A 72,089-nucleotide genomic window follows, 5' to 3' on the forward strand; every position below is an offset into this window, starting at 1 on the left:
TCCCAAAATATGGGTGCAAATGGCGCACATACTCCTTTCTCCAGTTTTGATTTTTTGGGTTGCTGTGAGTTTGTTGGGCTGTATGGCCATGTTCCAGCAGCATTTATTTATTTATTTACTCTATTTATACCCCGTTTTTCTCTCCTGACATTTTGCCTGCATCTGTGGCAGGCATCTTCAGAGGTTCTGTTGGCAGTGAAGTAAATTGAGCATATATATACCTGTGGAATGTCTACGGTGGGAGAAAGAACTCTTGTATGTTTAAAGCAAGTGTCAATGTTGCAATTACCAAGCTTGATTGACTTGATTGAAAAGTCAATCAGTGAGGGTGTTTATTTGCTGTTGTTGCCTGGAGGCATCTTTTTTTTGGAGGGGGGGTGTTGTATGTCAGGGCTTAGTTCTATTTGTTTTCTTCTTCTTTTACACTGGAAGATCTAGAGATTCCTAGGAAGAACATTTTAATCAAATCTGTAAATAATCAAATCCACAAATGGCTTACCCACAAATGTGGAGGGCCAACTATAGTTGAAAAAAAATATGATTGTTGCAAAAAAAAACCTCATGCATTCAGTGGTCTTTCAGATTGCATTGAGTGACAATCCTGTACACATTTTCCTAGGCCCAAGTCACATTGAAATGGATTTCGAACAAACATATGTCTGATTGCATTGTTAATAATAAATGAAACATTACTCTGTCTGTAGGAAAAATAGCCATCTCAAAGTAAGCAGAGAAGAAAATCTCACCTTAGGTTCAATCGACACAAGTTACAATTTCCTGTGCAGCCCAACAAACACAGAGAATTAGTAAATCAAAAGAAATTTCTTCTGTAAGAAATTTCAGAACCATCAGTCGAAAACCAATATCCGCTTTTGTGGAACGAGTTTCTCAAGTATGCGGAAGCTGGATAGTTTCAGATCTATTGGAAGAAATAGATCTTAATTTATTTCAGTGCATTTTCAGGTTTGCATCTGGAATAGACATAGCCTTGGGTCGTTGATCAGTCCTCTGCTCTGCATTATGTGCTATTAATCCTCCTGGATGTCTAGGGGACTTAAAAATGACCACAATGTCTTATCAGACTGCCTGGACAGAATGTTTGTAGGAAAGACTGGCTGACATCTTGTTAGTGACACACACAGGTGTAAACTGTGCTATGTATGAGGAGTAATTCTGTTTTGGGCAATGTGCAAAAGTTCTATTGCAATAGTGTTGGTGTAGGGGAAGAGTAAGTAAATAATGTACATATTAGTGAGAGTGGTTGGAAGTAAAGGAAGAGACTAGCTTATTCTGATAACTTTGAAGAGGCTGCAAGGTGAGATCCCATTCTTTAGGATAGCCTTTCCAAACCGGCTTCCATACCTGTTAAGAATCACACTATCCTGAGGCAATGATCATATAGTGAATTTTGTAGTGCATCTGAAAAAAAATCCAGATTGGGGGAATAAAATCTAAAGTAATAAAAAGACTTTTCAATAACAAAATATGTTCATGTTTGTATGTACTGATGGTGAGAACTAGAGTTGTGCACAGATCTGTTTTCCTTTGGTACCTTTGTTTCCTTCATCACCTTTGGGAGCACATAATGGGAAGAACCCTCCCGGTATGAAAACCCGCCCAACATGAAAGCTAGTGGGAGCCAATCTCTACTTCTCCTCTGCTTTTTGGGAGTATGGGGTTGCCCTGGGAGCCTAACTCTGATGCTTTTAATCTAGGTCTTAATGAAGGATATAAGAACAAACGATCCCAGAAAGAGTGGTATCTTAACTTTGATGCTTTTAATCCAGTTCTTAATGAAAGATATAAGGATAAATAATCTCAGAAAAAGTGGTGTCAAAGGTTAGGGGTTGCATTAGCAGCTGCCCCCACCTCCCAGGTTTTTGGTGGATTATACATCCAGCATACAAAAAGAAAACCCTCATTCCCTGATGATCGTTACTCTTCCTTACCTAAAAGTGGGAAACCTCCTTAAAATGCCTTAGAGAGAGTGTGTGGCTGGAGTGGTGCAGGCCTGGGACAGAAAGCGTGTGTGCATGCCTGTTTGCAGTACAGTAGAGTCTCACTTATCCAAGCTAAACGGGCCAGCAGAAGCTTGGATAAGCAAATATCTTGGATAATAAGGAGGGATTAAGGAAAAGCCTATTAAACGTCAAATTAGGTTATGATTTTACAAATTAAGCACCAAAACATCATGTTATACAACAAATTTGGCAGAAAAAGTAGTTCAATACTCAATAATGTTACGTTGTAATTACTGTATTTACGAATTTAGCACCAAAATATCACAATATATTGAAAACATTGACTACAAAAATGGCTTGGATAATCCAGAGGCTTGGATAAGTGAGGCTTGGATAAGTGAGACTCTACTGTACCTAGAAACAGCTTTAAGAACAAGAAGCATCCTTAAAGCGCACATGCCCACCTGCAGTCTACTCTCCTCTAGAGTAGAAAAAACAGCTTTAAACAAGAAGCCCCCTTAAAGTGTGCATACCTGCCTACAGTGAAACGCTTTTCCTCTAGAATAGAAAACAGCTTTAAAAACATGAAGCCTCCATAAAGTGTGCATGCCTGCCTGCAGCCACACCTCTCCTCTACAGTAAAAAAAAAAAAGAACAAGAAGCCTCCTTAAAGTGCACACGTCTACCTGCAGCCAAGCGCCTCTCCTCTGGAGTAGAAACAAACAGCTTAAATGGCTCAAATGAAGGAAAGGGGGAGTCTGGGAAGCCCCCCCCCCCACATAATGAGCTGATAGAAAATGGATCTTTCGGCACTACAGAGTGAAAACAGATATCTGCCCTCCTGAATTCGGAAGGCTTCCAAAAATGGATTAGGGGTCCCGCTGATAGCCGGGACACAAAACAGATCATGGTTTACCTCAGGGGTCCCCAAACTTTTTAAACTGGGGGCGAGTTCATGGTCCCTCATACCGTTGGAGGGACAGACTATAGTTGAAAAAAAAAACTATAAACAAATTCCTATGCACACTGCACATATCTTATTTTGAAGTAAAAAAAAAAAACAACCCAAAACAAATGGGAACAAATACAGCCTCAATGTTAATCATAATCATAATCATAATAAAAACAATAAAGAGGGTTAGAAGAGACCCCTTGGGCCATTTGGTCCCACCCCCTTCTGCCTTTGTGCACCAAAAGCACAAGCAAAGCAGTCCTGACAGATGGCCACCCAGCCTCAATGTTAATAATAATAATAATAATAATAATAATAATAATAATAATAAAAAAGAGGGTTGGAACTTGGGCCATTTAGTCCAAACCCCTTCTGCCTTTGTGCACCAAAAGCACTAGCAAAGCACCTCTTAATAATTATTAATTAAATAATAATTAAAATACCATTATAAACAAGCAAAGCTTTGGAAGGCATGCACCAGGCGAGGGAGCAGGTGGGAAAGGTGTGCGCCTTTCCCTGCTCCCTTGCGCCGCATGCGCCTTCCTCAATGGAGGAGGAGGGAGCTGTCACCGTGGTGGGGGCCGGATAAATGGCTTTGATGGGCCGCATGTTGCCCCCGGGCCTTAGTTTGGGGACCCCTGGTTTACCCAGATTGCACAAGCCTAGTGACAACTTCCCTGTTATTCTCTGTGGCCAGTTTTAAAATAGACATTTTAAAATCAAACCAATTAACAGTCATTCTACTGGTCTTACAATTTCATTTATTAGTGTTAATGACAATAAATTACTCTCCCAATTTGTAATGGTTAGAATTATCACATTAGTTTCAAAACCAATATTCTACTCTGTGGAGTGTAGCATGAACTGATTTATCTGCCACCCCAGCATGATAATCTAAGACTTACATTTTCAAGTACCTGAGTGATTTTTGGAGGGGTCAATTCACAGATTTGAGAAGAACTCATAAAAAGTAAGTTGTTAAGAATGTACATGTACCACCGTAGTATTAAAATCCAGCCAGTCATACATTTATTATTTGCAACAACACCATTATGAGACATCCTCCTATTTATGATTCCAGCCAGTAAGCATGCCCTTTTCCCGGGCAGTCTATTCCATGGCATCACACCCAAGGAAAACCCATTTTTCAGTATCCATTTAAGAGTGCTCAATATTCAAGGCCCATCAGATATGCAAGTAATCACCGCAATATTTAGAGACGATACCCTCTCTTAGAACCCCCCCCCCAATCCCTTTTTGGGGGGAGGGGGGTAAGTTAATCAAATCTTGGAGTTTTGTAGTGCTTTTTAATAATTTCTTTTGAGGTGGTGTAAATTATATGATATTAAATCTGAGGTTCTTGCTATTAGTAGAAAGGGGATTTGTGTCCTGCAGCTACAACTTTCCTAGTATTTTTCTTATTTCATAACTGCTTCTTTGAACATCTTCTTAAGTAACCACAAAATTGATTTAAAAGATAATCAGTGAAAAGCCTTCTCTAAATGAACGTTTCTACTGCTGATGCAGCTGGCATACAGGAACTGGCTTTTTAAATGATAAAACAGTCAAGAGGTATATCTTTTTTTTTAGTAGTGTTCACTGGCATTCCTTAATTATCAAACTGTCTGGAAATTGTTCCAAGGCCTTCATAATTGACCCTTCTTCTGATTAACAAGATGACACTCCTTTTCTTTGTGTCAGCAAAATTCCCCTTTTTGTTGGTTTTCTTTCAGTTAAAAGTCACACTGTAGGAAGGTTTCCCAGAAACCATCAATCCTTCAGCTAGCAACCTTTCAAGCTACTTTGCACTTCAAGTTAAAGTAAGAATGGAGTTCATTGAATACACTTATGTATGCAGTAGAAGGGCAAAAGATGTGAAGTGTTTCCTTTTAGTGCATCTTTATACCACCTGTGTGTTTTCATGATGACCGGAACATCAGGTGATATCTTTTCAAGTATAAAAATGAACATGATGAATAACACTGTAAATATTAGACAAATACACTTAATCTATATAAGACTCACCAATTCAATAGCACACTGAGATCTCCCCCCAAACACAATTATAAGAGAGTCAAGTCCTACAACCTATGAAATTTTGTTGAACTACACATCCCAATGTTCATTGCCACTGATGAATTATTGGCTAGGGCTGCTTGAAATTGAAATTCAATGACATTTGGAGGGCTACATGATTCCTTCCCTGTTTTACACATTGCACTGGATTGATAGCCAAGGGTGGTGTGATGTCCAGCACATCTTAAGGTGTAAACAAATAACCTGTAAAAATGCTTTGCATCAAATGCAAGTTGGAGCTTCAACACTAACCTGAGGCTGAGGTGCTACAGAGAAGTAATCCATCCCTGTCTGCTCTCTGGGGCTCCCAGCAGCATTATTTGGGGTATCTTGCTTGATATGTAGTCTACTTGCTAATTAATAAATATAAAGAACTTATTCATTCACAACTGGTCTTTGTTGTCACTTCCAAATCTAAAAAAACAGAACTTTTATTGGATTTGGCAAGACACATGACGACACAAGAATAGAAATGGGGCAGTGGGCCCTACCAGTCATGCCTAAATCCCAAGAGGAACCGGGATTTAAAATCCCAGTTCCTCTCGAGATTTAGGACACACTGCAGGCCCAAATCCTGGATTTTTTGTTTTTGTGTGTGTGTGTGTGTGTGTGTGTGAGGGGGTGGTGGTGGTGGTGGTGGCTATATGCTCTCCTGGGTCATTTTCTGATTTACCCAGGAGGGCATCTAGCCAGCTTCCAGCGATTTTTCTCTCTGGGAAAGGAGGACAGGTCTCCTTTCCCATTTAGGGGAGAAATGGAGGCCTGACAGGGGAACAAAGAAATGCTATCCTTGTTTTTTAGGCTCCTGGAGCCCAAAAAATTAGGATGACAGTGGAGATTGACCCTAGGAATCATGGAAGGCCCACAGAACTCACACCTGCAAAGATCCAGATCTTTCTATAATTATGAAAGCCCATTCATTGAACTTTGGGAGAGCTGCAGAAATCAAATATCATTTACAGGGTTTTGGAATTTCAAACCCAGGTGTGAACATTTTTCCTGCAGGGAAAGTCAGGAAAGACGTCTGTGAAGGTTTAGATCACATTCATGCAGGCATGTTGCTATGTCACAAATTAAAGATGGTGGAGAGGGCTAGAAGAGAAACGCCCAACCATCTGCATTTTTATGTAAGCCTTCACTAATCCTCATTCAAATCCTTCTAATTCTCATAAATATTTCCTTTGTGGTTATTATTGTTTCTCTGTTGGTCTCTGAACCCACAATACTTGGGATCCAATAGCAGTACAGCTTCCATTTAAATAACAGGAGAATTAATTACTTAGCAGAACACTAATATCCTTTCACAGGCAGCTAACCACAAGAAGCCGAGATTATCACAGATGGAACTCAAATTATATATCTGGAAATATAACTACAGGAAACTCTTACAATTAAAGTTTTGAAAAATTAGGGGAGGATAAGTGCCCTTGTCCAGAGTCTGTACAGAATGTCCACTTTTGTTAATTTTCATATTCCATTTTAGGGTACAACTTACTTATTGTTCCAGAAATTAATGATTGGACATTGGTGATCAAATATAACTCTGTGATGCAAAGGAAACAACACCTATGTTTTGAAAGTAAAAATTAGTATTGGATTTATATTAAACACACCCCATACACAGACCCACTAGAATTATAGAAACATTGATGAGATATGGTACAAGCAATTAGCAGCTGGAGAAATATTGCAAAGGAGGAAACATCCATGTTTTCAAAGTGCTGGATGTTGTGCACACACACATGTTGTTGTAATATTTATTTATAACCTCCTTTTCCCCCTAGTTGGGACTCAAAATGGCTTATGATAGTTAAAAATAAGTACAGTTAAAATCCACAAAACACAAAAGTTAAAAAGTGATTAAACTATAAAAAAAATTAAAACCATTTAACACTATAATGTTGTTGTGTGTCTTCATGTAGTTTCCAACTTAAGATGAACCAATGACATGATTATCTTGGTCAGGTTTGTTCAGAAGCGGGTTGCCCTTGTTTTCATTTTTAGGCTCAGAGAGTATGACTTGGCCAAGATTACTCTATCAGTTTCCATGAATGAACAGGGATTCAAACCAGAGTCTCCAGAGTCATAGCCCAATGCACAATCTTTCACACCTTGCTGACTCAAGGGAGAACATGATCCTTCAAATAATCTCGACATGAGTCATACAGTGCTTTCTAGGTTAAAAACATACTATAACTAGTTGTAAAAAGGTCAATGGGAGGAATCAGTTAAAAAGAAAAGATAAATTGAATGAATGCCTTTGCAGAATAACAAAGGCTTAATTAAGTTACATTGTAGCTGTAATGTACCATAGAACAATGTCACTCTTTTTGTGACTCTTAGTTATTAAGCTTGTGCATTTCGGATGAATCACTATCTGTTTCTGCTTGCCAGATATCGAAGGCCCCATTTCCTTTTTCCTGTGCCTCCCAAAAATGGGCACACTGCTGAATGGGCATTTTCATTCCACATTTGAAAAAAGTGGCTCGTTTCAGCCCATTGGTGGCACTGGAGAACTTATGAGGCTCCCCTTTCCCCTGAGAGTGTTTTCTTTCTTCCCTTCAAGGGAGCCTGGACTTCAGCAATGGGGTTAAGGAAGCACCCTTCCTGGGCCCTTTCTTTTCTGCTTTTCAAGGGAGCCTTGGTGTCAGCAATGGGGTTAAGAAAGCACCCTATCCAGTCCATTATGGGGGGAACTTCCCACGGGCTCCCCTTCCATATCCTGCATTAAGACCTGGATTTTAAAAACCAGCAGAGTTAAGATGCCACTCTTTCTGGATTCTTTCCCTTCTGATTGTAGTGGAGATTGGGTTTAATGCTTCTTAAAGCTGTTTCTACTCTAGAGGAGAGGCAGATTAATGTGCTTTCTCTCCCAGCACCAGCGGCATGCCATGCAGCTTTCTAAGGCATTCAAAGAGGCCCAGGGAAGGAAGAGCAATGACTTGGAGTTCAGTGGAGCTGTATCCTCCCTAGACTACCTTAAAAGTTCCCTCTGTTTTCACTACTGCCTGCAGTCTCCATTCTGCTTCCATTTTCAGTGGTTCTCACCTGGGATGCCCCAAATGTTTTTGGTCTTCAGTCCCAGAAATCATAACAGCTGGTAAACTGGCTGGGATTTCTGGAAGTTGTAGGCCAAAAACATCTGGAGACTCCAAAACTACTGCGTTTAATGCTTCCTTAAAGCTGTTTCTACTTTCTACTCTAGAGGAGAGGTAGGCTTCTCTTTTTGTTTCCTGGGATTACAATTATTAATTATTATTATTATCTTTTAGAAGTATTTTCTGAAGGAGAGGATGGGAATGAAAAAAAGAAGCTAAAGTAAAACGGTGACTCTCCAAGTCCCAAATGCGTTTGCACATGCACCCATCACTCAGGTCCCCAACTCCTAGTCAGTCCCACTAAATAAGAAGAATCAGGAAAATAAAGGAAAATAAAAAAAATTCAACTGTGATGCCGAATAAGGGAGGAGGAGCTGTGATGGGTTGCCACGTGGTCCTTTTTTGGGTGAGAATCCACAATAGCTGGGCCCTTGCCATTTCGGGTACCTGAACAAAATGAAAAAGCCAGATTGGCTGAAGGAATAGCTAAAAACAGATCTGGGATCAAGTCTATTACTTATTTTTATAGTTATGGGGGTGAGCAGATAGCCTCATTGGTCAGATGAGTTTTGTAATGTAGACCATCAGCTTGTATTGTTTTCACTTTTTCAAAAGTAAATAAAAGTAATTATTTTGAAGATGTATTCTGTACATAATAAGAATGTATTAGGGTTCAGAGTGGCCCCATCACTATCTTCCTTTAGAAAGCAAATAAAAACCTTCCTATGAACCCATAGAAAGGCATATAGAATACGAATGTTTAAAGACCTGGCCATATGAAATAGGGAATGTCATATGGACATGGCTTTTATCTCTCATTTTATTAATACTGTTTTAACTTGTTATTATGCCATAAAAATACAACAATAAATTAAACAAATAATTTATTGTTGCATTTTTATAGCATTGAATGTTTGCCTTTTATGTAATGAGCTGCCCTGAATCCCCTTGGGGAGATAGGGTGGGATAGAACTAAAGTTTTACTTATGTATGTACTTATTGTTAAAATAACAGAAAATAAGTGCTTTTGAATGTTTGGAACAATAATGGTACTAAAAAAACTTTTTTGAAAAGAAGTAACTGTTCAAGTTCTGGTCATATTAGATAAAACTAAGCAGACAGAAAGTAATTCACCTGTAAATTCCAATAGACTCAACAAAAATATAAAGGTGGCAGTTTGGGAAATCTTTCTCACTGCTGGTTTTAAGAACCTCTGGCTTCAACATATTGAAGTAATATCTCTATGGTGAAGAGATCAGAAGGAGCAAGCATTTGAGTGTGTATATGAATACAAGATGGGAATGGAGAAAGAAGAGGTATTGCCAAAAAGAAAGAAACAAGAAAAGAAAATCCCAGACACATTGTGGATTTTCTCACATCCACGTTTATCTTGTTTAATACCACCTTTGCCAAGAGACCATATACTATCATCCTCACTGACTAACAGCCTTTGATATGCTGCTGAAATTGACTACAAGAGATGCTTGAATGAATTCTTTTGCTACTGAGACCAAATATACCAAAAGTAATCCTACTACGACCTATATACTATAGTTTCAAATGGAACAAGAATTGACTCTTTTGCTTCTAGACTAAGATAGAATGTGTATTGTGAGCATAATTATGTGCTTTGAAGGCAGTACTTGATCCATTCATTGCCATTGTTGTGATGTGCTACCTTGTTACCATCAGCTTAGATGAACATTGTGAACAAGAGATCATCCAGAGATCCTGCTACTGCTTAGTTGTGGCTTCCTTTATTGAGTCAGTCTATCAGCAATGTGGTTGTCTTTTTATGGACACAGAGACTTGGCCCATAGCATGATCCAGGTTCAGGCACCAGTTAACCTGCTTCAGAGCTTCTGGAAACTGAAGCTTGAGTTGAGCTATCTGTTGGCTGCTGACAACACATTCACCCAGCCCAACAGCTGGTTATCACTGAGAGGACAGAGGCAATAATCCACTTGACCTAAGTCACAGCATGCTTTTCCTACTACCTAGGAGTGAAAATTATCTTCTTGAATTTGACCTGATTGCCTACAGTCCCAAATTCATTAAGTGGACTCCCTAATCTGGATATGATAGGCACACAAATCCCATCTACCCCCAAAATGGATCTAGGTCCCCATGTCAGGACAACATAAGGTTGTGACAATTGACAATGTGATACCAATAATGAAACAATCATCTATACAAAAACCCAGACACTATGGAACCACATAGGGAAAATAGTTGACTTCTGGCCTCAAGAATGAATCTAAGTAAAGTTTCTAGTGTTTCCAGTTTCTGTGTCATGCTAGCCAACTAGAATGCCTTCCCATTCCACGTCAAAGCCTAGAAAACTCTATGTGTTTCTTGGAAACAGAACAGCTCTGGCATTGGGAACATGGCACCCATCCTAATTTTGTCCACAGCCATGACCCACACATTGGCACTCTCACTGAGACCAGAGACATGTTTTTCTATTGCTTTCTAAAACCATTGCCTTTTCCAATGAGTCATGTTTTCTCACGGGATACTCAAAAATGATAGGGTACTACATTGTCTGATGAGGAGGAATGACTGTAGAAGAGAGCAGGAAATGCTACTTAAAAGTCAGACTCAAGCTAGTCAGAGTCCAACATGATTCGTACATGGCAAACTGCTTTTGCCAATTTGCTCTTTCTACAGTGCCTGCCAAGGTTTTATAAACTAACATAATTTTCCTGTTGCTGATGAAAAAACAGTTCTGGAAACTGGGATGGTTTCCTTGAATGATTGCTCACTAGGAACAGATTCATTTTTATTAAAAAAAACTTGCCAAAATTTCGAATGACTTCATAAATCTAACAAAAAGAACTTGAGGTTGTTAACATGGAGATAGGTGAGAAAGCACAACTGTCAGATCCAACTAATATCTTGGTTTAAAATCTCTGCATATTCAACCATATTCATGGTGGCGAACTCAGGTTGTCACAACTATTTTTTGAGAAGTGCCTCATTTTAAACAAGAACATGGTGTATGAACAACATATTCATTTCTGTACTGGGAAGAGCTATACCTGCTTAAATTTCTCCAGCACAGATGGCTGAAAATTTCATTCTGCCAATTGTTTCATAATATCTTATCAATATCCACACATTTCTTCATCTAAAAAATCAAAATCTTCATGGGTTCCACTGACTATAATTGAAAATCATCACATTGCTCAATTTTTAAATCAGAACTGGATAAATTAGAATGGGATAAACAGAATAAGCATATTAGACACATAGGAATAGATTAAGCTTGACAAATGTCAGACAAATACAAGTAGTCTGCATTGTGGATGGCACATTCACCATTTGGAGCACGGAGAAGAAGAAATAAGCAGGTTCCTGGATCACCTCAACAGCATCCACCTGAACATCCAATTCACCATGGAAAAAGAAAATGAAGGAAAACTTCTATTTCTAGATGTCCTTGTCATCCGCAAACCCAATCAACAATTGGGCCACACAGTTTACAGAAAATGTACTCACACTGATAGATACCTTCATAATAACTCCAACGATCAAAAAAGTTAAAAAGAAGCACAATTAAAGACCTGTCAGACCACGCAAAAAGAATCTGTGAAACCCTCCTCCTCCAAGGGGAACTGAACCACCTAAACTACTACTAAACCACTACAGGCCAATGGATACTGCACCACAGGCATCAGAAGAGCTGCAAGGCCAAGAACAAACCAGGAAAGGAAAGACAAAGATCCACCCAGAGGAAAAGTGTTCTTACCTTACATCAAGGGAACCACTGACAGCATAGAGAAGCTGATGAATAAACGCAACCTACAAACTATCTATGAACCCACTAAGAAAATCTGGCAAATGCTACATTCAGCAAAGGACAAGAGGGATCCTCTCACCTCTGCAGGAGTCTACTGTATACCATGCAGCTGTGGACAAGTCTATATTGGACCACCAAACGCAGCATTGCCCAACCACAAATCAAGGAAAATGAAAGGCACTGCAGACTAACTCAACCAGAGAAGTTAGCCATAGCAGAGCACTTGATGAATCAACCTGGACACAACGTATTATTTGAGAACCAGAAATGTTGGATCAGAAATGTTGACAACCACCATGTCAGTCTACACAGAGAAGCCACTGAAATCCACAAGCATGTGGACAATTTCAACAGAAAGGAATACAAATAATTGTTTCCTAATACAGATCAGGTCTGAACTCTCCCTAGAAGCCAAACCGAGGCTACCATACTTTGGACATATCATAGAAAGGATGGCTCATTAGAAACACAACAATACTTGGAAGGTAAACAGCAGAAGGAAAAGAGGAAGACTATATTAGAGATGGATAGATTCGAACAAGGAAAACACAGTTGAGTCTGCAAGACCTGAGCAGGGCAGCTGATGATAGGGTCAGGTCATCTCGTATTTAGGCAATTGTTCCCATTACTAAATAAACAGCCATTTGGCCAAAAATGGTTACAGTAATCCATGTGATCAGGAATAGAATTTTGCTCCAGATATTTCTAGATACTTGAGTAGGTCTAGACATACAGCTCAGACTATTTCTGCATTTGAGGTCTCTCACTGAGCAATACTCCTTCTGTTAGTGAAACTGGCAATCAGTTTACTCAAAATGAATGAATTTGCCATCTGTTAGCTACTTACACCTGCACAGATCACTGTGTATAGCAATGTATATGATAGCTAGAGAAGCAGAGAAAGGAATCTCTAGATGAGGGATGTAAAAAGGAAGTGTTATTTAAATTAATGATCTGGATATTCACTTTTTTTCATGACACAGCTCCATTAGTTTTTAAGATCATTATTCATCAGACGGTTGGATTTTCACATCCAACTAAAACAATTCGCACTGTTTGTTCCTACTGCCACCCACATAGCAGTTTATTAATGAGTTGCATCACAAATAAATAAAAATTGCCAAAGATGTATAGTTTTGTGTTGAACCAAATGGGTGATAATCCTTTGTTCCAATGAAATCACTGGAAGACTGGTCTGTTTATACAGCGACAAAACAAAAACAGTTGAAATACCACTGCTTAATTTTCTCTGCCTGTTGGGTGGGGTTTTTCCCACTTTTAATTCAAAGAAACAGTTTCAGACACATTACATTTAACAATAAATGGAGCTGTGTACCAGGTAAAAGAAAATACGCACTCTGAAATACTGCATGCTAGAATCATAAATACTTTAGATTTTGGGGCCAGTGTAAACAAGCCCTCTCTCATTCTAGCTATGCTTGGATATCACAATACAGCATGGAACCATGGTGCAGTTAAATGAACAATGGACCGAAGATTATAGTTGATCCTGGAAGCAACTACCACTCTGCCTTATTTCTCTCCCAACAAACCAGAGGAAAAAACAGGTTTAGTTTTCTGGTTTCTTTCTTTCTTTGGCTTGTGGGAATGGAAGAGCAATTGTCAACAGACGCATAATTCAGAGCATATTTAGCACACTGAAGTTCATAGTTTGTTGAGTCACTACAGCTGCAAGCAGGAAAGAATTACTGGTTCACTGCTTGTACTTAAGAAGCCAGGATTCCCATTGCTCCTGTACTCATTCTGGCATCTGAATATAACTTCTACCCCTTTGTGAAAAAACAAAAAACTAACTTTAAAAACCCCACTTTTTATCAAAATGGGTGATGGCACTCCTGTGGAGACTCATTAATGATGAGAACTCACCCCAGGTCTGGGCACTGACCCACTAATTTGTCTACTCCTGAACATTTAAAAAATACTACTTTAAGGTGTAATCTCTCAAGACAGTTTACAAAGCACTGGGGGGAGGAATCAAGACCAATGCAATTGAACTTAGCCATTTTCAGTGTCTGATGCATTGTCCCTGGAACAAAGTGATTAAGGGCATGAAGATAAATGGGCTCAGAATTAGGACCCTCGAGGGTCACAATTCATGATCCCTTGGCAAAATGCCTTCATTTGCACAAGGATTAATATTGTGAGGTTGCAAGGGGACTCACATTTCTTTTTCTTGACACATTCCTTCCCCCAAAGGTTCAGAAGCTGGCTGCAGAGTCAGCCCCGACCTTTGGGTCTGGTGATGTTGTAACTTGAGTTCTGCCACCCTTCTTTTCTCTCCTTGCAGAGTATGTGCGACCTCTGAACAATCTGATAGAAATTTGCTGTTTTACAGTCTGTAGTCCCCTTATCCTTTCAAATCTATTTTAACTTTCACCTAGACTCAAAGAGATGAGGTATGGGAAAATAATGCTTTTAAGCCTTGAGACTCTGCTGCTATTACAGGAATTACTTCCAAAGTCCTGCTGCTGCATTGCACTAAGCTCTGTCCTCCCCTCCATCAGCACTATCTGTCAATCAACAAGAGGAAGTGCCATGTGTGGCAGAGGGCCAGGTCTGCCCAGTAATTCAACTAGAAAACTGACATCAGCAAGAGTGGCTCAATGAGGAATAGCCTGTTCTTTTCAACCAGCTCTATCCAGGGAATGTGGACAGAATTGATCTCTGAGAGCTCGGAAATGGTGAGACTATATTCTTAGGCAGGATTTTGCTAGTGTCAAGATTACTGGGACAGGGAGGGTCCCTGGACAGACTGAATATACTTGTGGTTAAGTCAACCTCATTAAGAGCAAGAGCTACGATTATGGATTTTGATATGACCCACAAAGAGGTGAAAGCACCAGAGTTGCTTCAAGAGGACAACCATCCTGGCCTGCCTCTGCTGCCATTTTCCTGCCCAGGTATTCAGGAAGGGTGAAAGGAAGAAATGTGCCAAGAGAAAGGAGCAAATCCTTGTCGTGTCTACCTTCCACCTGGAAATATATGCTCTCAATGTGAAAGACCACGTGGATCCAGACTAGTCATTTATGGACTTACCGCCAAAACTATATCGTTGGAAGACAATTATACTCAGCCACAAGTGATCGCCTATGATGATGATGATTCAGGAAGACCAGAAACATGGCACAGAGAGTAGAGGGGGGTCATTGTTTATTTTAGGTTCTTCTGGGATGGATGAAGCTCTTGCTTTTTGTTATTTTACCCAGAGACAGTTCTTTTTGTATATGTTAAGGGACAGTGCTTAACATTGACACGTGGATAAATCGACTGAGATATTGGGGGTTGATTATTTGACTAACATTCCTAGACTTATACATGAGTATACATAGTTGACATTCAAAATTGCTTCACTTGTTTTGTTATTACAGTAGAGTCTCGCTTATCCAACACTCACTTATCCAACGTTCTGGATTATCGAACGCATTTTTGTAGTCAATGTTTTCAATATATCGTGATATTTTGGTGCTGAATTCATAAATACAGTAATTACTACATAGCATTATTGTGTAATGAACTACTTTTCCTGTCAAATTTGTTGTATAATATGATCTTTTAATTTATAAAATCATAACCTATTTTGATGTTTAATAGGCTTTTTCTTAATCTCTCCTTATTATCCAACATATTCAATTATCCAAGGTTCTGCCGGCCTGTTTATGTTGGATAAGTGAGACTCTACTGTATATTCTTTAATATTAGTTATCTTTGTAAGTTTCTGCGCAATTACTGTTACAATCTTTCTTAAAACGACCTTCATATTTATCTCAGTTTCCCAGTTGGAAGGCTCTTTAAAATTCCAATGTCTCCTTCCAGAAGGTTGAAGCCTGGCTCACAATTTGAGGGTCAGATTTATATGGGCAGATATGTAGTTTGATTTTAAAAAATTGAGATCAAATATGAGAAACTCATAATCATGGTTCATTTCTTATGCAAGGGAATGTAAATGTGTCCAAGCAATCAAGGAAAAAGACCATAAGCATCTGCCACAAGTAGGAAGACCTAGCCACACATATGTCATTGGACATTTTTCTTATTCATGTGGGGAAACACAGCACTGGTGAAAACTCATTATAGCATTTTGATTGTACTGTATCTTCCATGGTTTCATCCTATGGCAGTGGTTCTCAACCTTCCTAATGCCATGACCCCTTAATACAGTTCCTCATGTTGTGGTGACCCCCAAGCATAAAATGATTTTCGTTGCTACTTCATAACTAATTTTGCTACTGTTATGAATCGTAATGTGAATATCTGATATGCAGGATATATTTTCATTTACTGGACCAAATTTGGCACAAATACCCAATATACCCAAATTTAAATATTGGGGGAGGGGGGAGGGGGTTGGGCCATTGATTTAGTCATTTGGGAGTTGTAGTTGCTGAGATGTATAATTAACCTATAATCAAAGAGCATTCTGAACTCCACCAACGATTGAATTGAACCAATCTTGGCACACAGAACTCCCATGACCAACAGAAAATACTGGAAGGGTTTGGTGGACATTGACCTTGAATTTTGGAGTTGTAGTTCACCTATATCCAGAGAGCACTGTGGACTCAAACAATGATGGATCTGGACAAAATTTGACACAAATACTCAGTATGCCTAAATGTGGACACTGGTGGAGTTTAGAGAAAATAGACCTTGAAGAGAGATCTTCAGCCTTCTCTGCCAAAGGAGTTCTGATGGTTTCTGCTGATATCTGGTGACCCCCGACATCCCATTCGTAACCCCTCCAGGGATCCCAACCCCCAGGTTGAGAAACACTGTCCTATGGAATCCTGTGACTTTTTTCCATGTCAGGAGCAATTTGAGAAGCTGCAAGTCGCTTCTGGTGTGAGAGAATTGGCCATCTGCAAGGACATTGCCCAGGGAATGCCCAGATGTTTTATCATCCTGCGGGACGCTTCTCTCACGTCCCATCCTGTGATTAGTAATGAATCATAGAATCATAGAATCATAGAATAGTAGAGTTGGAAGAGACCTCATGGGCCATCTAGTCCAACCCCCCGCTAAGAAGCAGGAAATCGCATTCAAAGCACCCCCGACAGATGGCCATCCAGCCTCTGCTTAAAAGCTTCCAAAGAAGGAGCCTCCACCACAGTCCGGCGGAGAGAGTTCCACTGCCGAACAGCTCTCACAGTGAGGAAGTTCTTCCTGATGTTCAGGTGGAATCTCCTTTCCTGTAGTTTGAAGCCATTGTTCCGTGTCCTAGTCTGCAGGGCAGCAGAAAACAAGCTTGCTCCCTCCTCCCTATGACTTCCCCTCACGTATTTGTATATGGCTATCATGTCTCCTCTCAGCCTTCTCTTCTGCAGGCTAAACATGCCCAGCTCTTTAAGCCTCTCTTCATAGGGGTTGTTCTCCAGACCCTTAATCATTTTAGTCACCCTCCTCTGGACGCTTTCCAGCTTGTCAACATCTCCCTTCAACTGCAGTGCCCAAAATTGGAAACAGTATTCCAGGTGTGGTCTGACCAAGGCAGAATAGAGGGGGAGCATGACTTCCCTGGATCTAGACGCTATTCCCCTATTGATCCAGGCCAGAATCCCATTGGCTTTTTTAGCTGCCGCATCACATTGTAGGCTCATGTTTAACTTGTTGTCCACGAGGACTCCAAGGTCTTTTTCGCACACACTGCTGTCAAGCCAGGCGTCCCCCATTCTGTATCTTTGATTTCCATTTTTTCTGCCGAAGTGAAGTATCTTGCATTTGTCCCTGTTGAACTTCATTTTGTTAGTTTCGGCCCATTTCTCTAGTCTGTTAAGATCGTTTTGAATTCTGCTCCTGTCTTCTGGAGTGTTAGCTATCCCTCCCAGTTTGGTGTCGTCTGCAAACTTGATGATCGTGCCTTCTAACCCTTCGTCTAAGTCGTTAATAAAGATGTTGAACAGAACCGGGCCCAGGACGGAACCCTGTGGCACTCCACTTGTCACTTCTTTCCATGATGAAGACGATGCATTGGTGAGCACCCTTTGGGTTCGTTCACTTAGCCAATTACAGATCCACCTAACCGTAGTTTTGTCTAGCCCACATTTAACTAGTTTGTTTGCCAGAAGGTCATGGGGGACTTTGTCGAAGGCCTTACTGAAATCCAGGTACGCTTCATCCACAGCATTCCCTGTATCGACCCAACTCGTAACTCTATCGAAAAAAGAGATCAGATTAGTCTGGCATGACTTGTTTTTGGTAAATCCATGTTGACTATTAGCAATGACCGCATTTGTTTCTAAGTGTTTGCAGACCACTTCCTTAATTATCTTTTCCAGAATCTTGCCTGGTATCGATGTGAGGCTGACCGGAAGGTAATTGTTTGGGTCGTTCTTTTTTCCCTTCTTGAAGATAGGGACCACATTCGCCCTCCTCCAATCTGCTGGGACTTCTCCTGTTCTCCAAGAACTCTCGAAGATGATTACCAGTGGTTCTGAAATAACTTCCGCTAGTTCCTTCAATACTCTTGGATGTAGCTGATCTGGCCCTGGCGACTTGAATTCGTTTAGAGTGGCCAGGTGTTCCTGGACAACTTGTTTCCCTATTTGGGGTTGGATTTCCCCAAATCCTCCATCCATTCCATGTTGCTGAGGTTGAAGATGGCTTTCTTTTTGTGAGAAGACCGAGGCAAAGAAGGCATTAAGCAGTTCTGCCTTTTCCCTATCCCCTGTCACAATGGGCAAAGAATTATCTGCTGGAGATAAAGCTCTAGTGTTGCAGTTTAGGAGAACAAACTTTTTCAGTAGAGAAGTGTCTCATGAAACAACACATCCCAAATTTGCATAGAATGGAAGCATTGCGGTTGAAGTGGTATCCAAGTATTATAATGGTGCAGTTTGAATATGACCCAAGTTAGCTTTTGATGAACAGATTATATATATTCCAAAGAAAATGTTGCGCGTGTAGCTCTCATGCTGCTCTGAGAAAAAATAGGATACATTGAGTGCCTAAACTTGGATTTCCTTCTTGCTTAAAATGAATATATTGAAGGAGTGCTGAGAAATCTGAGGCTACTGTATGAAGATTTCCAACTAATAATTGGGCAGAATTGGGACATATTGCACCTGTGTTCAAAGAGTTGCTCAGACATCCAGTAATTTCTGAGCTCAAATCAAAACACTTAAACAGTCTGTTCTAAGGGAACACAAATGTATCTAATGGAGCGTTCCCATATGGAAACTTCACTCCCTGCGGCTTGGAGAGCTTTGGAATGTTTTTGTTCCCTGGTGCTCTTTGTGGTAAATGGTTGATGATAAGGGAGGACAACTTTCTCTCTAGTGGGTCTTTGTCTCTTGCATCTGGAGCTCAGGGAAAATCATCTGGATATCTGACAGTTTTAAAAAGGAGAATTGGTAAAGTATTTCTGCTTTTGAGTAAGCTTTGCTTTTTGAAATGACGGATCGACAAGGGTAGACTGTATAGACTGAACTGTGATGTTTTGGTACTTATTGTTTGCTTGGAGGTTTTAAAACACTTTATTTGTTAGCAAAAGGGAGGTTGATTTGTGACCGGCCCAAAGCATATACGTCTTAAATAAAATGATAAATGTGCTGGGAACATTCAATGACAAATTATTGTTTCATGGCCCTTGATATTTTTTCTCTTTGAGCATTGTATTTGTAATGACTAACTTAGTTCTCTGTGTTCTTTAGTTGAATCAATATAATTTGTAAGGTCTTTCAATACCAACAGCAGCGTAACATTTTAGGCAATGTAATAGTGGAGAATTACTAGACTATGAACAGACCGATATGGCTGATAATTTTGTTAAATTATCTCATTTTGGTTATATAAATTTTGGTTATATTAATTTCTGTCTTTTCTGTGTTTTCAATTAAATGGCTAGAACAACATTAAGAAAATGAGGTATTAAGAGAATAACAGATGAAAACTTTTGTACTGCTGACTTTTAAAAAACTCAAAAGTATATAATACACATATAGCATATTATTTAATCTTTTTAATCATTTGAAGTCTTAAAAATGTAAAATTAAGCATGGAAAAACTACCTGGAGAAAGAAAGAGATGTTCCTATGTAAACAAATCAACAAAAATCAGTTAATCTGCAGTTTTCCCCAGCATCATTATCTTCTCCAAGCTTTCCTGTCTTCTCATTATGTGGTCAAAGTACTTCATCTTTGCCTCTAATATCCTTCCCTCCAGTGAGCAGCTGGGCATTATTTCTTGGAGTATGGACTGGTTGGATCTTTTTGTGGTCCAAGGCACACTCAGGATTTTCCTCCAACACCACAGTTCAAATGCGTCTATCTTCCTTTGCTCAGCCTTCCTTATGGTCCAGCTCTCACATCTATAGGTTACTACGGGAAACATCATTGCTTTAACTATGCGGACCTTCGTTGCCAGTGTGATGTCTCTACTCTTCACTATTTTATCGAAGTTGGTCATTGCTCTCCTCCCAAGAAGTATATGTGTTCTGATTTCCTGACTGCAGCCTGCATCTGCAGTAATCTTCATGCCTAGAAATATAAAGTCACTGCCTCCACGTTTTCTCCCTATATTTGTCAGTTATCAATCAATCTGGTAGCCATCATCTTGGTTTTCTTGATGTTTAACTGCAACCCAGCTTTTGTACTTTCTTCTTTCACCGTAGTGATAAGGCTCCTCAGCTTCTCCTCACTTTCGGCCATCAAAATGGTATCATCTACATATCTAAGGTTGTTAATGTTTCTTCCAGCAATTTTAACTCCAGCCTTGGATTCATTAAGCTCCACACGTCGCATGATGTGTTCTGCATAGGGTGAGAGTATACAACCCTGCCGTACTCCTTTCCCAAACGTGAAGCAGTCTGTTGTGCTGTGGTCTGTTCTTACTGTTATTACTTGGTTGTTATACAGATTTCTCAGGAGACAGACAAGGTGACTTGGTATCCACATACAACCAAGAACTTGCCACAATTTATTATGAGCTACACAGTCAAACGTTTTAGAATAGTCAATAAAGCAGAAATTGATGTTTTTCTGAAATTCTCTGCCTCCCGCCATTATCCAGCAGGTATTGTCAATTTGGTCTCTCATTCTCTTTTGCTTTCCTTCTTTCTTGGGCTACTTCCAGTGTCTCAGCATCTTGCCTTCTTGGATTTCTTTTTCTTTAGGGCGTACTTTGTTGCCGCCTCCTGAACAATGTTGCGAATTTCTGTCCATAGTTCTTCTGGGACTCTATTTATTAAATCTTGTCACTTAATTCTATTCTTCACCTCCACTGCATATTCACTAGGAATATTTGTGAGATCATATCTAACTGGTCTGTGTGTTTTCCCTAATCTCTTTAGTCTGATTCTAAATTGTGCAAAAATTGTGATCTGAACTACAGTTGTGAAATGGAAAACCTATCAAGGCAACTGAACTGTTTGATTAAACTAACTTCCATACAGGTGATGAGACAGTATTCTCGACCTCTACTGAAAGCTGCAGTCTAGGGCCCTTCTACACTGCCGTATAATCCAGATCATCAAATCAGATAATCCACATTATCTGCTTTGAACTTGATTATATGATGCCCCTTTTACACTGCCATATAAATTTCAGATTATCTGATTTCAATTGGGTTATATGGCATTATAGACTAAGGCCCTTTCTACACTCTCATATAATCCAGTTCAAAGCAGATAATTTGAATTTTATATGACAGTGTAAAAAGGGCTAAGGTTGGATCTAGGGGTCATATAACTGGTCATATAAATCAGTTCAATATGGATTTTATATAGCTGTATGAAAGGAGCTCACATTGCTATATATCCCAGTATCTGATCCCAGATTACCTCCTTCATATGAATCTCCACTGCCAGATAATCTGAGATCAGATCCTGGGATATAGGGGTAGTCTAGAAGGGGCCTAATAGAATCCAGTTCAAAGAGATAATGTGGATTTTCTGCTTTGATAGTCTGTATTATATCGCAGTGTAGAAGGTGCCTTAGACATTCCACTATGGCAGGAAATACCAGACAGAATACAAAGCTTTAGCTCAATGCATGACTTTCCGTACCAGGGTTATGCAAAGGACAATATTTCAGTAGTTGAACAGGCTCTTTTAACTTTTATCCTGGTGCTTGTGATTCATATATCAAGCATTATCTATTTAAAAACAACAATGCTTTGGCCTTTATTTTGAACTTTGGTATGAGGATGTGACAAAAATAAGCATAATCATGTTATGTCTTATTTCTTTTTATATCTGAAATTTGGCTAAATTAATCTGTAAGGCTGCATTTTTTTTTGAGGTCAAAAGGGCTTAGCAGCCAATTGATGAGCAATTATTCATATCTGGTGGGTTTCTTGAGGCTTCTGTATTAACAGTACATGTGTAGAAGAGGCCATTAGGAATCCATTTGAAAATATTAAAGCAGAGGTGGTTAAAATTCTTATTGATTTCTTTCGATCACAGTGTTGTTCACTCAGTGATTAACAAGTTGGGTAGAATAGAAAAAGAGAAGGTTATTACCTCATTGTAAATTTAGAAATGAACCCATTATTTGTGTAATATCTAATGAATTATTGAATAGAAACCCTTGTTCACTGTTGCAAACACCAGAGCACATGCATCTCAAGAGGCACCCACCAAACCTAAAAAAAATTAGTTAGACATGCACTGCATTTTTGGCTTTTTTCTGGGCTGTTTTGTACCCAAAGAAGCTTTCCCGGTTTTAAAAATACTTCTTTGTGCATAACAATATCCTTTTAAAGACACACATGAACAAAATAATTCCATCCATAGCTTGATATTCCAGTGCTTTCTCTTGTTGAAATGAATATGGTGATCACAGATTGCTAACTGAGAAAAATCTTGGGAAATGGCAGTAAAACCATTGCAAGAATAATTGTACTTTCTGTATGCACTATACACTCATTCATCCTGCCACATCAGCTGAATGCAAAAAAAGCTATTTCTATTCATAGAAAATTATGCTTTTTAAAAAGATTATAAAAGATAGATGCAATATTTCACATAATAAGAAACTCTCCTTTCAGCATTTTTTTTATTTCCAAATTTGTTCTTTGCAAAACAAAATAGACATAATGTAAAATATGTACTTAAGCCAGACTTAATTTCAGCGGAAGCTCAGGATGTGGATCTTGTTTTCAGTGCAAAGACAGCCATTGGCACATGTGAAATAATAATGAACTTTGAACATACACAGAGTACATTTCTACTCTTAAACAAAGAGTAACACAGCTGCTCTACTACTTTTGGAGTGATATATATGCTGTGTAAAACCTACTAGTCACACTGGAGAAGAATGCTTTTATGTAAAACCTGTGTCAGTCCTCTGATAACGATGATATATCTTTTCTAATAGTTTTCATAGTTGAGAACCAAACACACATGCATACACAGAAAGACAGGCAAACACTTTACATCTTTCACTCCACTTCCCTGCTGAAAAATAAGTCTTTCTCTATCGCTAACTTAGATATATTGTTTCATATCTGTGATTCTCACACTTCATTACTGCAAGTTATTCTGTCAAGAAAATAATTCTTATTCGGTACTGAAAATATTTCTCTCTGGGAAAGTATTGCAAGAATGGACAGAAGAAAACTTGGTTCAGAGTATGTGTGTATACACACACATACACACATTATCACCTCCTTTTACACACATACACACATTATACACACACATACACACATTATCACCTCCTCTTCCTCCTCCTCCTTCACTGTCTCCTTTTATGCTTTCTCTAAGTTAGGTAAGATTTCTTATTTTGGTCTTCTCTTCCAAATGTTTTCTAGATGCCGTAGATATGGAATAAGAATATTTTATAGGGTGTTTAACATGTGAGTGTTTATATTTAGACTGGATGGATTAATTGTATATAACTATTGGTTGTTGATAGCTTCCATATCAGTGGGCTAGTGAATTTACACAGGCTTTAAATGAGATATCTGATTAAAGGTAAAGGTTTCCCCTGACGTTAAGTCCAGCCGTGTCCGACTCTGGGGGTTGGTGCTCATCTCCATTTCTAAGCCAAAGAGCCGGCATTGACTGTAGACACCTCCAAGGTCATATGGCCAGCATGACTGCATGGAATGCCGTTACCTTCCCGCCGGAGCGGTACCTATTGATCTACTCACATTTGCATGTTTTCAAACTGCTAGGTTGGCAGAAGCTGGAGCTAACAGCGGGTGCTTACTCCGCTCCCCGGATTTGAACCTGGGACCTTTCTGTCTGCAAGTTCAGCAGCTCAGCGCTTTAACACACTGAGCCACCAGAGGCTCCATTAATTGTGTATAACCTTCTTAAACTATTAGTTGTTGATAGCTTCCATATCAGTGGGCTAGTGAATTTACCCAGGCTTTAAATGAGATATCTGATTATGCCAGCTAAATAGGATTAACCCTGGGTAGTACTTGGATGAGAGGCCACCAATGCATACTGGGTGCTCTAGGCTCTATTTCAGAGGCTAATAAGATCGCTTTTAAGTATTTCCTGCTAAGAAAACACCATGAAATTCATAGAGTTGCTGCGTGTCGCTAAGCAATATTTAAAAACATCCATGCACATGTAAATTGGTGTATGTATTAATGATAGGCTCCAGTACCTTGGATAGCTCCCTTCAGTTTGAATAAAATCTTGAATTTTATTACTCACCACAGTGATACAGAAACTGGCAGCTGTCAATGCTTCAAACACAACCTAACACACTTCCATCCTTCTCTTCTTTCTGTTTGTGCAAAATCTGGTTCCAAAGGCCCTTCCAGAAAGCTACAAGCAACCCCATTAAACCTAACCTACCACGTTAACAATATATATGTACAGCCTAGGTTGACCTAGTAGCCTATTTTCACAACAGAACAGACCTCTATTTGGACAGGGCTTCCCTCTGTTCAAAAGATTCCCCTGTTTGAACGGGCTTTCCCATCAAAATCTGGTTTCAATGTAGACCCATAAAGGAAAAGCTAGGGAAGTAAATGACGTTGGCTGTCACCAGGCAGTAGCCTGAGAAGAGTTATATGCTCCCAATATCCCCCACAGTATTCCTTGTGTATTGCATTTTTTATTTAAAACACGAGAATCATCCTCAAAATTGTACTTACATATATGAGCCAGCAAAGGTATAATGTATGCAGTTCCATGACCTTTAAAAGTCACACTTAAGAGGTTGCTGTAGAGAAGCCTGTAGTCAGAATGGGAGAAACCACAGCACTGTCCAATTTCTTTTATATAGTAAATAATGCATAGATGCCAAAGGTTTCCTGCTCCTGCCATAGAAGTCTAAGCTAATATATGACTGAGCCACACAAGCTGTTGACAAGCATATTTGGCAGAGTCAAATACCTTGATCAACAGTCAGTTGATGTCTTACCTGGCCTTGTTAGAAAGGATCTGGAGACCTTGCCATGTGTAATAAACAATGATAACAATACTTGCTAGGAAATACAGTCCAGTCACATTGGGATGGGATCCATTTGTCTCTATAATTTTTTCCTTATTGGTGCTGCGGTGTAAACACGTCTAGATTTTTAGACCCAGAATGAGCCCTGCTCCCTTTCCAAAAGAATAGGGCCATTATTAGTAGAACAGGAGAAAAGGAAGAAATTGCTTTTAGACCACAAGGATCCATACCTGAATATTAGGCAGCCATGCTACATTGTCTCTATTAGTTCCATTAGCTGACCACTTAAATGTGTATGCTGTTGTGGTTTGTAAAGATGCCATTATGGATGGGTTAACTGAAAAAGTATGTGTAAGAAGCTGATTGGCTGAGACTGCGAACAGCTGGGAATCTGATTGGTCAATTTCTCTGCCATGCTACTCAAGAACCAGTTTGAACAGGTTTTACCTCAGTGTGTGTGTGTGCATGCTGACTGGAAACAGCCAGGAGAGAATATGGCTGACAGCTCTCAGTGGCCCTGCTATTTCTAAGGCACTAAGAAAATTTTATGTATTTTAAAAGGACTATTTATTCCTACTGTTCTCTGTAAGCAATCAAAGAGACGACTGTGAATATTATTGCTCTGTTTGATCATTTTGAAGTCAGTAAAGTTCCTGTTAACTGTTCTACAAAGCTCAGTGGCACATAATTACCCTGCAGGATGGCTTTGGTTCACAGGTGGACATAAGAGCTTCTATTTAACATCATCTACAATCCTTAACATATGCAGTTGCATACAACTTTAATTGTGATATCTCCCATCTCAGATTTGTTGTCTGGTATTTAGTGTACAGCCATCCTGATATAGGCTATTCATTTATATGCATATTTTTTTTGTAAAGGAAGTCTATCAATCAAATAATATTTTGACACATTTATTAAAAAATAAAAAAAAAATTCTATACCAATCTATCTCAGCCCTTTGCTTGAGCTGGCATATCACTAGAAATGATGACTACTATTATAGTAGGTTAATTGTATGCTGTATTACAAGCTACTTAGTGTTCACACATTTTTATATCACATGATAATCATTTTTTTTTAAAAAAAAAATCACCTGCTATTACAAACCAGTGAGTGATTGTTCACAATATATGCGGCTATTATATTTTAACTGTACAGCTTCATGATGACCATTTCAAGTGCTCACTAGCTGGCAATCTATAATAGCCTAATTACAAAATGGAACATTATTAGTAATTTTCTATAGTAATAAATGATCAGTTATGGGGAAGAAGTGTAGTAAACTAGTAAGTGCCATATGATAGATAAAAATGCATTATCTAACTATTGCGTACATTAAATACAATCATTAAAATTTCTACAACTTCATAAAATCCATTCTTCATTTTAAATCCCTTTATTTTAATTTCACCATGTCTATATTTCTATAGGTCTTTATATAGATGTTGGGGAATAGAATAATTTGAAGTAATTTGGACTGATTTACAGATCGGGACAGTAAACATTAATGGGGAAAAGCCAAATGCCCTGTCTCTACCATGACTATGAGTGCATCTACACTGTAGAATTAATGCAATTTGACGCAACTTTCACTGAAATGGCTTAATGTCAAAAGTTGTAGTTTTACAAGGTCCTTGGCCTTCTCTGCCAAAGAATGCTGGTGCTTCAATGAATTGCAAACACTGATGACATCATTTGTGATGCCAAAAGAACTATATCGTCATTATTTTAATTATGTCCATTTCAAATAATGACTTGTTAATTTGTTTTTTTAAATGCATTCTTTGATGTCTTAACTGTTGTTTTTATGAAATTATATGATTGTATTGGGCTTGCCCCCATGTGAGCCGCTCCGAGTCCCCGTTGGGGAGATGGAGGTGGCATACAAAAATAAAATTATTATTATTATTATTATTATTATTATTATTATTATCATCATCATCTCCTGCAGCTCTCTCTTTTTCTTTCACTAGATTTACCTGCTTTAATTGATGCAGGACAAAATCCCATTGGCTTTTTAAGCTGCCGCATCTTTGGGTATGTAATCTAAGGATGCAGCTACACTGTAGAATTAGTGTGGTTTGATACCACGCTAACTGCAGAGGCTCAATGCTATGGAATCCTGGGATCTGTAGTTTACTGAGTCACCAGCACTCTGGCAGAATGCTATTTTTCCATAGCATTGAACCATAACAGTTGAAGTGGTGTGAATAATGTCAGGTAGTTTGTAGAGAGGATGATTGGCAAACATTGTTTTCTGTCTTGACTGCACAGTATGCTTGGTATTGAGACAGAGATTCAGCTAAAGGAGCAGGCTGAGAGTCTGGTGCCTGGTGCACTCCACTACCTTGAAGACCATATTAAAATCCAAGCTGGGTTTGAAGATAACATAGCTTATTGCTTTCAGGCCTGAAAGGATGTCTGATATAGAGTTTGTGCTCAACAAATTGGATATAAAGCATTCAATACAGTAGAAGATATTTTATTCCCTTTGACAGCCATTCAATGTTGCCATGCCCTCCTCTGATTGGTCAGAAACCGGCTCAGTTTCAATTTCGGCTCCTGTGGGCTGGGGATTCCCCATGACATCAAAAGTGGGTGGAGTCTCCTTCAAGTGCTGCCATTTGTCAGTTTGAAACCAAAGTCATTTGGAAGATCTGCCCTAGAAAAGGGATGGATAAGCAAAATGTGTTTGAGGCAATATGTAAAACAGTCCATGATGGAATTATTAACCAAGTTCAGTTTGCATAATAGGGGAGCCTCAGAGAACTCCGTGGGTTGTTATGTAGATATGAACAGTTTAATGTAAACCATAAAGATATACATTAATCTATACGCTGATGATATCCTGGCATTTCTGGATTCATAGAATCATAAAATCATAGGGTTGGAAGAAACCTCATGGGCCATCCAGTCCAACCCCAAGTCAAGAATCAGAAAATATCATTCAAAGAACCCCTGACAGATGGCCATCCAGCTTCTGCTTAAAAGCCTCAAAAGAAGGAGCCGCCACCACACTCTGCTGCAGAAAGTTCCAGTGCTGAACAGCTCTCAGGGTGAGGAAGTTCTTCCTAATGTTTAGGTGGAACGTTAGGAAGAATGTTCCACCTTGAGAGATGGAAAACTTTTTCTGATGCAATCAACTTTTCTAGCTGGCATTGTCTCCTTCTGGTAAACCAGATATAGGCAAACTAAGGCACTGACCACAGGCCCTCCTCATTTTCCCTATCCTCCTGGCATAAGGACAACCCGCCACATCCTTATGCAGCAAGGATGGGCGAGGAAGTGGTTGAGAGCCCTCTGGAACAATCCCAGACATCGCCTGTCTTGCCTCTCCAAGAGGAGAGTCTGAAGATTGAGGGAGGAGGATTGGGAAGAAGGACTGGGGCAGTCACCACATGTCTTATTTTACTCCCAGCATAAGGATGGTGTGAGCAGCCTTGTCCTTATGCTAGGAGGATAACCTGAGGATGACCCATCCCCTGCCCTCCTGACCCTGCCCTCTCCCGGGCCCATCTCACCCAGCGTATGCCCATCTGCTCTCCCTCCTGGCCAGGCCCACAGTGTGGCCCCAAGGCAAAAAAGTTTGCCCATGGCTGTGATAAACCCACCTCACAGTAGTTGGCAAGTTGAAAAAGCCCTGTGGGGACCCACACAAACATGTAATACTGTTTAAAATTTCCCCAGAAGACAAGTGCCAGACCGTATAAGCACACATATGATTCCCTGCTCCTGCACAATAAAATTCTTAGTTATTTTTAATAGCTAACATATACAGTAGAGTTCTGGTTATCCGAGTTAAACGGGCAGGCCCATTCTCGGATAACCAAAATTGACGGATAATGGGTGGGCCTATTATCCAAGCCGGGGGGATTGGCCAGGTCACAGGGTTAGGGTAGGTGCCTCAAGGGAGGGAAGAAGGCTCCGGAGGAAGTTCCAATTGAAGATTTCTTATCTCCACGCCTTCCATGCTCACCTTTGAGGAGCTCAAAGGCTCCCACCAGCTGTTCTGAGGTGGCGGACGGCAGGGCAGGCTCCATGCAGAAGGCGCGGGTGGAGAAGAAATCTTCAATTGAAACTTCCTCTGGAGCCTGCCTCCTTCCCTCGAGGCGCTGCCTGGCCAAATCCCTGTGCCTCGGATAATACGACTCTTGGTTAACCGGAACTTGGTTAACCGGAACTCTACTGTATGTGAAGGTTCTCAAAGGGTTATAACCATGTCTATAAGTGTTATTTTTAAGAAAACAGACATATAACTCTGAAGCACAGAGTGTAACTCCCTTTGTTAGGGGATTTGCAGAGGGGCTTTTTTTGTCTGGGATTTGTGGGCACACCTTTCCTCTTCAGATCTCAAATGTTATCTTGGTGAAAGGCTAACTAGCCCCCTATGGAATGTGTGGTTTCTTAACCAGACTACTGGAAATGACATCAATTGCAGAGAGTGGGAATGTGCTTATTTCAAAACTGCAAAACTTCATTATGTGTAAGGTAAAGGTAAAGGTTTTCCCCTGACGTTAAGTCCTGTCATGTCTGACTCTGGGGGTTGGTGCTCATCTCCATTTTTAAGCCAAAGAGCCGGCATTGTCTGTAGACACCTCCAAGGTCATGTGGCTGGCATGACTGCATGGAGCGCCGTTACCTTCCCGCCAGAGCGGTACCTATTGATCTACTCACATTGGCATGTTTTCAAACTGCTAGGTTGGCAGGAGCTGGAGCTAACAGCGTCCGCTCACGCCGCTCCCGGGGTTTGAACCTGGGACCTTTCGGTCTCCAGCTCAGTGCTTTAATGCACTTTGCCACCGGGTTATATTTTTATAACATTATATTTTTATGTGTAAAAATATAATAAAAGGTATACTTTATTTTGGAATCCATGTTTTTTTTTTTTTTCGTGTCAGGAGCAACCGGAGTTGCTTCTGGAGTGAGAGAATTGGCCGTCTGCAAAGACGTTGCCCAGGGGACGCCCGGATGTTTTGATGTTTTTACCATCCTTCTGGGAGGCTTCTCTCATGTCCCCGCATGGTGCTGGAACTGATAGAGGGAGCTCATCCACACTCTCCCCAGGTGGGATTCGAACCTGGCAGCTTTCAGGTCAGCAACCCAACCTTCAAGTCACTTAGTCCACTACGCCATCTGGGGGCTCCGGAATCCATGTTGAGTCTATATTTTGTAGGGAGGTCGCTTTTTCAACAGACTGTAAAGGAGCTATCCAAAATACTGAAGCTTGTTGCTGTCTAGTGGGTAACTCTTTGAATGTTTGGACTAAAACGTGGAGTGGGAACAACAAACCCATGCACATGGCAGCAACTGGCTGCTACAGTTCATTATATTGTTCTGGGTACATACATACCCTGGGGATTTTCTTCTATCACAATTTCTTGTAGTTTTATATTTCCTGAAGCTTGCTGACACAGAAGAATCCATACCTGAAGAAGGAGTTCTCTTTTTGTGTACAAGACAGAAAAAAGGTTTATGCCCTTTCCCCATATTCCTAGTTTATTTATTTCTCCCCAGTTCATTGAAACTGAATGCTGTTCTCTTTCCATATGCCTGAAATGAGGCTGCCATTCTCAGGAGGCAGGGATTTATCACCCTTGTGTCTTAGCCCATATGTGTGCATTCTTCAGGAACACTTCTATCTCTGCTTATTATGAAATAACCTCAACATATGCTATTAACATTGCAGTTAGTCATGTGCAAGCCTTTCTCGCAAAACCCTGGAAACCATTTGGGCTTTATGAGCAAATACCAAATGCTCAATAAAGTTCTCAGGTTCCTTTGTGTGTGCATTTTTTAGGGCTGGGAAAAATACTTTTTGGATCAGGGAACCCAAAAGCCTCAGTAAATGCTGATTGGCATATCCCAGAAGCTCTACTTTTGGATGACCACTATTTGCATAATATGTCACCACTGGGTAGGATGGCTGTATCTGTATGAGCCCAACATTTCAAAGTGTACAGGTGTGGAAAAAAGATAATAAAGGTTTGTCATTTTTCATTGCCATTATTTACTGCAGCAAATGGAAAGTGAAATTCTAAATATAAGCTACAGAAACTGGTTTATTAAAGTGTTAGTAAATTTTATTGATTAGCACTTAGGCCATATCACGATATCAAACCAAACAACAAGGCTTGATAAGAATTGATTACACTCTAGTTAGTAAGTTAAATAAATACTTATAACAATAATTAAATACAGTAGAGTCTCACTTATCCAACATAAATGGGCCGGCAGAACGTTGGATAAGTGAATATGTTGGATAATAAGGAGAGATTAAGGAAAAGCCTATTAAACATCAAATTAGGTTACAAATTACAAATTTTACATGATTTTACAAATTAAGCACCAAAACATCATTTGACAGAAAAAGTAGTTCAATACATGATAATGTCATGTAGTAATTACTGTATTTACTAATTTAGCACCAAAATATCATGATGTATTGAAAACATTGACTACAAAAATGCGTTGGATAATCCAGAACGTTGGATAAGCGAACCTTGGATAAGTGAGACTCAACTGTAAATATGATAAAGCTGAATATATACATCAAATTTCCTTATCACACCTATGATTTATGCTATGTAGGATTTATTGGGAATCTCACATCAGAACGACATGTTTTATGTGTGGCTAAGTCCTAAAAAAAACATATAAAACAGCTCCGTATTTAAGCAAAACAATACGTTTGAAAACCACATATGTGGGGCTGATCGGGGTAAATTGGTTTATTGAGATCTAAAATGTGGTAATTATTTGTGGATAACCTAGTCAGGTCCAAAAATGGATTTTGAATGATTCACAAAGATTCAAAATATTAGAAATGCACTAAGTGAATTATTTTTAAAAAGAAAGATTTCCATGTTGGCTTTGGGTGTGAACAGTCCTGACTACAAATAATGCAGCTCTATCATTAATACAATATATTAAAACTATGTGTTTCGTGTCCGCATGATAATAATTTGGATAAATATATTGAAGTTAGCTAGATTTAAGACTATTTTTTCGTGTCAGGAGTGATATGAGAAACTGCAAGTAGCTTCTGGTATGAGAGAATTGACCATCTGCAAGGACATTGCCCAGGGGATGCCTGGATGTTTTTGATGTTTCACCATCCTTGTGGGAGGCTTCTCTCATGTCCCCACATGGAACCGGAGCTGATAGAGGGAGATCATCTACACTCTCCCCGGGTTGGTTTCATACCGGCAATCTTCAGGTCAACAACCCAACCTTCAAGTCATCAGTCTTGCTGGCATAATGGTTTAACCCACTGCACCACCCGGGGATCCTCTTAAGACTAATTAAAATAATTGTACAATGAGTGAAACTCAGCCCTTAAAACTGAAAATTAAATCTTATAGCATGGAGAGGATGGAGTGTAGTAGTTCTAAGTTACTCTAAGTCCTAAAATCAGGCAGAAAAGAAATTATTGTGGCCAGAATATGGAGAATTAGTTGCACATAGAGATCTAGTGTTATGTAGTGGTTTGAGTGTTGGACAACTCTGGAGACCTAGGCTCAAATCCTCTCAGCCATGGAAACTCATTGAGTTGATTTGGGCAAGTCACACTCTTTTAGTCTTAGAGGAAGACAAGGGCAAACTCCCTTCAAAAAAATCTTGCCCTGTGATATATTTACCTTAGGGTCACCATAAGTTGGAAATGACTTGAGAATACATAACAAAGCTACACCAGGAAAGACATTCTAGATCCTACACCAGTAGGATATTACTCAAACTTTCTCTTCTATTTCCCATCAATTTATGGTAGCAATGTTATGGTTCAGTGAGGAATACAAAGTGAAGAAGTAAATTTCAGGTGAAGACAGGGGAAGAAACGTGTCCAGATTCCAGAGTTGACTCTCTAGTGGCCAGCATTATTATAAAGGGAGAAGCACTCCCTTCAGAGTTTGACACCATCCTTGATTTCCCCTGCTGACTTGACTACATTTATCTTTTAATACATATAAGGCATCTCTATGCATGAGCTTTAATTATTGCATATGACTAGACATGGACAGTGGCCATGGTCTTATTAAGAGAATATCTATGTTGGAGGAATCAGGGAACTACTGGCCACAGTAAAGTATGGTTGAAACCTCTCTGTCTCTATATTTTTCTGAATTACTGGCGACAAAATCAACACAGCCTGAAAAACTGGAATAAAAATCCCAGTTTTTCCTAAAGTCACATAAACTTTACTATTTGATCGTGTACATTGAGTCCTATATAACTTTTTGTTGTTTCAACTACAGGCAGTGCCAAGTATTTGAAAATACTTAGTTCTCTGGATTCTTGGATCATCCATTGCAATCTGGTACATCAAGCTATGGTATTATTCAAATAACATCTGCTCCTCAGCAAGCTCTTGCAAAAATTTAATTTCTCAGTGTGGCTGAAAGCAACAGAGGCTACTGAACAAGAACTAATTTTGTTAAATCAATTAAATGGTCATTCTAGCTCTTACACCATTAGGACATGACTTGGCCATTGCCTTCTAGTCTGTTACATTATGTACTAATGCAACAGTTTGCTGCTCTTCTTCCCCAAACTTCAAAAATATTTACTTTTTTCTGGAATAATGCTTCCACATAACTCCCCTTAGAGCAGTGATTCTCAACCTGTGGGTCTGCAGGTGTTTTGGCCTACAACTTCCCAAAATTGGATGAAGATACTGCAAATCCCATCGTCCTTGGTCCGTCCTCCCCCAAACTGCTGCAACATATAAAGTGTGTCATTTGGAATATATATACCAGATTTGGTTCAGTTCTGTCATATGTAACAGTTGCTGTGGTCTCAAGAAGCGAGTGAAGGTACTGCATATCCCATCTGTGTGCCAAGTTTGGTCCAGTTCCATCACTGGTGGGCATTGCAGTGGTCTGTGGGAATCGTAGCGATTGAAAGTACTACATATCCCATCACCCATGGTCCATCATCTTGCAAAAGGCACCAGGACATAAAGCGCATCATGGGGTAGGCTCTCTGGAATTGTGGGAGTTGGAGTCCAAAACACCTGGAGGGCCCAAGTTGGCCCGTGCCTGGTTTAAAGGCTTCCATACAATCCTAGAGTTAGAAGGGGCACCCAAAGCCATCTAGTCAAACCCCCTTCTGCCATGGAGGAAGACACCATCCAAGCCCTCCCGACAGATGGCCATCCAGTCATAAATACGATTGGGAGAGAGATAGAGTCCTATATTTGAAAGGGGTTTCTGAAGGTCATCCAGTCCAGCCCCTTCTTCTGTAAAGGAAGACACCATTCAAGCCCTCCCGACAGAAGGTCATTCCAACCATACATACGATTGAGACATTTATTTATTTATTTGTTTATTTAATTCTGATATTTCTCCCCCGCCTTTCTGCAATAGACCCAAAATGGCTTGCAAGGTCATTAATCCACCATATAAATAAAACATAAAAGTAACGTCAAGCAATAGTAGTATAAATAAGACATAGCTGGGTAAGTGGGGGCAGGTGAACTACAACTCCCATATGCAAGTCCATCATCCATGGTCCATCCCACTCTGGTCATGGGGACTGTATGTGTCAAGCCTCTTAGAGTAGGCCGAAGCCTGCTTTTGGAGTTTTTGGCCTGAGTAAAAACTGAGGGGGGGGGGGGGAGTAAACCATCCTTAAAAGGAAAGATTTAAAAGATAGCCATTATTTTCTCTTTAGTGTGCTGTGAATAATACTATGTCCCAATGAGCCAGGGAAAAGCTGGCTTCTTTGGAACAATATTTGGGGCCTAGGAGAGAAGATGGCATCCTATTTTTCGGCCTAGCAGGGCCTAGCAGCCTGCAAAGGCCCAGACATGTCAGTAGAAGCTCTGAAGGGGGGTGAGGTGAGGGGGTAGAAGTTTTCATAAACATACCCGCAACCATTGTTGAAAAGGAAGCATTAAAACATAATTATTTTCCATCATTAGTTGGATTCAGAATGCTGTGAATGTGTGAGTGAACTGTAATTCCTAGCACCCAAAGTTATGTTGGGTGTTTTTGGTCCAGATCCGTTGTTAGTGGGTTCATGGGTCGTAGGGGTTATGTGTGTCAAGTTTGGTTCAGGTCCAGCCTTCCTGGTGGTGGCAGTGGTGTTTTTGATTACCAAAGTGTAGGCCGAAGGCTGTTAACTATACCAAAGCGAGCGTCATTCTGAGGAGAGAAGTAGGCCGAACGAAGCCAGTTGGTAGTAGTTTTTGCCTCAGTGGTCCCAGTGGCCTGTGAAAGTGGAGGCCAATCAGAAAGCTGGCCCATATTCCGGCCGGCCAATCAGAAAGCTGGCCCATATTCCGCCAGGCCAATCAAAACGCGAGCACATACACCGCCCGACCAATCAAAACGCTGGCACGAACATACAAACATTCACTTTTATTATATATATAGATATAGATATAGATTTGCAGAGTCTAAATTCATATATAAAAATACTGTATATGTATGGCTACAGATAAACAGGTACATGGATCTATTTGTATAAAAGATTTGCAAAGACCTGCAAACATATGAGGGAAAATTCATTTATAAAATTAATGCATATAGATAGATACATATATAAAGGTACCTAGAGATGGCAAAAGCTTGCAAGGGGTTAATGCCTATATATCTGTAGGAGAGTTTAACAAATATTTCAGGGGAAAATGCTTTCATAAGATTAATGAATATATATTTTTCTTCTTCCTGACTTGCAAGGGTGTCCTTCTCTTTTCAAAACATTCCCTTGATTAAGAGAAGTGCACTTGGAAAGGACCAGACGCAGAGCTTTTTCTATTTCTGCCCCTGCCTTATGGAATGCCTTGCCGCCCTATATCAGAGCCATGCGTGGGTTAGGGCCTTTTACCCTAGCACTCAAGACCTGGCTCTTTACTAGAGCTTTTAATCTATGTTAATTTTATCAATATTTGTATGTATGTATTTTTATCCTTTACAATTTTATCTTGTAAATCGCCTAGAGCATCGTGGATGGAGGGCGATTAATAAGTAATTAAATGATGATGATGATGATGATGATGATGAAGATGATGAAGATGAGGGAGCCTTTGCAAAAGAAAACACACTGATAAGGAAGAAGAGAGAAATAGATCACATATTGCAAGCAATAGCCTGATGCCGGCCTTGACTTTGACCCGATTATAAGCCGGGGGAGGCTTTTTCATCTCATAAATAAGGGCTGAAAAACTCGGCTTATCTTCGAGTATATACGGTAATTCTTTTTTACCAGTAAAACTGAGACATGTCCTGCATGTCCAGACTGTCTGGATGGGCCTCTGGAAACCCAACTTATTCATGGTTTTACCTGGGCAGGCTGATATATAGGAGTTCAAGTATTCTCTTTCTGAAAACTATCATGATTTCAGAAATGTCATTGCTATTTTATGACATTTTCTTGGCTCACAGCTGTAATGTAGCAATCACATAAATGCTATTAATCTGCAACTTGTCACAAATAAATTTTCTGCTGCAACACTTTCTGTAAAGCTCCCATTCAGGTTTTGATGCTGTTTGCTTAATCTTCTTTTGCTGTAGTGTCAATGGCCTTCCTCAAACTGTATCATGCTTCTCTTTTTTTATTGATTTGATTTCTACTCTATCTTCCTTTGTAAGAGCTCAGGGCCACTGATAATCTTATTAGTAAAATAACATCTTCTTCTATAGGCTGCTGTACCCTGACCAATATTATTGGGCTGAATTACATTAAGATTGTATGTGCCAGCTATGGAACATGTTTTCATGTCTTAATCTCAAAACGTGCAGCTCACAGGGCAGGGTTGGAATAAGCTTTATTATAAGCCAGGGCTTGGTCCTACGTTTCAGTGTCAACTCGCTTGTAGTCTCTGTGTGAAACCAGCTGTTTGGTCAGACATTAAATAGGAATGCTTTATCCATTGAACAAATAAAGCAGGAAGGAAACAATCCACTGGTTGTGCCTACCTTCTATTGTTATTCTAGGGCAGGAGTAGGAACTATGTCTCATGTGAGCTTCAAGAGCCTCAAATCATATTTGCAGCCCCCAGATTTCCCAATTTTATATTTTTTTTATTCCACCTCCAAACAATTGTTGCATCAGAGAGTGTGTGCATACAATTCTGCTCAAAAACAGTCTGTGAACCCCTAACACCTTGATAGCAGCGGAAATCAAGTTGTGGATGGTTCTTTTCCAACAAACCCAAAAGACTGGAAGTGGCTTTCACTTTGTGATTTTCAGAGAGATCTGAGTTTGGAAAAACGGCTGCCAGACCCCAAGAGTTTGCCAATTAAAGTTATTGGCAACTAGAGTAAGACTGGAACAGTTTAAATGAGTAGGTTACAGCTGCAGAGCAAAGCAAGATAGTATGTTAGAAGGAAAATACAGCAAAAAAATGTTGTTTAGGCTTCACAAATGCAGGTTTAGGACTTGAGAAAGGGAAAGAATATCTGTATGGCTTACAGACAAAATTGGGAGGCTTCAAGCAAGGGCAGTCTAGTCCTGAAGGTCAGGTTCCCTCAACCTTAGAAAGATATGGCCAGGTGAAAACGTATAAAGTAGGATACAAGTTATAGCTCACAGAAAGATCAGCACTGCCCTCAATTAGGCAGCAGATGCTAAATGATTATTAATTTATCAACTTCTCATGCAAGTTACAGCACTTCTTTCTCCTGTTATGTTTTTGATCCCTATAATTCCTTGCTGTTGGCCACCTTGCCTAGGACTGCTAGAATGTGGAAAAGAAAATAACTGGAGATTGGATTAAAGCCTTGGGCAGATTGGATTAAAGTGTTTGCTGTAGATCTCTGTATTTCCTTTCGAGAAATATATTGGCAAAATTGAACATGTCCAGAAAATAATTAAGCTACTTATGTCAGAAAGGGGCACCTGTATGACCAGCAAGAAAGAAGGCACCTGCCTGGATAACAGTACGTGTGAAAAAGATCTTGGAGTCCTCGTGGACAACAAGTTAAACAAGAGCCAATAATGTGATGCGGCTGCTAAAAAAGCCAATGGGATTCTGGCCTGCATCAATAGGGGAATAGCGTCTAGATCCAGGGAAGTCATGCTCCCCCTCTATTCTGCCTTGGTCAGACCACACCTGGAATACTGTGTCCAATTCTGGGCATCGCAGTTAAAGGGAGATGTTGACAAGCTGGAAAGCGTCCAGAGGAGGGTGACTAAAATGATCAAAGGTCTGGAGAACAAGCCCTATAAGAAGCAGCTTAAAGAACTGGGCATGTTTAGCCTGCAGAAGAGAAGGCTGAGAGGAGACAGGATAGCCATGTACAAATACAGTAGAGTCTCACTAATCCAAGCCTCGCTTGTCCAAGCCTCTGGATAATCCAAGCCATTTTTGTAGTCAATGTTTCCAATATATCGTGATATTTTGGTGCTAAATCATAAATACAGTAATTACTACATAGCATTGCTGCATATTGAACGACTTTTCCTGTCAAATTTGTTGTATAACATGAAGCTTTGGTGCTTAATTTGTAAAATCATAACCTAATTTGATGTTTAATAGGCTTTTCCTTGATCAGTCCTTATAATCCAAGATATTCGCTTATCCAAGCTTCTGCCGGCCCGTTTAGCTTGGATTAGTGAGACTCTACTGTACGTGAAGGGAAGTCATAGGGAGGAGGGAGCAAGCTTGTTTTCTGCTGCCCTGCAGACTAGGACGCGGAACAACAGCTTTAAACTACAGGAAAGGAGATTCCACCTGAGGCTGGATGGCCATCTGTCGGGGGTGCTTTAAATGCGATTTCCTGCTTCTTGGCAGGGGGTTGGACTGGATGGCCCATGAGGTCTCTTCCAACTCTACTATTCTATGATTCTATGATTGACAGAGACCCCAATCAGTAGGGATGTCTGTTGTCACTGAAATGGCTTAAGTCATCCCTGTTGGATCACAAAGCAGTCCAACACCAGCATTTCAAACACCAGTTTCAGCTTGCTTTAATGTGCTGTGTAGAACTCTCCTTTGTAGCAGAAGACTAACATATTACTCCTTGTGCTTGAGATATTTGCCTCCTCAGTCATCATGATCATCCTCAATTAATGTAATTGAGAAACTTATTCGCACAAGGTACTCTACTCATACTTGTTTCTCTTTTTCTTTTTCTTCTTAACCCAAAACTGTTTTTAGTTCACCTGTAATAACAGTGAGAAACAATTTCCTTCAGAGGGGTTTCAGGGAATATGATAGCAGCTTGCTGATTTCTTGATACGTATGGTTTAAACATGTGTTTCCTTTGGGAGAATGCTGTGTTTTACAAGGTCAGCAGATATCACTATATCAGCCAATGCTAAAGACCTTTTGGTGTATTTTAAAAAAATCCCTGCTAGTTCCCTGAAAAATAAATTAAGAATTCATAATGTTCATGAACCAAGAGCCAAGCTGCAGACGATGGTACAAAGAGTGACAGGCTGTCATTACCTTGAAAGCATGAGATAATAACTGACAAATTGGCAAGAAACTCTAGTAGGAGTTGTACATAAAGGTGAGAGGAGTTGTATTTCTTTTAAAAATAATAACACCCTGCACTGTTTGAAAGTTGCGCTATCATAAAACTGTGTGTTGTATTATTGTATGGTACAGTAGAGTCTCACTTATCCAAGCCTCGCTTATCAAAGTTTCTGGATTATCCAAGCCATTTTTGTAGTCAATGTTTTCAATATATCGTGATATTTTGATGCTAAATTCGTAAATACAGTAATTGCAACAGAACATTACTGCGTATTGAACTACTTTTTCTGTCAAATTTGTTGTAAAACATGATGTTTTGGTGCTTAATTTATAAAATCATAACCTAATTTGATGTTTAATATGCTTTTCCTTAATCCCTCCTTTTTATCCAAGATATTCGCTTATCCAAGCTTCTGCCGGCCCGTTTAGCTTGGATAAGTGAGACTCTACTGTATTTCTAACTCTTTTTAGTGAACTGTGGAAAGTATGGGACAACATTTATTAAATATATATACAGTGTGTGTGTGTGTGTGTGTGTGTGTGTGTGTGTGTATATATATATATATATATGGTTTTCATTTCTACCAACTGACCAAGCAAGTTTTATTGAAGGATTTTATGTCTTTGTTCTTAACTATAGAGCAATGTGATGCCTGTGGACCACTGCATTCATTTCAGTAGGACTTAGAATCTCATCCCACAGGGGTTGTAATTGTCTTCATTGCATTGCATTCTGTGACATTCTGTCTGTAAAGCAACCAGCTATTTTATTGACCCCATAAAGTCCTCCCATTTCTAAAAACGGATAGAAGATGGAGAAATACAATACTTCACATTCCCACATTACATTATCTGCTTTTAGCCATTTTTATGCACAGGACATCACTGGAGTCGATTCCTGTCCATTTTTAAAACTCATGTTTCTAATACATTTCAAAAGCTGTTTAATATGGAGAACTCACGAAACACTCTTGTGTCATCTGGTGGTCTCTGTGGGGCTCCGTTTTCTAAGTGTATGGAAACAGAGAGAACACAATATCTGATGAAGTCCTTAATTCCATTTGTTTAGATATGGATGGGTAATGGAAAGGCATTTATCCAGATGTGTTTGGACTCCAATTCCAATTAGGACCAGGTAGCAAGGGAAGATCAGAGAATGTGGTTAGTGGGTGGGAGGAGATTGTTCCAGTGATGTTTGGTGGCCTACAGATTCCCTAGCACTGTGTGCAAGAACATAAAACCCACATAAGTTCACCTTGAACCCAACGCTGGCTAGATGTGCATGATGCACAACATCTGATGAGTACCACTGATTTTCTGCTCTTAGCCCAACAATTCTCAATTTTGCTTAAATTTAGGGGACTATGCCAGAATTTACAATCCATTCTCCATATGGGCAAAGATCAATATAAGGAAAGGGGTTCTTTAACTGGCTTATTCAGATGTTGTTGTCACCACTCCCCGTGAGTGCTTGGCCATTGTGTTTGTGTCTACTAATGTCAAAATTAGCTCCTACATGACCAACATGAAGGAGGGGGTTTATTTTACCCCTTCCTTGCTGATTATTTTTAAGCACATGACAAACCTACCCTCACGATGTGTTGAAGGCATGGGGATATTTGTAGTGAGCTGCTGAACTTCTAGACTGAAAGGTCCCAGGTTCAAATCCTGGGAGTGGAGTGAGTGCCCGCTGTTAGCTCCAGCTCCTGCCAACCTAGCAGTTCGAAAATATGCCAATGTGAGTAGATCAATACGTACCGCTCCGGCGGGAAGGTAACAGCACTCCATGAAGTCATGCCAGCCACATGACCTTGGAGGTGTCTACGGACAACGCCGGCTTTTCGGCTTAGAAATGGAGATGACACCAACCCCCAGAGTCGGACATGACTGGACTTAACATCAGGGGAAACCTTTACCTTTACCTTTTTTTTTTAACTAGACAAGTATGAATGGCTGCTATTGGGGAATGGCATTCAGTCTATATAAAATTCTAGGATAAGTCATATGTTGAGCACTTCACACTTGGTTTCATCAATGAGTTTCCTAGTCCTTCAAAGGCTATGTGTACATCTGACATAGCTGGTGCAAGAATGAAGGATTCTGTGGATGTGAGATGGTGTGAAAAGAAAGTGTGAAAATTCGGTATTCTGGACAAAGCCTTTTGGGCAACAGTGCTTCAAATATAGAAACCTCCCCAAACAAGATCAGACTGTCACCTTCTTTTTTGGTTTTTAGATATATGGTTACGACTTAGGGATGTAAAAAAATATTATTACTTTTTCATCCTCAATGAGAAAGGCTGTTTTGATACTTAAGAAACCTCATTGAAAAACACTAAGCAATAGCAAAAAGTCTAGTGACTCTTTTTTAAAAATAATAATAAAATAAATCATTTTTGTTACAAGCATTGTAATTTGCAATACATATCTTTTTGCAAAATGTTACTTTTGGGACACCCTCTCCCCCCCCCCCCCCCCGGTCTGTGCAAACTATGTTCACAAAAAATTATCACAATGAAAAAAGTTAGAAATTATGCAAATATTTTTCCTAATCTTGCCTTGTGGGTGAGAACAATATGAAAATATATTTACATCTCAAGACAGCTTGCTTTCTACAGGACTTACTTTATTTTAACCTTGTTAGTTCTAGTTCTCTTTTAGTTTGAATTCCTTTTTTTTCTTTTTTGAAAAAAATATTTTAATTGAGGAGATTGCAAACTATTGAGGGCTCTTGACAGTCACTGCAGAAGGTATCTGAATTGCAATGAGGAGGAAGAGGAGGAAGCCCCAAACAATCTATTCCTGTGCATGTTGTTGTTACCATTCAAAAGCATTATTTATTTAAAAGATTTGGAACACAATAATATCTAGAGATCCTCTAGAGACGAAGTCATACATATGCTCTGTGTTTCAGTCCAAACTTTGAAAAGTATATTGGAATTTTTAAAACAGTTTTGAAAATGTTCTGGTCTCGACTTAAATCTGGAGCAAATCTACATTTTGCTGATATAAAAGCTACCAGATGCCACTGCAAAGTTGCTCTACCACCTCTTTCTTGGAATAAGGATCCCTCTTGTTTATACCATTGCTGACATTTTCTGAAATGTTAAATATCTCTTGTTAATTTCAGTTAAAGAATTATGGTAATAGTTACATTATTTGTTACCCTAGTTGGCACACGACTTCCAATTTCACCTCCAAGTTGTACTTTCCAGTTTTATTTTTAAGGAGTCTAATGAGACCTGAACATTTGCTTTATATTTCTTCATTGTATCACATAATAAAAGGTATCATCTTACTATTCTTTGTGGGGTATTTCAAGCACGCTTCACTGCTCTTCTTCCTTTCTATTCACTTGCAACATTTCGGCTGCTTAACTAGATTTTCTCTTTTGTAATGCTCAGTGTTAGCTTGCATCTTTTTTTTTATTCCGGGAGCTATTAATTCAGTGTTATGGTTCATTATTCCTATTAATCACTGAGGCATTATTAAATCAGTGTACATTCATTATATGGTGCAAACAGAAATAATTTTGGGATGGCAAAGGAGACAAGCTACAATATCTTCATTTAGACTTAATTGTCTGTGTCTCTTCCATATGCAATGTACAATATACAATCACCTCAAACAAGCCAACTTACTTTTAAAAAATACAGTTGATCCTCCACATTTGCAGGTTTAACTTTTCTGGATTTGATTATTCATAGATTTGATTATTATGAACTTTCTAGGAACCATTGGTCTCCCAGTGCAATCTGAAGTTGGTCATAAAGTAGTATTATAGGATCTCTGTGGTCAACTTCTGTTGCCCTGGAGGATCTACAGATTTCTATAGATGTGTTCCCTTAAGTTAAAAAAGTACTTTTTTATTCACATTTTTTTCACTTTTGGATGGGGCATGTGCCGCTAACCTGGGCAAATATGGAGACCTGACTGTAGAGATTCTATTATTGATACTGCTGCTTCTAGAGGAAAAAGCTATTGAAGCGTGAAAGAATAAAATTTTAAAAATGTTATTTGATCACTTTCTAAATGAGTTATATAACATAATGTTACAGGTTGATTTACAGAGTTCTGCTCATTCTATACATCTTTCATCCCTGGATTCCTTACATCTAGAAGTGCTCCAATCATGAAGTGTAGGAAGAAAAAAAAATCAAAAAGGCAAAAGGTGTTCAGTTATAACAGAAGTGGAGGAGCCAGTTTGGGGTTTCCTTTGAAACTTAGTTGGTTCTCGGAGTATCTGTTGACCATGTTCCTCTTGCATTCAGAAGGATTTCTGGGAATGTTAGGACAACTGGGGACTTTAACACATGAAAGAGACTGATCAGCATTGAAGCAGGGCCATCACTAATGAAGGACTCTATTATATGATATGTGTGCACCCCACTGTTGATTCTCCTCCCGCTCATGTTTAATCAATCCCTGTTTATTGTTGCCCATCAATAGCTATGAATCCTGAAAGGCTCCCATCACCTTGTGAGACGGGTCTCTTCTCATGCAATGCCAGCATGCTGGTACTGAAATGATGTCAGAGGGGAGAATTCCCCTTCTCTTTCACTCTCCCCCTTGTTATTCCTAAGTTGTTTATTTAAAATTTTAGGGTAGTATTTACCTTTTTAAAAACAAAAAAACAAAAAACATGATTGGAACTGAGAAGGAGATAGTATTATCAGATTATGTGGATGTATGATTGTAGGACCATAGCTTGGTGAATTTGCATGACTCCATGATTGGAGAGGGGTGCAATAACAAAAGTGCTTATGGTGGTATGCATCCAGTATTGGTGACCATGCAACTGTCATGGAATAGCAATACTGAGAAAACTCAGTGAGCTGGAATGGAAACCAGTGGGCCTGAGTTGCCCTCTTTTGTTGTAAAAAATTCTATATTCATTGCAGCCTTGACTTGAACACCATTCATCTTACCACTTCCCCATGGAGATAATGCAACGGACTTAAATTGCATTATTGTTCCATCAATGAGGGAGATCTACACAACTATATTGGTAAGTTGCAGGCAAGAATACAAATAAAACATCAGCAGTTGCAATTTGATGTTAGGCCTTCATAAGAATCATATTTGTTGGAACACTCAAATTTATTCTTGTACAAAATGTCTCTCTTTTGTGTGTGGATTGTAGGATTTTTTCTTATCTCTCAATACTTACATGTGAGTACTGTAAATCCATAAAAACTGCCTAGTAAGTTTGTATTAGTGAAGACACTACCATGTTTTCCTCAGTGCCAAAGATTATGGTGTGTTAACTTGTAAGACTGATTTATTATGTTCCAATTTTATATGCCGTTTGAGAAACTTTATAATATGTAGGTGGCTACTTAACATTTCTTTTGAAAATGAATAAAGGTTTCTTATAATGTACTCTAAAATGAATACAAATATTGTTTGCCTCTGTAAACCAATTCCCCCTATAATGAATGCATTTGGAAGCCATAGAGTGTTTAAACAAAGGATCAACCTCCATTCTTCCAAATGTCAACAAAATCTCTGATGAGAAAATGATTAACTCCTATATCATGATTTCTGTCAAAGCCAACTAGCAATTAGAGGACAGGGCAAAACTGAAGTATAAAACTATTCCAAAAGGCAGTATGAATTTCATGCTCCGTCGCCTTCTTTGTATGAACATGTTTCAAATATATTTAAGGTTCTACATGAACACCCTTATCCTATTATTCTTTTGGTAATAAAAATAAATCACAGTTGATATGCATTGGTTCTCTATACTGATATTCAATCACAGCAAGGACTAAAGTCAGTGGCATTTTGTTAGGGGGGAACTGTGGTAGGAAGTAGGAACATTTTCCCTTACAAATGATGGTACGTCCCACTTCTCAATCAAAAATCAGCATCCAAAGAGACCAAGAAATAAATCTATTTCCAGTTCTCACTTTCTGGTTTCATGAGGATGGGGGAAATTGAAGACGTTTGGGTTTTCTGATTTACAAAGTTAAGAACATGGCCATACAGCCTGAAAGACTCACAACAGTCCAGTAATTCCGGCCATGAAAGCCTTTGACAATACAAAGTTAAGTCGCTTCTCCCTGTGGATTTTTCGTTTTACCCAAGGAAATTTTTTTAGTGGATTTGAAAGTTTAGACTGCCAAAAGGGACTTGTGAGCCTTATGCATCCCATGTGTTCACTCCACACCCAGCATATGCTTTTGGTGTGTAGAGTGGCAGCAATCTATTATTAGAAGACAAAACTGTGTGCCATCTGTCCATCTCTCAACCTTCTAAGCCAGCTTGCTCCCTTAAGGTGCAATGGCAGACAGTGTCCTGTCAACCATTGAAATGATGGTCTCATTGGTTTTTGTACATGGGACAGGGATAGGACACAGTCTTCTTCTTTGCTTCTGGTAGTAAAATCTCTTAGAAAAAAATCTCAGAGAATTGTCAGCTGCCCCACAGCAACATCACATTAGGTGTCATAAAGAGCCAAAACTGGATGATTGATACAGAAATATAGAAAGGTGAAATTTATCCTGGCTCAGAAAGGAATTGCAAATCTTACTGTAGGATCAATCTAGAAGTCACTACGATGGCATCTTCTATACTGCCAAATAAGAAGCAGGCTTCTCGGGAAATAATATTTCCCTGAGGAATGTCATATCTGAATTAGTTCCATGTCGAGACAAAACAAAAACCCAACTATGAGAACTTTCTCCCATTTCCTGCACCTGTGCTAAGCACTATCAAAGAGTACACAATAAGAGTTGTGCAAGTCTTTGTGGACAGTAAGTTAAACATGAGCAGACAATGCGATGCAGTGGCAAAAAAAGCCAATGGGATTTTGGTCTGCATAAATAGGAGTATAGTGTCTAGATGCCGGGAAGTCATGCTACCCCTCTATTCTGCCTTGGTCAGACCACACCTGGAATACTGTGTCCAATTGAAGGGAGATGTTGACAAGCTGGAAGGTGTCCTGAGGAGGGTGACTAAAATGATCAAGGGTCTGGAGAACAAGTCCTATGAAGAGTGGCTTAAAAAGCTGGGCATGTTTAGAAGAGAAGGCTAAGAGGAGACAGGATAGCCATGTATAAATATGTGAGGGGAAGTCATAGGGAGGAGGGAGCAAGATTGTTTTCTGCTGCCCTGCAGACTAGGACACGGAACAATGGCTTCAAACTACAGGAAAGGAGATTCCACCTGAACACCAGGAAGAACTTCCTCACTGTGAGGGCTGTTCGGCAGTGGAACTCTCTCCCCGGGGCCGTGGTGGAGGCTCCTTCTTTGGAGGCTTTTAAGCAGAGGCTGGATGGCCATCTTTTGGGTGTGCTTTGAGTGCGATTTTCCTGCTTCTTGGCATGGGGTTGGACTGGATGTCCCATGAGGTCTCTTCCAACTCTATGATATTATGATTCTATGAATCTAAGATCTGGCACAAGACCTTGCCATCCCAGCACTCTGCATCTATGGTGACTGTCAAGATGTCCAGAGAAACTCATAAGCAAACCATGTGTGCATACATACCTTCCAAGAATTGGTATCAGGAGCATCTTGCTCCTGTTTGTGAAAAAAAGACATCATGACTATCAGCTACTGACAAGTTAATTTGCCATGAATTTCTCTAATCTAGCTTCAAAATAAAGTTGGTAGAGATTTAATACTTAAATAATTTCGTTATCAAAGGAAGTACAGTAGAGTCTCACTTATCCAAGCTAAACGGGCCAGCAGAAGCTTGGATAAGTGAATATCTTGGATAATAAGGAGGGATTAAGGAAAAGCCTATTAAACATCAAATTAGGTTATGATTTTACAAATTAAGCACCAAAACATCATGTTTTACAACAAATTTGACAAAAAAGCTGTTCAATACACAGTAATGTTATGTTGTAATTACTGTATTTACGAATTTAGCACCAAAATATCATGATATATTGAAAATATTGACTACAAAAATGGCTTGGATAATCCAGAAACTTGGATAAGCGAGGCTTGGATAAGTGAGACTCTACTGTAGTAGATAATTTTAGTAGTTTTTGTAGTTTTCTTCTAATTGTGAAAAAGTCTGGAATTTGTAGTTTTAACAGAAAATAAACCATGAATCGTGAATAGTCTTCAAAAAGTAAAATTGTAATATGCTGCTGTCCACATCAAAAATGCTGAATGTATGTGCTAAATTCACATATACAGTAGAGTCTCACTTATCCAACATAAAAGGGCCGGCAGAATGTTGGATAAGCGAATACGTTGGATAATAAGGAGGCATTAAGGAAAAGCCTATTAAACATCAAATTAGGTTATGATTTTACAAATGAAGCACCAAAACATCATGTTAGACCACAAATTTGGCAGAAAAGGTAGTTCAATACGCAGTAATGCTATGTAGTAATTACTGTATTTATGAATTTAGCACCAAAATATCATGATATATTGAAAACATTGACTACAAAAATGCGTTGGATAATCCAGAACGTTGGATAAGCGAGTGTTGGATAAGTGAGACTCTACTGTATCTGCAGAATAAGATCCAAACTGCAAAGATTCTGAGGGATTCTCCTCATCAGGGTTTCCCAACACTCAAAAAAAAACAAACCCACGCTTCAACCATTTTTGACATTTTGTGAAAGTTTTCCCATCCCTACAAATCAGTGCTTGTGGAAGTTAATTTTATAGTCTGAAGAAGAGCTATTTCACTGTGCATTGAAAACCAAGGTCTATCTCTTATTCCTCTGCACATCAGTCCCTGAACTATATATGAACTTCAACAAGCTAATTTGCTTTTAAACAGGTACCAAAGAAAAAGGGGGAAATGCTTACCAATCCCGCATGCTGAAGACTATGAAGGAATGAGTGTTGTTCTTCCTCCTCCTTTCTGACCTTTAAAAGACCACAAATTTATGCTATTAAATGGTGCACATTGTCGAGCACTGCTTAAGGCATCTGGTGCTCACTCAAAGCACAGCAGTTGCAGCCTAAACGTTGTATAGTTTCTTCAATTTCATGCTCAGAGAATAAAGGTTAAATGTACCTTTTATATGAAACATACATCACACTGTGACAAATAGGAAAGTTTATTAAATGCAGATCGACTGGGGAAGCTGCATGTAGGGCTTAAAATATTTAATCAGATGGCGTGGGAGAGGGGTGGTGGTATGGGAAGATTTCACAGTGCAAGTCACATTGGTTTATGCCTCCAAGGTTCATGCCACTGTGTAGCTCCCGTTGTGTCAAAAATAGCACATGGTCACAAATAATGAATGAGCCTGTGAACGTTTTTTTAAAATGTAATAAAGCAATTTCAGTTAAGCTTGATTTATATTTATTTTTCTTTTGACACTTCTCTATTTCATTACCACCTGTTTTCAGCAGTTTTTCTACACAACAGACAGCATGATCTAACCTAAGTCAGGAACCTTTCCATACCCACTGATTTTCAAAAGCAGCAATTTTAATAGGTACTTAACGCTTCCAATATCAAGGTGGTGGCTTTCAAATGTGCCAATCTTTGGCTATAATATACTCAAAGAACTGCAATGATCAATAGCTTATAAGAATTTTTATCTTTAAAAATATTTTTGAAGTATAGAGCATTCCATTCCAATCTGAACATGATTTCCAGTTGATTTCTATGGGAAGGTGCCAAGTGATTGCATTCAATCTCACTTTGATTAACTTGACCATACATTGGATTCTGTGGAAGTGAGCAAGTAACTTTTTCTGCTGATATATCTGAAAAGTTAGTTGTATTCTCTTATCTGGTGTGAGTTGAGTGCCTTTGTGAACTAAGCTTAAAAATTTGCTGTTGCTACTAGATAAATGCTTAGCACAAGGGCTTACCTTGCTAAAAGCTGTAACATCATGCGGACGGTGGCAGGAACATTACTCCATTTCCAGCAGAAATGCCAGAATGACTGCTGGGAAATGGTGGTATTAATCTTCAAATTGGAAAACTATTCTGTTAACTTGTACACATTCTCAGGTTGGAAATTACCCAGCTATTTCTCAGTCTCCAGATGGAAGAAAGAAGAAAATGGGTAGAACTGGATATGGGTCTGGAGGTAAAATAGGGCCCAAGTATTATCCTCCTCTTTCTTTGAGGTGGACATTATAAGATCCCAGTGTACAGATAACCACAGAACTTATCACACTTTAAAATTGGAGTCCCACAGAGGTCATCACATGACATAAAGGCACTTCCGGTGGGACTCCGTAGGGCTCCGTTTCCCCAGCACATGGAAACAGAGCCCTACACCCAAATCCAAACAGAGAAAAGCAACAAATAGTGGGAGAAAGTCGATGCAGTAAAGGTGTAGGATGGTTGGCCTTCTCAGAAGATGGGGAAAGATGGGAGGAAATGGGGTAAGATGGTTCTCTTTGCCTTCCTCTATTTCCTCCCCCCCCCCCCCAATTGTGGGATGAATGACAATTCATGGGATGAATCGTCATACATGCTCCCAGAATCACCATGGATCGTAGTGAATCTGGTGGTGCCTGATGTGGGGCGTGGGGAACCCATCTTCCCATGCCCTGCATCACCCAGCTTCCTCCCTATCTTATTCCACTGGGGGAAAGCGTATGCCGCCCGGCTTCCCCCATTGATCCCAACTCGGGAAGCCTACTGTATTGCTGTGGTGGTGACATACACTGGTTGCGCTTTAGTTTTGCAATGGAGCCCCCCCTCCCCCAGAAGTGGCAGTATGTTGTGCGATGGGGTCTGGCAAACTCCGTCACAAAACTAAACAAGAACCGGGGTTGCCACCAAAATTTACTCCATCTGATGAGGTTGGAAGTCTCATGTCTCCATCCCATGTATGCAGTCATGAAAGAGAAGTTTTTGTTTGAACTCTGCATTGCATTTTTTGTATTTCTGAAATTATGTTGTAGCTTATATTGGTACTTTTCTACCTAATATCATTTTGGATTTTTAAAAAATTAATAGCCAACTTGAAGAAAGATCTTATAAAACACATAGACTGTTTTCTTTTCCTTAGACAGAATCCAGGACTCAGTTCTGCACTTGGAGGCTCAGGTTTTGAAGGATGGCCAGGAGTATATTTTCTGTTAAAGCTAATGTGCCAGTTGAACCCCTTCCCAGTCATATCAAATTTGTTCATGGTGAGACATACCTTGATTACACCTCATTTGGATAACTCTAACATGCTCCATGGAGCCCCGGTGGAGAAGTGTGTTAAAGCACTGAGGTGCTGAACTTGCAGACCGAAAGGTTGCAGGTTCAAATCCCAGGAGCGGAATGAGCGCCTGCTGTTAGCTCCAGCTTCTGCCAACCTAGCAGTTCAAAAACATGCCAATGTGAGTAGATCAATAGGTACCGCTCCAACAGGAAGGTAACAGTACTCCATGCAGTCATGCTGGCCACATGACCTTGGAGGTGTCTACAGACAACGCCAGCTCTTCGGCTTAGAAATGGAGATGAGCACCAACCCCCAGAGTCAGACATAACTGGATTTAACATCAGCGGAAACCTTTACCTTTACCTTAACATGCTCCACGTGAGTGCACTTAGAATCTGTTTGGAAACTTCAATAGGTTCAAAATGTTAGACTGGGTCTTATTATAGTTGGTATATAACCCATTTTTGAAACAGATTCACTAGATACTAGTCAATTTCCAGGCATGATTCAAAGTGCTGTTTGTGATGTCTCATGCTCTATACACCACAGGGCCAGACTACATGAAAGCCAATATTTCTCCAGAGCAACTTCCTGAAATCTTCAATCGTTGCAGAGCGGCTTTTTAAAAGTCCCATGACTCTCACAGGAGACATGAGAGAGACCCTTCTCACTGACTGCACTTAAACTATGGAGTTTCCTCCCAAAGGAGGCTCCATGTCACCCCCCGCCCCTCTCTCTCTTTATGATGGCCAACAAATAACTTTTTGTTTAATCAGGCCCTTATTGTTTAAATAGTTGGGGCAGAAGAATGCTGTTGATACTGCCAAAATTTTCCTTGTTTTATGCACACACCACAATATGTATGTGTAAGGGGAGGGGTGAAGAATAAGGACTCCAAAGACTGGGAAAAAAGATGGGGTTGCATACAGCTAAGGGTTATTCTGAAGTTGGATGCAACCAGTGGCCTTTTAATTTCTCATGACTTGTATGTAAGAATGCATATTTATTATATTTACATATGTTAGCTATACATCTGTTTTGCTCAATCACATTTTTGTCAATGACAAACTAGGAGAACTTCATTGGTGAATCATGTACAATGAGAAAAAGAAAAATCAGATTTGGGTCATTAGAATTTGCTCCACATGGAAGTAACGACAGGCCTATTTTGTCCAGCAGGAGTGTGCTATATTAAGTGTCTAATTAAATATATTGGCAGATATGCACAATGCATCATGAGAAGTACATAAAGAGGAAGAACACGGTACTACATCTGCATGTTGATGAAAAGAACAATCTTTCTTCTAATATTGCTTGTCCCATCCATTTAAGCTGAAGATTGTGATGCTGGTTGTTAACTGCTTTCTTATGGCCTATTTAATTGTTTAATTTTTGGAAATCATTATTAGGTCTGAAGCACTAACAAGCAGTTACTATGTTTTTTCTCCCCCTCATGAGTAAACTTTGCAGTCTGAACTCATTGTGTTTAATGATACAAATGTAGTTCATTTACAGTTTAATTTCTAGTCATTGCTGAGGGATTTTCATTTTAGTGTTTCCTCGCCATTTAATGCAGGCTTTCAAATATGTTGTTCAAAATGGTCATTTTGCTTCCCACTGATGCTGCACCATTCCAGCATTGTTCTCCTACTATCAAAGCTCTCCAAGGTCACACGAGCTTGCTAATCTGTGCAATCCACATTGCAGTCTGTTCGTGGAGCTTGACAGAAAGCCATGAACTCAGCATTTGTAGTGATGCTGGTCACAATATTACAAAATATTTAGATATAATGCACTGTGGATCTGTGTGGATCATAGGGTAAAGGTTTCCCCTGACGTTAAGTCCAGTCATATCTGACTCTAGGGGTTGGTGCTCATCTCCATTTCTAAGCCGAAGAGCCAGCGTTGTCTGTAGACACCTCCAAGGTCATGTGGCTGGCATGACTGCATGGAGCACTGTTACCTTCCTGCCAGAGCGATACCTATTGATCTACTCACATTGGCATGTTTTCGAACTGCTAGGTTGGCAGGAGCTGGAGCTAACAGCGGCAGCTCACGCCACTCCTGGGGTTTGAACCTGGGACCTTTCGGTCTCCAGCTCAGTGCTTTAACGCACTTCGCCACCGGGGCGAAGTGCATTAAAGATCATAGATTTACATAGATTTGGTATAAAAGTCAAGTTCTTGATCATCTCGCTCCTCTGGACTTTTCAGAGCCCAAAGAACCAGGATCACTGTGGACGTTGACCCCCAGGACTGCAAAAGCAATCGCGGGAGTCAATCCCCACAGGGCTGTCATCTGCATAGATCTTGCCCTTACCTTAAGGTCTGGATTTTTTCAGATGTTTAGCTTATCTGAAGCAAACTGGAGTATTCCCGTTTTCTCCAGATTAATTTGATTTTACCTGAGGCATCATTTGGATGCCTCAGTTAAAACTGAAACAGGTGTCGGATTAAAGGCTTGTCGGGAAGGGTCCGAAAAGAAGCACCCACCACTCTACTATCTCTGTCATGGTGCCACTTCTGACTTTTTTGAATGACTAGCTGGGAACATCATGGTGGCAGTAGCTCTTTGGTGCCTCCCATCAAACTAGAAGAGGTCAGTGCTTCTTTTAAAAAAAAGCTTAGCCCTGAAAGAATCTAAAAGAAGCACTGACCTCTTCTAGTTTGATGGGAGGCACCAAAGAGCTACTGTTGCCATGATGTTCCCAGCTAGTCATTCAAAAAAAGTCAGAAGCTTTTTTTAAAAAACAACAAGAGTTAAGGGCCCGGGCTGTGGCGCAGGCTGGAGAGCAAGCCAGCTGCAACCAGCTGCAATGAATCACTCTGACCAGGAGGTCATGAGTTCGAGGCCCACTCGGAGCCTATGTTTGTCTTGTCTTTGTTCTATGTTAAAAGGCATTGAATGTTTGCCTATATGTGTAATGTGATCTGCCCTGAGTCCCCTTCGGGGTGAGAAAGGCGGAATATAAATGATGTAAATAATTAAGGTATAGTACCTTACATATATCCATGGATAAGTCAACTCAGGTTTCTTTGACTCTGGTGTTATACATATTCAGTAGAGCCATTAAATTAAGGAATTTGCATAGTTGTTGACCCATTATTCAGCAGTTGATTCAATGGCTCCATCATCTAGTTGAGTTCCTGGACAAAGCCTTTGGTGCTGACTGTGTCATTTAAAAAATCGTTAGGGAACACATTGGATTAAAATATAAATACTCATCTTTCAGATTTTTTATTTAAAATTTGGAATTTTTTGAACTACAATGGATTTTGATCTCTTGTATTAGTATAAACTTTAGGTGAGAACCTACTAGAGTGAGTAGCTTTTCAAAATGGTTTATGATCATTGTTCAGATAAAATTTAAGGATGGAGTTGACAAAACAAGTCAAGGGTTGAGATTAATTTAAGTCAGCTGAGCTCTGATTTATTACTTTATGTTGAATTAAGATCTAATCTTGCCCCCACATCTTTGGACAAAGAGCTTGCATTTGTTTTAGGCTTGCAGTGATTGAATTCCCTAATGCTTTTTATAGCTTTAATGTTCAACAACACTTCAGGAACTGAATGCTTTTAACTTTAGAGGCCAACATGAACATATCCATCTGAGATGAGCAATCAATATATAATTCATTGGTTCTGAATTGCCTTCTCTGCCACTTCAGATAACTGAAAGATATATAATAGAGTTGCTGTTTCTTCTTGTATGGCATATCTCTTTTAATCTATGGGCAAATAGGCTTTACAGGCATTTTGTCTAACTACAAAGCCAATGAAACTTGTTATGTTAGCGGATCAAAACTGACTGCATTCCATGGGCAGTGATCACTTTTTTAAAAAAAGCTTTTGATTGGAATTTCTATTTCAGTTATAACTGATTTGGGATCTAACCCATTACCTGTTTAGGTGTATGCCAAAGAGTGTTTCTACTGGGTGAGTACATCTAAACTATAAATAGTACATATGACAGGTATGTTTTTGAGATCTGGGAACTCCATGGACACTACTGGTTGTGGACAAAGTGGCAAAGATGGAGGATATGTTCCCATTGCTTACTAGGGTTGTGCAATCTGGCTAAACCTCATTCTGTTTTCGGTGTCTGGATTTTGGTGGCCCCATATCCATTTTTTGGGAGGCTCCCAAATTCTGGCAGGCAAAATTACATTTTTTGATCTGGCAGCCGAAAGATCTGTTTTTGCTCCGGGAAGATCTGGCCCTTTGGCGGCAATGGGAGACTTCCCAGACTCCTCTTCCCATCATTTTTTCTCTCCTCATACTGTATCTTTTAACTAGACCAGGTTTTAAGGCATCAGACTTAAGAAACTACACTTTCTGGGATCTTTTCTCCTTATATCCTTCAATAACACTTTGGTTTAAGGCATCAGACTTAAGAAACCGTATTTCCTGTCATCGTTTCTTCTCAGATTCTTCAATAACACCTGAGTTAAGGCAGCAGAATTAAGAACCCTCATTTCTCCTCAACACCCCTTCAATGAAACTGAGTTAAGGCATCCTTTTAAAACACATTTCAGGGGGAGCCACACCACCTGAAGGAGTATTAGCCATTCTACCTCTTCATTGTATGGTGGCTTTAGAAATAGCAAGAAGATACATTTACCCCACATTTGAAGTTTGCATTATGTGAAGTGCACCATCAGATGCAGTTTCTTAAGTGTGTAGAAAATAAACACATATTTATTTATTGCTATTTGAGTCATTAAACAAGGCAAGCAATACAGAGCTGCAAGAATTTAGATCACCAGCAGACTGGAGCACGACCAGTTTCTCTCATTAGCCTGCTTGCAACAGAAAAATGGAGGCCCAGCTTGGCTAAACACACATTATGATTTTCTTCTGTTCTGTTTGGTTCAACAGGCAGGGCTCACAAGGAAACCCCAGTGCAGGTGTCTGGCTGCCTCTCTGTGCTCCATGTATAGCCGAATGAAACTGAATGTAGCCATGGTCAGCAGCTGCATGGTCTGTTGTGGCCAAAAAAATAAAATAAAAATGGTGGTTGCGTTCATGCTATTATGGCTGTCCAAAAGAGCCGGAACAGCCAGAGCTTGTTTTGCAAAAACTGATCCGTGCATAGCCCTATTGGTTACTCAAGCTCTTGTTCTATTTCTAATCTTTTTTTTTTAAATAACCACACGATTATGCTTTCTTTGCAACATCATTCTTTAGAACATCTAGAGGCAGTACAAATAGCAATGTTTATTCTTACCTTGAGACAATTTTCATTCCATTCAGTGTGACTTTATGATCAGCTTCTAGCAGACATTGACATCGAGTCTTGCTAGAATACCTAGATATAGATGCACCCTAGGGTGCACTTTCATTTGTGCTTATATTTTTAAACCTTTTAACCCATCAGCAGCAGTTATGAGTCTAGTCTAAAAAAGGTAACATTTCTCAAGTTGTACTCATTATCTTATCCCATCTGTCAGTCAGTGGCCCAAAGAAAGTAAGTCTGTAAATAACTCAGCATGATGAAGGAGCCGTTTAGAGCCATGCTAAAGCCACTCTGTTATATAGGAACTAAACCCATTTTCAGCAAGCCTCCTATGCCATGCTCAATGTTCGATGTTCCACACTGTAAATACGTGTTGGCATTTTTGTGCTATTTGATGTGAAGAAACATGTTATGGTTGAGTGTTAAGTGCACTGGGCTGGGCTGTGGCGCAGGCTGGTGAGCAGCCTGCTGCAATAAATCACTCTGACCATGAGGTCATGAGTTCGAGGCCAACCCGTGGCGGGGTGAGCACCCGTCAATGAAAAAATAAAAAATAGCCCCTTCTCGTTGCTGACCTAGCAACCTGAAAGATAGTTGCATCTATCAAGTAGGAAATAAGGTACCACTTATAAAGTGGGGAGGCAAATTTAACTAATTTACGACGTTGGAATGAGGAAGTGCCATCACAGTGGATGATGAAGCAGCTGCTCCCCCCTGTGGCCAGAATCGAACATCCCCTCAGGAGAAGGTTAAATTGCCTCTGCGTCTGTCTCTGTCTCGGTTCTATGTGTATATGGGCATTGAATGTTTGCCCTATATGTATATAATGTGATCCGCCCTGAGTCCCCTTCGGGGTGAGAAGGGCAAAATATAAATACTGTAAATAAAAATAAATAAATAAATAAATGATGAAAAGTTCCAGATTCGATGGTATTCTTCATTTTATTCCTCCCAGTTGATCATGGCCAAAGAATCTTAGTTCTCCCGATAGCAGTTTCTGGTCTGATAAGCAAGAGGGAACATTTGATTATTTATTTTCAATCATTACCTGTTTTCCTGTTCATTTCATTTGTATAGTGAAACAGTGCTATTCTGCTATTAAAATGTGAACATTAATTGTTCTAAAAAGATATACTAGCAATTAAAGTCTTGCCTAGTTTGCTGGAGTAGAAACTGAAATCGGAGTAACTAAGACAAGCTATTTGAGAGACATTTCATAGGCGATTTAGCATTCGTCTCCCAGGCACAATGAGCAATAAGAAGGAACATGGGCAACCTGTAAACAGTTTTTGCTGAACAGGATTTGTGAGTCAATATGAAACACGAATCTTGGTCATGGGACATTACTGGATAATAGACCACTCTAATAAGTGTGGAACCTTCCACTTCCTGCTAATTACAGAAAAGCAATGCCTTTGGAGCACTAAAGGGCTCTGGTGTGGAAGCAAACAATGAATGATTTCTTAATAAAAGTGTATCACTATTTACTAGAGTGTAATATTGTTAATGAAACAACTAGATCACTTATTTTCTCCATGAATTAATATCAGCAAAGATAGAGAAACCTGTTTCAGAAAGCAGTATATATGATGTTTTTCATTAGAGGGAAAACCCACAATAAATTGCAAGTCTGTAGGACCTAATTGTCTTAAAAACAGCAAAGCCATGCCTGCTCACTCTTTTAATTGGCACTTGCTAGTTTAGCAGCTGATATTATTCAGCAGGATTATGTGGGCCTGTTCAGTGCAGCTGCATGCATTTTTCTGTGGGATCAAGGATCAGAGCTTCATCCACTGTTACAGGAAAAATCAGCTTTGAAAAACCCCAAAGTGAAGAAGCTTTGTGATAGTGGTGAGGTCTAACTTCAGAAAACCAGGTGACAGAAGGATCCAACTTGAATGTCTTGACCAGAGATGCCATTGAGAGTGCCCACTTCCTCCAAAATGCAAGCAGTTGCAAGGAGGCATGTTAAGGTGGGGGAATATAGAGCTGAGACTAACATCTCTACCATCTCCCTTCTTTCTAAGGCAGACACATAATTTATATGTCCATGTTTCCTCTTCTAAATGCATCTGGTGGATTGTGGTAGGAAGAAAAAACTATAATGGAGACTAGAGGGAAATAAATTGACAACATGAACAGTGAGGCCCCTTTCTGGGTCATTGCCTATCGCTAAATTATGCTATATTGCTTCCTTGACATCCATCACATATGTGGGCCCACAACATAATGGCCAGAATCTTGCTAATGTCACACACATGTGTACATTCCCTTATATGGCTGTACTTTTTATTGTGTAACGATATAGTCAGTCCATGATTGTGTGAAAGAAGAGTTCCACAAGTATGGCATATGCCTAAATCCTATGATTAATCTTAACTAAAGTTATCAAATTAATTTTTTTTACTTACCATTTGATAACTGAATTAATAGACATGTTCTAGTTGAGACTAACCAAAAGGATTTCAACCATGCAATATTTGTATTTCAAACAAATAATCATATCAGCAATACATCATTAAATTAGCTACAGTATAATTGGAAGGTATCCATATGTGACATGCTGTGGTAGGCAAGTTTATACAGTGAAAATGAAAAACTAAGGAGGCACATTGGCAGATGCACCACTGATATTATATAGTGTGGTATTTAGCAGAAGAGTGGTAAGTACATGAGTGTAGCCTTACACCACACAAACACAATTTAAGGTCTCAACCAATATCTGTCTTGAGACCCTTACATTTTTGAACAGTGCACCACCTTTTCCTTTTTAGGCTCAAAATCAATACACCCTAAAACAGCAATCTGCCTCCAGTCACCATGTGAGATTGACTCTGAAGATCTAAGCATGAGTTATTACCAAGTCAGGGCTTTTTCATTTAAATTTCTCAGAGTTTTCCAGTTGCGTGGGCATGTTATCACTTGCTATATAAGGTGAAAAACTACATGGGACTATAAGCTTGAATTTTATGTGATTTCAAGTTTTTGAGGCATAGAGAAACACCAGGATTTTTGTTGATGGGAAAATGATGGAGACACTGTGGTTCCAGTCTAGACTGAGAGCTCTACAGCTTGTTTTTGTGAAGGCAATGACCAGCCATACATACTTACTCATTTTAAGCTTATCTGCATTTTGAGTTTTGATGTCTTAAGCTCTGTACACAATGGGACTTTATTTATTTATTTATTTCAAACATTTATATTCCGCCCTTCTCACCCCGAAGGGAACTCAGGGCGGAGCACAACATATATATAAATGCCAGAACATAAAATAAACTATAAATATACATAAACACTAAAATCAGTTATCTTCACATTAAAACAATTATTTAAAACCATCATTTGTTCCCTTTCTTACAGAAATTGTAGCATCCCCCAGTTTAGAACAAGTCCCCCCAGTTTTCAATAAAGGGGCCCCTGGTGGCACAGTGTGTTAAAGCGTTGAGCTGCTGAACTTGCGGACCAAAAGGTCCCAGGTTCAAATCCTGCTGTTAGCCCCAGCTCCTGCCAACCTAGCAGTTCGAAAACATGCAAATGTGAGTAGATCAATAGGTACCGCTCCGGCGGGAAGGTAACGGCTCTCCATGCAGTCATGCCGGCCACATGACCTTGGAGATGTCTATGGACAACGCAGGCTCTTTGGCCTAGAAATGGAGATGAGCACCAACCCCCAGAGTTGGTCACAACTGGACTTAATGTCAGGGGAAACATTTACCTTTTAATAAATATAAAAGGTTAGATTCTGTATCAGGAGGTACATGCTGTAGCAGGCAGCCTCAGAGGTTGTGAGGTCTTCAACAATGCATTAATTCTACTGTGTATATGCACCCCTAGATATGCTTGCTCAGAAGTAAGTCACCAGCATGTTCCAACTTCTCTAAGGACCTTATCTCGATCCTCTCTCTCTCTCTCTCTCTCACACACACACACACACTGTCCTTTTGCCAGCATGTGTGGTGAAATGGCAGGCACAGTGAGACTTCCCCATCACATGGGGGGGAGCATTGCCTAATAGAGGCAGAAGTGTGCTGGCTCTATTAGTTGGGTGTGGGGCCTCTGCCTAAAGTTGAGGGACATCATATGATGGGCTGCATACCGGTCTATCCCTCAACTGGCTGGTAAGCATCCTTGGATGCTTAAATTGGTAAGTGTGATGAGGTCCTACGCCACGTCTCCTGGTGCTCCCCCAAACCTACCTTTTAAATGACATAGCTGTATATGTCATTGTAGAGTGGGAGGAGGGAATAAGAGAAATCAGGTACAGTTCTTATTCCTATAGCCAGATGCATCACAACAGACATCTAAGATGCCCAGGAAATTTGTGCAGATCGCAACCATGCAATGCATTCAACTATAGCAGTTGTTCTCAACCTGTGGGTCCCCATGTGTTTTGGCCTACAACTCCCAGAAATCACAGCCAGTTCACCAGCTATTAGGATTTATGGGAGTTGAAGCCCAAAAGATCTGGGGACCTCAGGTTGAGAACCACTGAACTGAAGGAAGACCTGGATATATCTGTTCTAAAACACAGCTATGACTGTTTTCTAGAGGTCATATGACTTCAAAATCTGGGTTTCGTGTTGGATTTTGATCATTGACTGGTTGGATAGAGAATTCTAATCTTGTGAAAGGGTCCAGCGTTATCCATTCTGGCAATTGTTTGCAACAAACAAGACTCTGATAGCTGCTTGTAATTTTCTCAGTAACTCATTTGTTTCAGTCACACTGACAACTCAAATCCAACAGAGCTTCCCCTTCTTCTCCCCCTCTCCCTCTTATCTTCCTTCCTTCACTTCCCACTCCCTCCTTCCAATTACTCCACATCTGTCTCCGTGCTTGCATTGATTCAGCCTCCTTGGATCTTACCAGTGTTTTAAAGGAACAGGTTCTTTCTAACTCCAGTGCAGGACCCTCCACTGTCTCCCCCTTACAAACCTCCATAGCAGGATTCTAGTTAAGTTTTTTAAAATATTAAGAAATCACACACAGGCACTAAACAGATTGTGGAACAGGTTTGCAATGAAAAATGAGACAGTCTTAAAGTTTTGAGTCATAAGTAATTTCCTTTCTTACTTCCTTTTTTCTTTTGCACAAATTCTGCATTAATGATTGTCAATTCCTTTCACATCTTTCCAATTTTAATCATATTTTATTAGCTTTTTGTTTTCTTTTATAGAATAGGTTTTTTTAAAAATTTTCCCTCAATACTTTTTCATGGTTGGATATTTTGTAGCTACACATGCACACCAAAACCCCATTGAGAGCACTTTAATTAATAAAAAAGAAACACTGTGTTAGGATGAAGCATGGCTGATGTAATATGTTGCTCAAATAAATTCTCCCATAAGTTTTATTACCTCAAGATTCAATTTTCTGCTAATTTAGATACCAGTACTTAATCCTGCCAAACCACAAGCCCATGAATAACATACACTTATCACATTCCTGCCATACCAATTTATTACAATGTGTCAGTTTAGAAAGAACAATATCAATTGGAGGCAGGTAGTCCCAGCTGAGAAACAAGTGTGCGTCATTAAAATTAAATTTTGTTTCTCTACCAAATTTTCCCTTTCAAAGACTTCTCCATTTCAGAGCTTGTCAGTGCACCATTTTGATATTGCGACACAGCCCAGCTACCACTTGGTGACTATGTTTTAATTTTTGTAAAATGATAGGATGTAAAACAAGACTTTTAAAGGAATAGTCACCACTAATTCCCTGACTTTTAAGCTGCTCATTCTATTCCAAATAGAGAATTTGTGTTGCATGAAATGTTTGAACTGTCTCGTTCAATCACAGAATCATAAAATCATACAGTTGGAACTAAAACCTTTCTCCCTTTTTCATCTCCATTTTATAATACAGGAGAGTGATGGGTTATAATGAAAGAGAGTACCTACGTTATTGCTGTATATGCATGTTTTTGACTAAGTTTCTGTGGGATCACTACTTGTGTTAAGGGAAAACACCTGGTCAGTTACAACTCATAGTTGGGTAATTAGAAAAATCAAGGCTAACAAGCTTGAACCACTCCCTGAATGGGGTATAACTTGGGGAAATGTTTGTAATGTTTTTTTGGACTTACTGAATCACCTGCTTCAGAACTTGCTGAGAGCCTACTATGAAGAAATCTCCAAAGAAGATGCATGAATTTAATGCAAAGAACTTTATGTGAGTTTTGTTGCTTCAGATGGACTGAGTTATTTTGAAGCTGGAGGTTTTGTGCTTTTGAAGCTGCTTGTTTAATTTTCTCCTTGACTCTGCTACTTAAGAGTAAATTTTGATTTTTCCATCTCCTTGGATTCCTCTGGACTCCTTTGCTCATTGTGGGATGCATAAAAGGGCTGGATAAGTCTGGACAGGACTGCATGCAGTTTATTTTTCCACAAACGCGTAACATATGTGACCTCTTCGCTTCATGGAAATCGATATTTCAAAGAGGATTCATTCCTTTTACTTATTGTTTCCATCACAATCCGGCCTCCTACCATGGCATACACAACTAAAGCACTCCCAAAAGATGGCCATTCAACATCTCTTTAAGCATCTACAAAGAGGGGGAATCCAAAGCTCTCCAAGGAATTATGGAAGACATTGCTCTGTTGAACAGATTTACAGTAAAGAACTTCATTCTAATGTTTAAGTGGAATCTCTGTTCATGCTCTGCAGTAGCAGAAAACTAGCTAAATTCAACTTCTACATGTTACCTCTCAATTTTCTCTCTTCTCCAGAGTGAACAGGTTCAGCTCCTCATAGAACTTGGTTTCCAGCCCATTGGTCATCTCAGTTGCTTTCCTCAGGATATGTTTCAGTTTACAAATATTCCAAGAATTGAACATAGTGTTCCTTGTAATAAGCCTACAGCCTGAGATAGAACTTGGGTAGGATGAGAGTTTCTGAGAAATTCAATAAAAATGAATGGGTGGATCCAGTCCATGTTGAACTTCACATTAATCTCAATTTTAATTGAATTGAATTGAACTTCACATGAATCTAACGAATACATAAGGTCATATCAACCCATATCCTAGAATGGGCCAAAAGCTTGGGCCCACATCCAGGTCTTCCGCTGCTTCCTAAAAGACATGAGTGAGGAGGCTTCCCTAATCTCCCTTGGCAAGGAGTTCCACAGCTACGGAGCTACCACCAAAAAAGCCCTGTCTCTCATCCCTGTCAACCACCTATGATGGCAGTGGGACCGAGAGCAGGGTCTCACTCGAAGATCTTAATCTGTGGGACGGCTCATAGGAGGAGATACGTTCGGAGAGGTAAGTTGGACCATAGCCTTTTAAGGTTTTGTAGGCTAAAGCCTACAGAATCATAGCTTGCAGATAGAACACATACTTTGCATGTGTAACACATTTCTTGTTTTTGCTTTTTACAAGACCATATTATGTGGTGTTTTGCATAGCCAGGAGAATGCAATTCTAAATATATGGATCTAAAACTGGATTTCATCTGGATTTATAGATGTAACACAGATTGGGCCTGATAATGCTGTAGGGTGCTGTTCTGAAGACATTAAAAGGCTCTGTATCTAACTTTTAATACATATATATTAATATTAATAATTTTAATGTTTCAATTTAAAAATAGATTTGGAACTGGCCACCACTGCTTACAGGTTTTCCTAGGCTCAGGCAGTCCATGGAAAGGGGTTGGCACTTACCATCACTGTCCACATTACAGCAATGACCATGGAGCATGAAATTGCTCCTGTTTGTCACTCATTGCCAGTGATGACACTTGCCAAAGAACCAGCATCACTTGAAGAGTGAAAGATCCCACCCTTTCTCTCCCCTCTCCAATCATCCTTGGTTTGGCACCACTGGGCACTGTGTACCCTCTCTGTGATGGCATGTTGCCTGGGCATGTGAAAACCCTCTTGCCATTTTAGCAGACTCCCCTGGAGCTGATCTGGAATACTTCACTCCAAATCAACCCTGGGGTATATGTGCCCAAAGAGAATGAAATAGACTGATGGAGCTTCCTTGTTCTCTCCTCCAACGTGAAACCACGTTGATGGTTTCAACCTACAGTTTGTTAAAAATTGGGGATGTTCCTTTGGTATGAGATAAGTGAAGTATATATTCAGTTTTATCATATGTATTTAATGTTTTGTTATAAGTGTTTTATTTATTTAACTTACTATATGTAATCATGTTTTATCAAGTCTTTTTGTTCGGTTTGGTACTGTGGTATGGCCTAAGGGCTAATCAATACATTTACTACTGCTATGAGGATTGGATTTGCTGGATTAATCCCTGATCCCTGCAGTAGGAGTATCTTCTTGCTTCCACTTATGGTCTGCATGGATCTGTGTAAAAAAAAAAGCCATTAAAATGTCAACAAAGATAGTCTCAGATTTCTCACACTGTTGTTCAAAGTAAATGAAAATACAATAGTCTTGCTTATCCAACATAAACGGGCTGCCAGAACATTGGATAATAAGGAAGGATTTAAGAAAAAGACCATTAAACGTCAAATTACGTTATTATTTTCCAAATTAAGCACCAAAACATCATGTTTTACAACAAGTCTGCCACTTGTTTGGGAGTGTGGCTGCACTTGTGTTGTTGCTGGGTGTGTTAGCCCGTTGCATGTGGCTGCCTAGAGAAACAGCTGTGGATCCAGGCTGGAGGCAGACTGTGTTGGATAATACAGAATGTTGGATGAGCGAAGGCTGGATAAGTGAGACTCTACTGTAGATAAAATTACCAGTGAAAATACCTGCTTAGAGTGAGATGGTATGACTACAACTGCATTCTTGGAAGCATTGCCATAATATTTTGAATAGGGTTGTTGTATGTCTTTCGGGCTGTGGGGCCATTTTTCCAGAAGTATTCTCTCCTGACGTTTCGCCCACATCTATGGTAGGCATCCTCAGAGGTTGTGAGGCAATTATTTTGAATAATTCTTTGGGATAGTGCCTTCATTTTTTCAGTTTTTAGCTTTCCTCATCCTAAAGGCTGTCTAGGTAGTATTACCACATTTGCATTTTTATATGTATCCAATTGTGTGTGTATGTGTGTGTAGCTGATTGGCACTTATCAAGTGTCTTTAGCCAAAAGCCACTGTATTCAGGAGTAATCAGGAAAAGCCAGTGGGGAAAGCACAAGAAGACAAATAAACACAGCCCCCCACCATCATCTTGATGAGCCCCAATTATCAGCATAAAAGAGCCTTCCATCACTTGGTACAGCTGCTGGCTGTTAAGGTAGCTTTGGGGGTTCAGACCAGGAAATTATATATTATTGCTGATTTGTAACCAAGTCAGCAAGGTAGGATTTGCACCATTATTGCCATTTCCAATCCATTTCAAAAATCGCAGTTCAAAGGCAAGTAGGATCAGAACTAAAACAATGATCAAATGCAAATTGCCTGTGTTTTATTATTATGAGAATCCAAACTGAACTGGGATATTCCTAAAGTCCTGAATCTGCTCCTGACCTATGGTTTCAGTTTAGTGCATTGTTACTTTTCAGTTGTACTTATTGCTTCTAAAAGTTCTGGTCCTAAATTTGGTCCCAATTAGCCTAAGCCTATTAAAACAATATAAATTATATAAATACTAGCTGTGCCCGGCCATGCGTTGCTGTGGCTGATGGGAATCATTTGTTGACCAGTTGGAATAGCAGTGAATAGCCTTGCAGTCTTAAAGTCTGGGTGTTTTCTCCTTACATTAATCCTTGTTTGGTGAGCTGGAATACAATGGAATAGGTTTGCTGCTTGGAACGGTGGGTACTTGCGTTGTAGGGAAATGGTTTTTTTTAGCCAATTTGAATGGCACTGAATAGCCTCGCTGTTTCAAAGACTGGCTGCTTTCTACATAGGGGCATCCTTTCTTGGACAGGCTGAATGAGACGAAGTAGCCTCATGGCTTGAAACCCTGAGGGTGTACTATGAAGGGGAAATCTTACTTGGTTAGGTTGAACAGCACTGAATAGCCTTGCTGTTTGGAAGCCTGGTTGTTTCCTGCCTGGGGGAATCCTTTGTTGGGAGGTCTTAGCTGGCCCTGTTGGTTTCCTTTCTGGAATTCCCATTTTCAGAGTGTTTTCTTTATGTAATGTCCTGATTTTAGAGATTATATTGTTGCTTCCTGCCTGGGGGAATCCTTTGTTGGGAGGTGTTAGCTGGCCCTGTTGGTTTCCTTTCTGGAATTCCCATTTTCAGAGTATTTTCTTTATGTAATGTCCTGATTTTAGAGATTATATTGTTGCTTCCTGCCTGGGGGAATCCTTTGTTGGGAGGTGTTAGCTGACCCTGTTGGTTTCCTTTCTGGAATTCCCATTTTCAGAGTGTTCCTCTTTATTTAATTTCCTGATTTTAGAGATTATATTGTTCTGTATTATTACACCACAGTAATTGTAGATATGATATTTGTTGCCTGAGACAACAGCCAGGTGGCCCCTCTTTTCAATCCCTGGAAGAGAGAGAGAGGCCCAGGCAGCTGAGGCTGGGAAGGGAGGGCCCTTGTCCGAAGAGGGGAAAAGGGGAGGGAGGCTTTAGGACCCTTTAGGACATGGCGGGGGGGGCTCTTCCCGGCCTTGCGGCCACCCCTGCCTCCACCTCTGGAGGCCTCCATTCAAACACCCCCCCCCAAAAAAAAAACCATTGTGGCCTGGTGGCCTCCCTCCTTGGGTCCGTGGTGCTTCCCGGCCTTGAGGCCACCCCTTGAGGCCTCTATCTCCAAAAGAAAAGAAATAGTTAAAAGAAAACAAACCTTGGGCCTTGCAGCCTCCTTTCAGCCTGGTGGGAGGCTGAGGTGGCTCTTCGGGGAGGGGGGGGGAAAGGTTCGGGCTCCGGCTCTTTCATGGCCGGGGCCGCCCTGAGGCCTGCGGGTTACGGAGGAGGCTGCGGTGTTCTTCACGGGGGGGGGCATTTCTGGAAGCCCCCCGCCTTCGCCTCTGCAGGTCTCAACATCCCAAAATCCCCCCCAAAAAAAACCTTGGGGCCTCGTGGCCTCCCTTCGGCTGGCGGGAGGCTGAGGTGGCTCTTGGGGGGGGGGGTTGTTTCACGCCTGCTCAGGCTCCGCCACGGCCCAACCGCATGGAGGCCCCTCCTCCAACCACCATGGGGCCTTCCAGCCAGGCTGCCGGCTGGGGTTTTAAGGCCCCGTGGAGGATTTTGACGGGATTTTTTATTGTATCAACCTAGAGGCGTGGATGGTGGGTTGTGCTGTCCAATTTCGAGGTTGGGGGTCCTTTCATTTTGCTGTTTTGCTCGGTGCTGCGATTCCATCACCCTTTTATATATATAGATTGAGCAAGTTCTCACTGATTCAGTGAGCCTACTCTAGTTGGGATAGACAATTGGACTGCAGCTAAAAGCTTCTAGATGAAGACATGGAGGGATTTTTATGAAGGGCTGAAATGCATACATCATCATCATTACTATTACAAGAAGTGTGTGCTTTCCACCTATGTAACCATGAAACCAACAGGAAACTGAAAGTTACTTGGGAAGGTTAAGAGCTCGAACACTGCTTCCATCCTAAATATCTTGGTGTCACCTTAGATCGAACACTAACATATAGGAAACACTGCATGAACACCAAGCACAAAATAGCTGCATTCAATGTCCTGAGGAAACTTACTGGCAGTGCATGGGTCGCAGACCCACAATTAATAAGAACATCAGCCCTGGCCTTGTCTTTCTCAACTGCTGAATATGCCTGTCCTGTCTGGCACAAGTCTGCCCACGCGAAGCAGGTGGACATAGCACTGAACGAAACATACAGAATAATCACAGGAGGCCTTAAACCAACACCTGTTGATAAACTCTACAAGTTAGCTGGCATTGCCCCTCCTGACGTGCGATGGGAAGTTGCTGCTAACGGTGAGAGAAATAAAGTCGAACATTGTGAAAGCCATCCACTGCATGATTATCAGCCTCCTCCTCCTAGACTCAAATCAAGGAAGGGCTTCATGAGAACCACCACTCCTCTTCATGTTCCCCCAGCAACAGCAAGAGTGTCCCTCTGGGCAGCTAAACCAGGCAATTCCAACTGGATGACCCCCCATGAGGGTCTGCTTCCAGGGGCAAACCAAGAATGGGCAACTTGGAAGTCCTGAAATAGACTCAGAAGTGGAGTGGGCAGATCTAAAGACAACTTGGCAAGATGGCACTACCTGGAGGAATCCTCCACCTTGTGTGACTGTGGAGCAGAACAAACAACTCTGCATATGTATGCTTGCCCACAATGCCCAGCCTCATGTACGGAGGAGGAGTTGTTTAAAGGTACAATGCGGTTGCTGTTGCCCGCTTTCGGTCTAAAACTATTTAGCTCTTGTGATTCCTTTATTTCATCACTTTTAAACTTATTTATTATGCAATGCTTTTGACACAAAATAAATAGATGATGATGATAATAATAATAATAATAATTAAAGAAAAATTGGCATATAAATCGTATTATTATTATTATTATTATTATTATTATTATTATTATTATTATTAATATTATTATTAGATTTATATGCAACTTTTTCTCTCTTATAGCCTCTTAAGCAGAGGCAGGCTGGCTGGCCATCTGTTGGGGGGTTCCTTGAATGTCATTTCCTGCTTCTCAGCAGGGGGTTGGACTGGATGATCCATGAGGTCTCTTTCAACTCTGATTCTATGATACAGACCTATAGTTGATAATCCATCCTGATTATGAACTATAAACTACACATGATAATGGTAGAGACTGCCATCCTTCTCTTAGTTGGAAATTAGCTGGTGTAGGTAGAATTTTTGGTCACAAAAATGGTCTACAAAGGGAAAGGGGTGGGGATGTAATATGTACACACACACTCTTTATTAGCTATCGAGGTTCCATCATTTCGGAAACATAAAATTGTTTCCAAACTACAATGGCATGCCTTACTTAAAAATATAAAAATATCACACAAAAGTAGCAAACAAAGGCAATATTTCACATGGCCATTCCTTTTTTAATTTACTGAACTATCATTAGAAAACTGGCCAAATCAAATATGACTGTGTAGGTTTAGTTTGCTAATAAGAGCATTAGAATAGCATGTTCTTACCAGTCCTTTTCTCTTCCAATCACTCTGCTACAAATTGTTGTCTTAAACTGTTGTAAAAACAGCATCAAAGCACTATAGATTCCAAAGCTACTACAGCTGACTGCTCACATCAGCACCAGTGTTCCTCCAAAAGAATTACAATGTAATATAAATATTTTCAGTGACATTGTGTACCAGGTGATCAAGCATGCAGTATCCCATCCAAGCAGTTGCTTTTCAGTTGCTAACTTCCACGTTAGCAGAGTTGTTATTTTGTTCTGGCATTTTGGACTGAATTTGAAAGGATCTGTCAAGGGTACCCCTACCAATATTAAGCATTTTTGGATAGTTCCTCTGAAACGTATATATAATACTGGAGGAGACTCATAGCCCTCCTGACATGGAGACATCAACTGCCACAGAGAAAGAATTATTGAGAAACTCATCTTGTGTAGTATTCAAGATAGTCCAGGTGTTGTGTTGGGCTAAGATATTAGCCCTACTGCTTTCTCCCAAATGAGAACACATTTGGGAGTTGGATATGGGACCCCAAATCAAATTAAGGAGACAATCAAATACAGTAGAGTCTCACTTATCCAACACACGCTTATCCAACATTCTGGATTATCCAACGCATTTTTGTAGTCAATGTTTTAATATATCATGATGTTTTGGTACTAAATTCGTAATTACAGTAATTACTACATAGCATTACTGTGTACTGAACTACTTTTTCTGTCAAATTTGTTGTATAATGATGTTTTGGTGCTTAATTTGTAAAATCATAACCTAATTTGATGTTTAATAGGCTTTTCCTTAATCTCTCCTTATTATCCAACATATTCGCTTATCCAAAGTTCTGCTGGCCTATTTACGTTGGATAAGCGAGACTCTACTGTAGTTTTATTTTGTAAAACGTGACCCCATCAAAGGGTTTTCTATCCAATATTCATTCAGAGAGATTTGACATTGCTTTCCTCATAGGCTGAGAGAGTGGAGTTTGCCCAAAGTCATCCAGTGTGTTTCGCTGGTTGTGTGGGGATTTGAATCATAGTCTTCAAGAAGCCTAGTCCAGCATTAAAATCACTATACCACCCTCGACTACACATCAGCTGCAAAATTCAAGAACTGCAAAGCAAAAATCTTCAAATATAATGTGAAAAATGGCAAGAGTCCCTTGATTAGTTCTACCATTAACTTTTGATCAAAATGTGTGTGTGTGTGTGTGTGATTTACAAAAATTACAGACTTCCTTCTGGACGTTAACACTGAGTGTTTATCAGAAGTCACAGCTGATGATTTATGACACATCTAGTACAAGCTTAGATGTTAACTTAAAATGTGTGCTGCTTTTTACTAATGCTGTTATTCAAAATCTGTTGCATAGGCAAGATGCAGTATGTGACTCGCAGAGGGAAATAAACTACAGAGAAATGAGAAATGGATCTCTGTGATTTTCTACCTGCTGTGGAAGTAATCTACTGAGCAGTGCTCAGACTCTACCCACATTGATTTCAATAGAAAGTGCACACAAGCAGTGTTGTAATAATGTTTCCTGGATGTGCTCCATTACCTTGCCAGAATGTCACTGTGGAAGTACACTTTCCACTAATGAAGAAAAACTTGCAGGTTGCTATGTGAGGGAATAGATTTCAATGGAATTTGGTTTATGTTTCCTCCATTGTATTTTTGCTCTTTTTTAATTGATGAAAACATAGTTTGTGTCATAAATTTCACTTATACAGACTTTGCAAAGCTTTTCTCAAGTATTTTACAGCATTCAGAGGATCAGGGGTGAAGAGCAAAGCTAAATATGTCAGGCCAGAAGTTCAGATATTTAATCATCTTTACACCATCTTTTCTGTGTCTGAATGGTTGACAAACTGACGACTTTCATATTCTTTTCACATTTTGTATTAGTCATACTTCAATATAATTTTCTAAATAGTTGTTAATAAGAGAAACCATGCAATAAGAAGTGAGAAAGAGAGCACATTTTCAAAGGAACAGCCAGAACAGAGCAGTGGAAATGACAGATCAGAAGATTCTCTATGGGTTGCATTTCTGTATGCCTGTTTTAATTGCCCATAAAATGGGGAGCCTTTGTCCCATTTCAAGGATCATAGCTTGTGATGTCTGAAACTACTCACAGGGGAGCTGTAACCTGTTTTTGTAACTCTGTTACATAATTACCCTCCATCTCAATAAGGTAGGCCCCTTCCAGAGAGATGAATACAATCCCACATTATCTGCTTTGAACTGGAATACATGGCAGTGTGGACTCAGATAACCCAGTTCAAGACAGATATTGTGGGATTTTCTGCCTTGATACTCTGTGGAAGGGCCCTAATTTCCTGACAGTTATGTAAGAACAAGGGACAGAACCTATAGTTCCTTCATTTCTGTTGACCATACCTCAGAGCACTCAAATTGCTAAATGAAATTCTTTACTGTCAGCCATCTGCCTTTACTAGGGTTAGAGACACAAGACCCACACAAAAGTGGGGAAAACTGGAATAAAAATACTATTTGTATTACCTGGGATAACGCCTCTCTAAGTCTTCTAGCACAGAAACTCCTTCTGGCAATTGGCCATAGAACTGGAGGACCTAGAGATTTCAAGAGATGAGTTTTCTCTAGATATTTCTTGGTCTTCCACTGTGAATCTATGAACAATTCTGGTGGAAATCACACTAGAGGATCTAAAGATTCCTAGAGAGAAAAATGTAATGACTTCCATGAATAATGAAATCTGCAAAAGTCAAACCCGCAATTGTGAATGGTCGAATGTATTCTGCTTTGCAGGAATGCCATGGCAAAAAGGGATGAGCAAGTAGCTTCTTCTGCATACTGTTTTATTGGTTTTGGTTCCTTCAACTTCACAGTCTGCACCACCTGTATACAGGTTTAACACACAGTGCATCTAGAATGAGTGGAAAGTTCATGCAGTTTAGTAGCAGAGTCTTTGCTTTGTATGAAAAAGGTCCCAGATTCAATTCCTACTCTCCCCCCGGGGCCGTGGTGGAGGCTCCTTCCTTGGAGGCTTTTAAGCAGA

General features: G+C 39.9%; 1 long non-coding RNA gene across 2 annotated transcripts; it reads right to left on the bottom strand.

Moving 5' to 3' along the window:
* Window positions 1-27,728: 27,728 nt before the first annotated feature.
* Window positions 27,729-56,877, bottom strand: LOC134295606 (uncharacterized). 2 transcript variants are annotated; one of them, XR_010002235.1, is made up of 3 exons: window positions 56,010-56,877; window positions 48,468-48,527; window positions 27,729-27,924 (listed from the first exon to the last, which is right to left on the bottom strand). It is a non-coding gene; the product is annotated as an uncharacterized LOC134295606 (long non-coding RNA). The 2 variants fall into 2 exon arrangements; XR_010002234.1 differs by lacking the exon at window positions 56,010-56,877 and having other exon boundaries at window positions 48,468-48,630.
* Between the last annotated feature and the right edge of the window lie 15,212 nt (window positions 56,878-72,089).

This window comes from Anolis carolinensis, chromosome 1, assembly GCF_035594765.1.
Source record: "Anolis carolinensis isolate JA03-04 chromosome 1, rAnoCar3.1.pri, whole genome shotgun sequence".
In the NCBI taxonomy this organism is placed as follows: Eukaryota; Metazoa; Chordata; class Lepidosauria; order Squamata; family Dactyloidae; genus Anolis; species Anolis carolinensis.